Raw genomic sequence first — 72,089 nt, forward strand, 5'->3', positions numbered from 1 at the left:
GGAGCAGAGAACACCTAGCTTTGATTGTTCTCACTCCAGTTGACCTTTGTGTTCCATCTTGCTCTGAGCCTCTGTGCTCTAAAATTATTTCTTTCACAGGCCTGTTTAAGGACATCTTTGTCCTTTGCCTTTATGGTACTGCAAAGCCACAATTCCTTTTTCTTAGTCCAAAGGTATCACTTCTCAACAGTTAATCTCTACAAGTATTATTGAGATAATATTTATCTCTTCATGGGAGGCAGAAATTTTACAAGACTTTTTAAAGAGCCTTAACTGTCTAGAAGATCCCAGATACAAAGGGTTATGAACTGTTATTTGGCTTCACAGATCTCTTCAACGTCCAGCTGAATCATCAGACTGAGAATATCAGGATGGCTGTGGAAAAGGGCTGCCCAGCTGACATGCTGGAGGTCACCCACTGCAGCTCTGGGCCCTGTCTCTGCAATCCCCTGCTCAGCTGGGAATGATGTGCGCTGTGAAAAGGATGTCAGGGAGGCTATGGGATGATGAAAGCTGTGGGCTTTGGGGTGTCTGGGGGCTCTGTGGCAGGCGCGGTGTTGTGCTCTGCAGTCAGCTTTTGCTTGCACTGAGATGGGTTAGACAGGCTCTCACAGAGATCAGTGTGGATTCCTACCGTGCTGCAAGTGTCCTGCAGTGCCTGGCTGCCTGCATCAGGAAGGGCTGGGCAAACACAGGGAGCAGCTCTGTGGATGGGCACCAAGAGCTGCCACCAGCAGCCCCTGAAGCAGGAACCAGCACTAACCAAAGCCGGACTCGACTCTCCAGGTCTTAAACACACACCTAGCAGGGTTCAGGCTGGACCAGGCTGGTCATAATCTGCCAGTGCCTGGGCACGAGTGCTGAGTGTGGCTCAGTTTCTGTTGCAATGGGCCACTGCAGCAGTGCACACCCTGGCAGTACTCTGCTCACACCACCACTTGTGCCTCTGCACACCCTGCTGGGGCTCCCTGTAAGGCACTTCTCCCCTAATTTTTTAGCCTTCTGCCCAGTATTAGTGTTTTGTACTTGTCACCAAGGACTTTTCTATGTTGTCCCAGAGCCCTGTTTGGTGTCTCTGGCACCTACTTCCCCTTGGTAAGGGATTTTGCCTTTAGGAACCACTCTGTAACTCACTTGTCCGAAAGTTTGTCCCTACATCAGGTTCTCCTGTCTGCTATCCATGCCACCCTAGAAACCCTGCCCATAGGCTGGTTGCCACTGGAACTGTTCCAGCTGTTGCCTGCAAGTCAGACATCAGCATGAAAACAGAGCCCAGAAGTGTAAGCACCTCAACAGAACAGCACTGGCTGATGGCTGAGGGCACATCCATCTTCAAAGCAAAGTCGTTTCCACCTGTGAGGGCAGAAGTGTCTCCTCTTTGACAATCATGACCAGCAAAAGTAGAAGTGGACAGAAAGGAAAGGGCTTGCAGTGTGGAAGGGACAGCTTAAAATCTTCTGGATCAGCACCCAGGTCTCATCTGTCCACACTTGCCTGGGAAGAAGGCACTGGGACAAACCCTTGCATTTGATGATCCTAGGACTCAATGGGAATATAATGTGTGGAACTTACCAGTCGCACCCTGCTTGGAGAGTGTGAGGAAAGGACAGCCTGAGAGATGATACTGACGTGGCAAATATTAATCCTAGTTGGGGAAACTAGATTATGCAGAAAAGCAACTTTATTAGAATATCTAAGAAAACCAACTTTTCTTTATAACCAATATACTCACTAAAAATGCTCTGCATATTTCCAAAACTATAGCAGAGGAATGGAATGACAGTCTCAAATTTAAAAAACAAGTGAAACAGTAATGGATTTTTATGTTTATTTTTTCTCCTTTTTAAAAAAAAATTTTTGGTTAGTTTGTTTGTGTTTTTTTTTTAAGGGAAAGTATTCTTTGTGTCACAACAAATGAAATTCATAGCTTGTTTCTGATAAGATAATTGAAACATAGAAATCAATTACAACAATGTGCTTTCAAGCCTTTATTTCTTCATTTAAGTAATTGACAATTCAGAAGGACACAGACAATAGGGCTGTAGCAGAACAGTGTTACAATTAAAATCGATTTCTATGAAAAACAATTACAACAGCTGTTGAAAATCCAGGAAGGGTTGATGTTTTGAGCATAACAGAATGCATTTTAAGAAAGTATTTGTACTAAAATGAGGTGTTTTGTAGATCTCCTTTTTGAACAAGGAGAGAGGAGAATCCTTGTGTTGATACAGGATCTGGAGGGAGCATTTTATCACACTGAGAAAATAATTTTCTCATCAACGAGTACACCTCTTACTCATCTTTCTGAATTTTCATTCTTACAGCATAAAACCCACCAGAGCAAATTTATTCGTTTGTTTTTTTTTTCTTTCTTTTATTTTGTTTCTGTTTTACACTTTTGTTTGTAGTGGTTTAGGTTTCTGCTTCAGTAATTCAACCCTTAAAGGGTTAAATTGATTTCTCCCATGCTTTTTGTATGCAGTTCTCTAAGATGGCAGGCACATCCAGCAAGTACTTCCTTCAATTCTAAATGGCTTGGGCACACACCTTCCAGTGTCTTAAGTTGATGGAGGTCTTGAAAGATAAAATGGAGGTACTGGTTAATCTTGTTCCCAAGGAGTGGTTGTTACTTTTAATCATGCCAGATAGGCCCAAACCTCAGAAATAGTTACCAGTGGCTGCTGGATGCAAGGCAGTAACCATTCATTAATTATTAAATGCTTCACTGACATTCACAGCAAAATCTTCTGGCTTCAGTTCTAAAGCAGAAGCTGGGAATGGGGCAGTTCCAAGTGTTTGGCTCATGTATAAGCAAAACAATCTTGATTAAAAGATGAAGATGAGGTTGGCCACAACTCAATGTTGTGGCAAATAGAGTTGTGTCAGGACAAATTCCCTTTGATAAAAACTGGCAACAGTAATTTGAAAAGTGTATGCTTGTTACTTTATTTATTAAAGAGTTGGGGAACCTGTGGAAATACTAGCTTTCTTTCAAGAAACTTGAATTACAGAGTGGAGAAGTAATGAGACCTAGTTGTGATGGTCTTGTATAAGGACCAAGCAGAAATGTTTTTGTAGTAGTAATAGTCTGAGTGCTTGGTGTGCCTCTTGACAACTGATGTGTGGTTTGCATTCATTTCAGCGTTTCTCCTCTATAATCAAAGGCAAAGACAGAAATCTTCATAGATGCCGTAGGAGATAATCATGTTTTTCAAGCATTGCAAAGCCACTAATTAAGTGAGGCATTAAGAGGTCCTTTCATGCAATATACCACTGAACTGCATAAAAGACAGAGTCTAGTTGGTGTGCCTGTTCCATGACAATTTTCTTTTATATATTGCCACTGCTCTGCAAGATCCCTTAATTTAGAACTGTTGGAAATGCTGACCACAGGGCAGACCACTGCTGCCACCACATTGCCAAGAGGAGTGCTCATCTGGAGCACTTTGCGCAGCAGGGCTTGCATTTCTTGACAAAAGGTTTTCTTTGTTTGATACTAACCTCCATCAAAATTATAATTTCTCATTCAGGTATGGATGAGCTGTAGCTCCTTGGCTTTATAACTCTTAGGGAAATGGCAGAATCTTCCTTTTGAAAGGTAAATATTATTGTACTCTCCAGAGAGTTAGAGGCCCAGGGGTCCTGATTACAGCTAGGAAATCATGAGTTGCAGACTTCTGTTTGTGTTTCTAACTGACAGCTATGCTTTCTCCAAGCCAGGCAAGGATAATCTGATATCCTTTAACAAAATGTGACAGCCTGCCAAACCCATAAAAGCCAAGGAAAAATTCAATAAGGCCCATTAAAATGCAAATGTTTGTGTAACTCGGGAGGCTGCATTGCCTCTAACCTCTTTGCATGGCATGCCTGTTCTGTGTGCAAGCAAAATGCTATTTGCAGTGCATTAGAACTAGTGCACTGCACAGATGCATAAAAGGTCGGTAGATTCTTAAGGTGAGATGTTTGGTTTTTGTGATAGCAATAATTTAGGTAAGGATGTAATCTATTAATCTTTGTACATACAGCAAAGAGCTCTCTTAGAAAAAGTAATAGATTAACTTTATTATCATTGTCTTCCTATAATAAAATAAATGTGCTCTCCATCACTTGTGCTTTTAAGTTAATATAAATAGGAAAGTTATTGGAAAATAGCTCAGAAAAATATAACTTCCACTTAGGGACTGATGAGGTAAATAAGACATTCCAGCTGGTGATTACAGCTTTAACTAGCTGAGTGAATCCCCTAGCTATTCATTAATAAATCAGATCCTGCAAACTGAAATAATTTCAGAATTACTTAGACAATGTGCTAAGTAACAGTGTGACATAATCTTTTAGGTAATTTTTAATATCTATTGATCTTTATTATCCAGTCCTGCATTTTACTGACTTCTTACTGTATTTCATTTCCCATTGATTACTAAGGTTGAAATTTATCCTTCCAAGAACAGAGGCAAAATAAGGCTTTCTATGAGGAATTTCCTGTATCTAAGAAAGAAGGAATTTAGACCTAATCTCCCAGTCTGATACTGGGCCTGTATATGGAAAGGCCAGCTCCTTTGCAATAACTCTGAGTTTCTTAATCCATCACTTTCACACTTTATTTGTGCTTCTCCAGCATGAATTATCAGCCTCTACCCCACTTCCAGATAGTACCAGAGATGAACAAAGCCCTTTTTTTATAGTATGTCATCTCCAGCTGCATGTAGGAAGGTTTTATCATGCAGAAAATTCACTGTGAACATTCCCCAATGTGAGAATAACTCAGTCTCCGTGAATTGAGTTTACTGGGTAGGTAGTGGGATGTTCAATTTCCCATCAGCTTTTAAAAATGCAAAAATATTAAACCCAGGCATTTTTAAAAGTAAACTTTGGATGTCAAGGTTCACTTAAAGGTGTCTGTAGTGTCCAATACAGGGCTACAAACTGTGTGGCAAATCCTCTCTACTGGATCTGCAAAAGTATAAATATTCTTAAAAACTTTTGAAAGTGACTGTGCTGTAGAAAATTTTCAATATTCTTAAAAATCTTAAGTATGTTTGTCTGTTAAGAGTTATTAATAAATTTTACAGTTAAAAAAAATTAATGAAATATCAGTGATTGCGTGATGTTGTGGTGTTTTTCTCTGCCTGGTTATCATGGAGAAAACCAGTAGCTTCTTCTGCTGTAAGAACTGGAAATTGTTCAATAGATCTCATGATATAGTAACAGGTTCTACCTCTTGATATAGTGTAATCTTACGGTGGAGGAATCTTTTGAGGATAAAAACCTCTGTATTCCATGCAGTGGTAGGTGAAATAGCTCTTTTTTCATGTCATACTGAAGGCAGTATTGCAGTTCATTAGACTGTCAATTGAATTAAAAAGATAATTTATAAAGCAGATCATTATAATAAAATCAATAGTAAATTTTAGCGGACAATTTGCATCTGTGTTTGATATTCTGCTCCAGAAGAGGGTACAGTGGTGCAAGTCAGTCAAAATCTTTTGGAGGTGTCAAATGCAAATGCAGGAGGATAAGACAGATTTCAGGAGGCGTAGGAAAGCTCAGAATCAGCCCCCATTTGTCTCTGCTCTGAGCAATCTATCAGGATTTCAAGCTGCTTTTCTTTTCCTGAGGTAGCAATAACAACTGTTTTCCCTTCTAGCAAACAGGACCTTAGTTTAGAGTATAATGGGTACCTGGGTGATACATCTTAATTCAGATTATTCCAGAAACCATAAAAAAATTTGCTGTTGGTAAAAGTATCTAGCTATGGAAAAATGGGAGTAGCAATAGTTTAGATGACAGCCTATGTCCTTCTCCAAAGCTGATCTCTGATGCAGATTTGGTAGATTATGGCAAGTCTCAGGGGGCAGAAAGTGGTTTCAAGCTCAGCGGAATCTACTTTCCACCACTTAATTTTTTGTAGTTACAGAGGTGTTTGAATACTGGTGACTTCCTCAGTAACCATGTTTCAGATGCAGATTTTCAGTATTGGTTGCCTTCCAAGTGACACAGCTGGTGAAATCTATCTTTCTCCTGCTCTCTCCATGGTGCTGTTAAGTGGCATGCTTTTTTTTCTTTCCAGCATTTGCCTGATTGGTATCCCCATCAATTACCTGAACACGTTGCACAAGTGAAAGTGAGGGAACAGGCTAACTGATACTTTATATGGACAATAAATCCCAAAACACATCTGAATGAGACCTAGGTTTTTCCTCTGTGTTTGAGGGCTTCATGCGATGAAGGAGGAGAGTGAGCAGAAGAAAAATACCTGCTAAAGTCTTCTCTTTCTCACTGTAGTGGTTTAGATCCTCAGTTCCAGAGGGGTGGGCCTGAGAATTTAACTTCTTCTGATGACTTGGCACTATGGACCTTGGGTCTGGTGTTAAGAAAATTGTATTTTTCTTGTCTTAATTTCCTACACTACACCTTGGGGAAAAAAGTAATCAGCTATGATTGGGGAAACAATGTAAATTTTCTTCACTTGTTCAAGTAAATTTTGCCACTCCATGGAATTATTTATTTGGGTTTCATTGTGGATGAGTATGACACACATCATGACATAAGCCCTAAAGTAACTTTTAAAATGACATTCAGGACAACTGTCTTGACAAACAAAGCTTTTTTTTTTCTTTTTTTTTTTTTCCATTATATTAGCATATTTTGCTCAAACATGAAGCAAACTTATGGACAAACCTGAATTGTCACGTGCTTCATTGATCATGACAGCAAGGCTGTTTCATTTCCCATCCATACTCATGGTCATATATAGTAAAATAAATTACAGCACAATTTTTTCATGTTAACCTTGTCACTTTTTAAAAACAATATACATTTAATACTTGAAGTAAGAAAGGAACAAAACAAATATAACCATTTTTTTTCCACACACAAACATGTACATATGAACTACATGTGCTTGCAAACAGATTTCAGTAAGTGTGATGATATTTTAATATATCTGCACTATGGCATTCCCTCCACAAACAATGAGAGACTTATCATCGTGTGTACTTGCTCAAAAGCCAACTTCCTACTATATGGCTGTAAGCTCAACAGATCAGTGTTATAATTTACTTCCTACTTATACAGTGCCCAGTGTAATGAAGCCAAAGTGTTTGCTTTTAATATCAAAATGGCATAAATGAATCATTAAGAATCAATATTTTGTTTTCTAAAATATCAAAATTACTAATGTGTGTACAAGTTGACAACCATCTTCATAGATACCTACGCAGCGGCTTATGCACAATGCTTTAAAGCCATTGTTTTTGGCTTAAATGTGAAGAGGTGATGTTGACTTGCAAATGCCATGAGTAGAAATAGGCAGACTTCTTTAAAGTTACAGACTTCCATTTGTGTTTTTCCCTTTTCTTCCCAGAGTGTATATTTTCATCTTCTGCAGCTCAGTTAGCAGTGTAAATATTAAAGCAATCCAGAATAAAAGGTAAGCCACAAGATGAGAAAGAATTAAAACATAAGTTCTGCTTATTTTCCACTATAGCCGGCTTAGTGGAAAGCAAAAAACCTAGATTCATTTATCAAATTTCTAGTGTAACCAGGAGTAACAGAATGGTGTCAAGAGGATTTCTTCTGATTTATATTGCCTGACTACAGTAGCAAATCTGTTTTCAGCCTCTTACTTCAACACTTCTGCTTCATGACAATTTTGGTACAGTTGAATAAATACAAATAAATTATGAGGCAAAAGTCTGTTCTTTTGTACTTTTCTATAACCTATTTTAATATGGAAGATAAAGAATCTTCAATTAAGTTGAAATAATATAGAGCATTTTCTTGACTATGCCAGCTCTTCCCTCCTTCTGCTGATGCTATAAGTACAGATTTTTATTTCCAGCTGGCCTTATACCCAACCACCTGCTTCTAGTTAAAAAGAAAAAGAAAACAAAGCAAAACAAAATAAAAAGCTCCAATCCCAAAAAACTGCAGATTGCTTTTAGCATGTAGCTATCTCAGTGGCAAGACTCTCACAGAAGTTGGTTTATTTCATTTGCAGGAGGAGGTTTACTCAAGCTTCTTCTTTTTCTATTTTTAGTTTTGGCATGAAGAAGGTTTAAGAGCCTGATTTGAGATCTAGATTCCAAAAGCCATGTGAACATTCAGTAAAATTTAACCAAATCCAGATATCTTCCTTTGGCATCACAGTAATTTGAAACTGAGAAGGGAATTGAGCAGAACTGGGAGACAGACAAAAGAGCATGTGTCACTGAACTAACTGTGATTCTTCTAAGCTGCCAAGGAAAATTGACTTTTTAATTCTTATTACAGATAATAGGAGCAGGGCATCCAAATCGCTTGGCTAACTTGAAAAATCTCATTCATTTCTTGAGACATTCTCCAGCAATCAGGCCCTTGGACTTTTCCAAAGATGTTCCTTAAACTCCTTCAGACACAATTAAGTTTTAAATTACGGCTGAGAGCTTTTTAGTTCTTCTTTCCTGATTCTCTTTAGCACAAAAGCAATCAATCACATAGGATGCTGAAAGAAGGTCAGACAGCGTGTATCCAGTGTTTTCCCGCTTGTTGTCTTATGGCAAAACCATGCAACTGCAGCAGTCTGAGATTTCTAAGACAATACTGCTGTGCTGTTTATTTTATCTAAGAAGATCAGAGTTACAGTTCAGTGAGGAGGGACAACTTGACCATATCTTTTTCCCCTGCTGCTCCATGTCAAGCACTGAGAGGATGGGAATGGACAAAGGAGTCATCATGCCAGCCCCAGGTAGGCTAGGACCCCTCAATCGAAAAAAAATAATTAGCAAACTTGTCAGAGTAGGCTTGCTCTTCCTCATTTCTTGCTGGATGTTTCACTGCTATGAATGGAGGTGGAACAGACTGCAGCTTATCATACAAATGTTGCCTTCTTTGAGGAAAAATGGGTAAGGATTTTGCATTTTATTACTGGGTAATGGACTATATTTTCACAGGATGCAGTAGTGGATGAGCCAAAATAACTGCATAACTACAGTTTCTTGTCTGCCTTTGCTGGAAGCTGTTGTGGTCCTTGGGCAGCCAGAAGCTGCTTGCTCTACTGGATTTCCAGCCAAGACTGTGTTTTCATGTGTTAAATGCAGATTTCTGGAATTCACGCATCCTGAAAGTTTTTCTGAAGAAGTCTTATGTCAAAAACAGATATCCAGGCATGATGTAGCAAAGTCTGTTTCACATCTTTGAAGTGATTCAGTTGCAACATGGCCTACATGCCTCAGTTGTCTGCTCACCAGCTTTTTTTCTGTTATAAGGTTTAGATAAGACTTTCCATTACATATTAAGACTGAGTTCTTACAGTGTCTCATCTGCCTAAATTACAATTTGTTATGCTGAAGATGTAATGTGTAATATTCCTTAATTTTCTTCATGGTGTTATAATTTTCATTTTCATATGTGATGCAATATCAACATTAAATAAACAAAAAAAGAAAAGATAGCTACCATTCATGTAAATAAAGGAAACTTTGAATGGCAGTGTGACAGTGAAGTCAACTTAAAGAAAGCTTAGTTAAAATATATCCAGTGACATCAGCAGCTCTCCAGGGGCCTTGGAGTCTCTTGTTCAGCTCTATCTGGAGCTGTTACCCCTGCTGGCACTGGAAGCACGTGTGAATGGATAGTGAGGTGGGTACGGAGGGTAAAAGCAACCTCCCAGTCTGAATCTAACTGAAGTTACATTTTTGTGGACAAAGCCTTTCTGAAAAGAAAGTGGTAAAGTTAAGAAGAAAGAAGGAAAAAAAAAACCCAACAAAAAACAAAACAAAACAAAACAAAACAAAACAAAACAAAACCAACCAAAAAAAAAAAAAACCAACCCGAAACCCCAAAACCAAAACAGCAAAAAAAAAGAAGCAGCTTAAAACTTAAAAATAAAACTGAGGTGGGGTGCTGCTTGGTCTTTATCCATCCTTAAATCACTGAAAAAACTCTTTTCTGTACACATTGCTTCAGTGTTCTCTTAAACTCACTTATGGAAAATTTAACTTGGTTGGAAAAATGGCTGGGTTAGAAACTGTCTGGATGGCCAGGCCCAGAGAGTGGTGAATGGTGCTGCAACCAGTTGGTGTCTGGTCACTAGTGGTGTTCCCAGGGCTCAGGATTGGGCCCAAAGCAGTTTAATATCTTTATCAATCACCTGCAGTGCCCTCTCAGTCAGTTTACAGGTGACACCAAGTTGGGTGGGAGTGTTGATTTGCTGGAGGGCAGGAAGGCTCTGCAGAGGGATCTGGACAGGCTGGATCATGGGCCAAGGCCAAAGGTGTGAGGTTCAGTAAGGCCAACTGCTGAGTCTTGCCCTTGGGTCACAGCAACCCTACACAGGGTGGGGGCAGAGCAGCTGGAAAGTGGCCCAGCAGAAAAGGACCAGGGAGTGCTGCTCGACAGCAACTGACCATGAGCCTGTGTGTGCTCAGGTGGCCAAGAAGACCAATGGCTTCCTGGCCTGTATCAGCAATAATGTGGCCAGGAGGACCAGGGCAATGATTGTTCCCCTGTACTTGGTACTGATGAGGTCACACCTCATCTCCTGTGTCCAGTTCTCAGTCCCTCAAGCCAGGAAATACGCTATGGTGCTGGAGCATGCCTAGTATGGTAACAGAATGGGTGGAGGATTTATAGAGTAAGTCCTCGGAGGAGCAGCTGAGGGAGCTGAGGGTTTTTAGTCTGGAGAAAAGGAGTCTCAGGGGAACCTTATAACTCTCTACAACTCCCTGAAAGGAGGCTGTAGCCACATGAGGGTTGGCCTCATCTCCTGGGCAGCCAGTGACAGGAGGAGAGGTCACAGCCCCAGGCTGCACCAGGGGAGGTTCAAGTTGGATATCAGGAAGAATTTGATTTCACTGAAAGGGTGGTTAAGCATCAGAATGGACTCCCCAGGGAGGTGGTGGAGTCATTACCTGTGCAGGTGTTCAGCAAATGACTGGGTGTGGTACTTAGTGTTATGGTCTAGTTGTCAAGGTGGTGATCAGTCAAAGGCTGGATTCTGTGATCTTGAAGGTCTTTTCCAGCCTAAATGATTCTGTGATTCACTGTGATTCTCTAAATTCTTCTACATTCATCTATTCTGATCTTCATCCTGATCTGTGCAAGTTTACTTTAAAACATGTTTGCAGGAGACTCAGGCATTGCTCTTATAGGAGTCATCGACAAGGATATTTTGGTACCTGTTTTCTCGAGCTGCTTTGCTGGTTCTGACATTTTCAGGTTTCTCCTTTTCTGCAGAACAATTGCTGCTGCTCAGAGTTTTGTTGCACTGACTGCCAGGTAAATTCAGGCTAGTGTCAGCATGGGAACCAGCCGGTATATAAGTCAGAGGTAGGTTAAAACCTTTGATTCCTCTTTTAGTGCCAGATATGCACTATCCACCTGTTTCATATATGATAGGGGAGCCATGTGGGTCAGATGCCTCCTCACATCCCAGTCCTTTTTCTCCCCTGCAGTAAAATAAATTGTAGTGTGTCTCCTCGATCTCTAGAAGAGAAGTAGAAACGTCTCCTTTAAGAGGCAGGGTAGGCATTCAGCCACTGTTCTTAAAAGAATTGCCGAAAAGGTGCTTGTCTAGGTCTGACCTTGACACTGTATTCCTTATTCACCCCAAAAAGCCACAGTTTTTATGTGTCCCACAAATACATGAAAAGGCTGTGTGGAGCAAGACAAAAAGTGTCTCTGGGTCTTGCTGTCCTCACTTCTGTTAAGAGGTGCCATATGCCTTGTCAAGTCCATGCTGAAATAAGTAGGCTGCAAAAAGTAGAACATTGCTAGAGGCAGGGAACAAACACTGATTCTGAAAAACCGAATACTGACTGAACTCAAGGCGATACACAGAACGCTGACAGCTCTGCAAGGTGGTGCTCAGCAGCAGCAAGCAGTGATTTCCATCACCAGCACACATTTCACACAGATAACTAAGCACATTTCTGCTCACAAATCCTTGCAGTGCACTAACAATGCAATCACTTCTTAGAGTCATTCTAAGGGAATAGGGGAATACAGCAACTCATAAGTAATCTTAAATGTACGTTTTTTCTGGGGAGTTGTTTTTTGGGATTTTTTTTTTATTGTGTCATTTAATATGAGGAAATCAGCTGCAAATGTCTAGAACTTAGGAGAATTTTTGCTTCTAACATTGATTTTAACATTTAACATGAAATGACTGCAGGGGCAACTGTAGATTACTTGTTGAAAAAATGACAATTACAAGGGAAAGGCACATGCAAATGTCTTCAAGGGACAGTTCAGAAACATTTTGTTTTATCCCCATTTGTTTCTTTAACTGCCCACATTAAGGTACAGTAGAGTTTTGGACTTCAGTGCAGTGGTTATTATATCAACAAAAATAATTTCCCTGGTGTTACAATTTAATCAGGGGTTGTTCCATTATATTAATGTTCTACAAATGTCATAGAACAAAGAGTATTCTTATCAAGCATGTCCATAAATCTCCAACTATCTAGTTCAGAGCACTAAAAAAAAAAAAAAAGGAAGCAAGAAAAAATAACTCTAAACTTAAAGCCAACTTAAGTGAAGAAAATTCTAATAACCCTTGCAACCTCCTCAGTTTGGCTACCCAAAATTAATCAATGATGCAACCAAAGATTAACTGCTAAAAAAAGAGATTCTCAAAACTGTCCAGCTTTGGGTCCTGCAGCTAAGTTATGGGTACATCTGGGGAGCACAGCTGGATTTTACAACTTTTGGCACATTTTTTTTGATAGGAGTGGGAGATTTTTATCCTGCTTTGAAAATCTCTGCCAAAGAATGTGGGTACTACCTTTAGAAGCATCTGCATTCCATTATAGGTCAGCCTGACTTTGGTTTCAAAGTGCTGAAATCTAATGCTAAGATAGAACACAGGCTCTTAAATCACATTAATCTGAATATTCTGTTTTACAATATTTTCATAATCATCTTGGTTAAACACGTATATAGTCATTGTCATCCTTAATCCAGGTTATGCCAATCATTTACAAATGGTATTTGCTATCAACCACGTACGACATGCCCATGGCTCATAATTGCTGGAAAATTGAGAGGTGGCTGAACAACTTTGTATCTTGCAATTGCTGAGAACTTAAAAATGAAAACCGTGGTATTATTGATAAAGAATAAAAATTTAGTTTTCAGTCGTTTGTGGATTTCTTTGGAGGTATAAAACAAACAAACAAAAGGTTACTTGTACTGAACTAATTCTCCACTTCTTTCTTCTCTCCATTAAAAAAGATTCCTAAAATCTGGAAAAACTTGCCCCTCTTGTTCTAAGATACTGCCCCTGAAAGAAACATAACCACATTATTATTAAAATGGCATCAAGAATAGCTAAGTAATCTGTTCTTGGAAATTAGCTTTGCGTCTCTGTGTTATCTACAAATATACAAGATGAGAATGACAGTGGCTAGAGGTTCATAATATCTGGCAGTATGTTAGCCTTTTGAGGCTATCATGTTTTAAACATTTTTTAGTATTATAAATCCCCATATTATGCATGAACAACTGTAGTTTACTTGGCATTGGAGAAGAGTTCATTCCTAGTAGCAGAGTGTATGCTTTTTATTCACTTGTATAAATAGTAAGATGACCAGATTTCCCAAGGAGTCTTCAGAATGTATTATGCTCTTTATTTGGCCCAGTACACATTAACATTTTAACAGTAGCTTTGAAATTAAAATCAGGGCTAACAAAACAGATTCTCTCTCTTCGGGGTAGAACTCAACTCCTCCATGCCAGCATTGACTAGTGGGTTGCCTTCCCTGTGTGAGAACCAGGGCTATGGTACAGTAAACTGGTCCAGTGTGATATCACAGATATAAAAAATATTCCATTCTGTATCAAAACTAGGCACATGCCTTATATTTATATGAAGAGTAGATCGACAGAGTTGAGCCATTTTGCTCTCAACTATTCAACTCTGGCCTTCTACGTGAGGAGAAAAATATCTTATGTTATTTCTAATTGGTAACTACAAGAATCTAATTTGGGTTGGATGGTAGTTAAAAGATGGGTGACATCACACTTGGGTCAGTATTGGTGGATATCTAAAAGCACAACCTCTCATTTGTATTGCTTCAAAATGTACACAGTATAGATGTAGATTTAAAAAAAAAGCCAAAAAACTACCAATTTTTTTGTGGTGTTGAACCAACTAGAAGGGAGGATGCAAAGTTTTACCAAATGAGATATGTGGATACAAATTTCACTGTAGAGTGTGGTTTAGACAAATGTGTCTTTTTCTTTAAGTATGTAAATCCTACACTGTAGGTTTTTTTTTTTTCCTTTTTCCTTTTGTAGCAGTAGAAAATGTTGAACAATTGTCCATGAGCATGAGCCAGTGGTTCATTGCTGATATCCCCAGAATGCCAATATTTGCAATGCAAACAGTTAGTACAATTTCCCAGTTCTATGAAAGGCCCTGACACATCTGCCTCAAGGTCTGGAGGCTCTGTTGTATAACCACAAATAGTCTTTCCATTTTCATATAACCTTTTGATACACTGACAGCTGCATTAAGCTGCTTCTGCCTAGCGATTCCACATGCCAGGCTGTTTTAATTGGTTTTAATGCCACAGAAAAAGCACTGCTAGCAGAATACCATCAAATCATTTTCATATTGAACCTTCGTGGTCCAGAAACCTCCCCTTCAACCACAGCACCATTGTTTTTGCGAGGGACATATTCAAGGTCAATGCTGGTTTTGTGTTTGCCTTTCCCTCGGCTCCACACAAAAAGAAGAAGGAAACAAAATAAAACCACTCCAAGGAATGTGAAACAGCCCATAGCTGTGGACACCAATATTGTCTTAAGGTCCAGAGAGTAGCTGTTTGCATTAGTTCCATTAGAACTTGTGTCGTTGGAGTCTGTCATGTACATAGGGGTCCTGTTGGCGTAGAGGAAACGGTCTGAAGTAAACCCCTTTACCGTCAGGGAGGCCGAATAGGTGTCATTCCCAGCTGCGTTACTTGCAATGCAGACATAGATCCCAGTGTCCTGGTCTTGGGCAAATCGGATCTCCAGGGTGCCATCTCCCAGCACCGTGGCTCTACCATTCGATTTAGCTGTGATCAGCCTCCGGCGTGGGGTAACCCAGGAGATGGTAGGCTGTGGGTCCCCGTCAGCATTGCACATCAACTGCACGGTCTGCCCTTCCTCCACTACCAGATACTGCAGCTTCTTGTCTTGTATCTTGGGCTTCTTGCAGGTGAAGTAAAAGGAGAGGGCTGTGCTGTGAAAGTCTCTGAAAGACCTCTCTCTTACGCTGTCTGGGCCAGCACACATCGGTGGCTCGCCGCCAAACTGCAAGGTGGGCTGCCGCTGCAAAATCCAAAGGAGACGGCAGTCACAGGCCAGAGGGTTGTTGTTAATGCAGAGGACCTCAAGGCTTTTGGAGGAATGGAATACATTCTCTTCTAGGGTTTCTAGCAGGTTTTGGGACACGTTAAGCACACGTAAGAATCGGAGCCCTTGGAAAGCATGTGGTTCAATGGTGCGCAGCTGTGCCCCCACCATGTGGAGCTCCTGCAGGCGCACTAAATCTGACAGCATGCCTGCTTCGATGGTGCTGATGGGGTTGTAAGAGAGGTTGAGATGCGTCAGGTAAACCAGATGTTTGAAAGCAGAGTAAGGAACGGCAGACAGGTTAGTGTTTGTGATGGAGAGAGAAGTAAGGTTGAGGCCGTACAGACTGTTGGCAGGCAGCATGTCCAGGAGGGGCCAGGCCTCTATCTGTAGGTCTTTCAGGCGAAAGAGTCTTTTAAAGGCGTATGCCGGCAAAGCGTTAATGTTGAGCTGTTTCAAATGCAGACTGATGAGGTTGTGGAGGTGAGAAAGAGCTTCTGTTGGTACGGCTGTGAGGTTGCATCTCTCCAGGGTGAGCTGCTCCAGGCTAAGCAGCCCACTGAAGGCCCTGTGTGATATATACACCAAATCATTGTCCCCAACCTCCAGGGATTTTAGGTTATGCAGATCTTGAAACATGTAGTCCAGCAAAATGACAATCTTGTTTTCACTTATATCAAGCTTTGTTAAATTTGACAACCCAGTGAACACCCCAAGGGGGACCAGCTTCAGACGGTTTCCTTTCAGCCGCAAGGAGCGCAAGTTGAAAAGATTGTTAAAGGCTCCAGGCTCCACATTGGAGACAATGTTGTCGCTGAGGTCAATCTCCTCCAGCAACGGGTAGGATGTGAATTCCTCAGGGTTAACGCTTTTCAGTCGGTTCTTGCTGAGGTCCAAGATTTTAGTCTCAATGGGAATGCCTTCTGGGATGGACATGAGGCGTCTTCGGTGGCAGCTGACAGACTTGTTCTGCGCCGAGCATTCACAGCGGGCCGGGCAGCCCACGGTGGGGCTTGTGAAGACAAGCAGCACAGCCAGACCCAGGAACGGCTGCCAGCATGATAGAGCTGTGTGACGCATGACTCCAGTGATCTGGGCTGACCCTCCGTCACGGGCCTGTGGGGTGAGGATGGGAAAGGGGAGAAGTTAAGTCTGCAGAAAAAGGAGAACAGTACCATTTCAAAGAAAACACATGTGTTTTCATATCAAACAAAATAATAAACCCCACTATGACTGGCAAGACCAAGAAAAAAGCAGATTTTGCTTCAATGTCATAGGGCTAGTCAAAGGATTTGTTTATCCAGTGTTTTCTTCCAGGTGTCAGAGGAGACAAAACAGCTTTTCCTACTTCAAATGGTAAAGGAGGTTAGGTTTCAGTCTTTTCTCTCTCTCAGTAGGTTTTCTCAAGACAGTGTTATAATTAACCCAGAGATAAACACCATACACTCTGCAAAAAGGGCTAATAACATTTGTGATCAGTTTACAACATTGGGTTTCTGCAAGGTGATATGAAACTAAGCTTTTGCCTTTTTATTCCCATTAGTGTTTTAAGGAAAGCCTTAATGATGTATTATAATCAAGAAAAGGAGCTCCTTAACAACGAAAAATTCCTTTTAACATTTATTGCATATATTACAGCTATAAATAGATGAAGCTTGTTCACACACACACATACACAATGGCTCCAATGAGGAAGGAAGAACTGGTGCACCTCTGATTAGAATTTGTAATAAGACAAATTGATTCTTTGCTTCTAGTGCACAGAGGTATTTTGTGTGGCTTTTTAGAGCTCAAGACCTGAGAAGGGTTTACAGAATACATCTTTGTACTTCCAAGACATGTAAACTAGCTTTAGGAAGACAAAAACAAGATAAGATGAGCTGTCTATGTTTGAGAAGCGCAATGTCCAAAGAAGCACCACAGATTTCATGGAAATCACAGTTGGTAAGTGATTTATTCATTCCTGCCTTCAGGTTAAAAATGAGGATAGAAGAACACAAGATAACCTCTATTAAATTAGCAACCCTTATCCAAAGGTTGGACTTTTCAGGTTTAGTCACCAAAGGCAAGGAACTTTTTCGATAGTAACTACTAAATGAAGACAAACAATAACCCATTTCAAGCAAAGAAGCAGAGAAAGATGTAAGTGTTCATCAAAAGAAGGTGTGTTTGAGACTTTTCAGAGTAAGGCAAACTGCAAGCAAGGACTATGGGAGAGCCTTAACTCCTACGGTAGAACCAGCTTGATGAGGCTAAGTGTTAGTGCTGGGATTCAGGCTTCATAGTATTAATATGCCTTTTAATGGGCCCCAGGCCTTGTGAGCCCTTTTCTAGATTGTTTAATTTGGGCTTCGTTTTAGTTGTACTTGTAAAAATATTTGCATAGCTTCTGCCTGTAACTGCCGCTCAGGTCTGCACAGATGAATATTGACCATCTGGTCCTACCCATAATGACAAAATTATCCAATGACCAGGCATCTACCACCTCATCTGTATGTTCAGGCTTTGAGGATCATCTGGCTGCTGCTTAAGAAATTTTCAGCTTACATTTGAATCGAGTTCTTTTTCCTATGAGCTGTGACATGGATTCTAATATAAAAGAAATCCTCCTGTATGCAGAGGATAAATACATTTAAAGAGATATGGTATAATTAAATTGATGGAACAATCAGACAGCTATTTGAAAAAATAAGATATTTGAGGCTCATTAAAATAATACTGAATAAATAGCAGATTGATGAAGAAGAAAGTCCCACCAGGGACTTTGTAACTCTGGCTACAGCAACACCGCACTCCACTGGTACACAGCTTGAAATGTGATAACTCAACAAATCATCCTGCCTGACAGAGAAGGGTTGCACTCTCAGATTGTTGATGATCAGAACAGTGGAGATTGAAGATGCAAGAAAAAGAGCAGATATTTGGATCTATTGATATTATTGTATCATTGAAAATTCTAAACAGGAACTGTGTGGTTTGGATTGTAAGCATTAGTATTGTTGTAACTGGACTGAGAAATAAACACCTGTTGTGCTCTGATTGTTAAAGCTAAACTGAATTAAAAAGAATTTATCTTGGAGCTCCATAAAAATTGTGTTCTTTGACTGACCGTAAATGAATGACGGACATATTATTTCTCTCACAACTCTGTGGATGAATTTCACTCTTGACTGAGTGGCTTTGTATTTCCATTTTTACACTTCTATGCAGAGACTATTAATATGAGGCACATTGCATGCTGGTAGACTGGAGACTGGGATGAAAACTATTCTGTATGATATTACCTATAAAAGCACATTTCCACTTTATTCTAGAAGGACAACCTACTGAGATTTAGTTTCCCCCTTAAGTTGTAGTCTTGCAAGTAACTATTGCTAGTTATGTCCAGCTGTGACAAAGATTTTCAGAGATAAACTTCACTTCATTAGCCACTAAGTTAAAACTGGAAACCTACAGGGGTCTGTGAGTTAGGTGTTTGCAATGAATGCAGATCAGAGAGGCTTCTGGGTGCTCTGATCATTGCTTTCAGAGCTCAGTCTGTGAGGTTAGTGCTTTCATACTGATACTTGCAGCATACAGGGATTTCATTTCCTACCTTAGCCATCTAATGTATGAAGCACAAAGTAAACAGGTTCAGTGGCAAATAAGCAACCCTGGAGTGTTTGGTTTAGATAGTAAAAATACGAAAAGCTTTTTGCAGCTATCCGATCCACCTGATAACTAAAACTTCCGAGGAGTATAAAGTAGAAGGTGGATGGTATAAAAGATGATAAAAGGATTTTTGGACTGTGGCTGGAATAAAGAAAAGTAGTATTAAGAAGTCACTTCAAGCATTAACGGTAGTCTTTTGCAAAGGTATGTGAACAGATATGAAGACGGATATATATTTATCTATAAGGGTGTGTACAGGTGTGTGTATGCACTGGATAGAAAACAAGATTCAGGGCTGAGATACAAGCTGGAGGGAATACATTTCAATACGGAAAAAAATTGTATTAAACAGCAAGTCAGAAAAACAAAGATTACTGGATCAATAACTACAGGTCAGAAGAAAATATAAATTTATTATTTCAATTTACAATGAACCAGATGATGCTACCATTCTTTTTGCTAACCAAATCTATATCCTTAGCTTTGAACTGCTTTATGGAAAAATTACTACATCTTTGTTATGCAAAAAATGTAACCTTATCTGAGGCTACGTTTAAAAGGTCTAACAATCAAAACATGTGCAGGACGAGGTGAATTTTGGGAGAAGCCTTAGTGTGAACTTAGACTGTCTATTGCATGTGGTCCTATTTGAATTTGATGAATATTAAATTGGATTTTCACGACATGCCCAGTAACATTGCTAGCTGGGCCTGCCTCATACCTTCAGTCTAAGAACATTTCAAAAGGGTACAGTTTTATTCATAAAGTATATTTCATGTCAGTGTGATCACTGTTATTTATTACTATACATTTGTTAATCAACATGGTACTGTTTAAAAATCAGAGTGAAATTATGCCATTAAAAGATATTCTTCACTGCAAGATGATGTCTTGCAATGAAAAATTATTTTCCTTATTTCTTTAAACTTGTGGGTTGTTACTTAATTGGCAACTTCACTGGTACAGTGCTGAATAATTAGTGTCACTGTTCAACATGATGCTTTTCATTCCTGATTAAACAACCAGCACAACATACTTTATCTTTGCCATTATAGGCGTTTCCTCTAAACATCTGCAGCATTGTAATTTTTTGCATCCTTCTCTTCATTGTGGTATATATAAAAAAGTAAAGCGTATGCATACAGGTAGGTATACACACACACACAGACACACATAAATTTAAGATAAAAGTATAGTCTTTCTGCCCTATGATTGTATCATGCCTTGCACTACAGAGTACTTCTCTAAAATTACAGCTTGTTAGATGAAAATTCAAAAAACATAAAAAATTACAAACTGACAGTTTTTCTAGGCTTGAATGTGAATGACAACATGTAAAATTGTTTTCCTGACCTTTCTGGGGTATTTTTCATGCTTTGATAGACTCTGGGAAATGAAATATATGAAGGAGTTGTTTATGAAAAAATAAAACCAAACTAATTACCTTCCTTTTGTCTTTCTCTGGCTCTGTTCCTTAAGTCCAAAGTCAAGAGTCAAGTTACTGTTGGCTGAGACTCTTTTTCAAAAGAGGACCCTGTTCAAAGTTCAGCTATGCAATTATGAAAGCTCATTAAAGTTATTAGTTAATAGTTCCGTGTGATCTCACCCAAAACAGACTTCTCTAATGCTTTGAAATGCAAATCAGTTTGTACATAGTTCTGCTGCTTTGAATCTTCCCATGAGTGCTTCACAAGAATGTACAATGCCCTGTAGCTTTTAAATTGAAAAACTACACTTAAAAAAAAATTAAAGCAACCCACTACTCTCTTAGAATGCAATGCAAATCTAAATATCATATATAGGAATGTGCCAAATCATGCATATGTTATATATTGTTCCACTTCTCCCTCTCCCTCAGATGAATTTGGAAGCCTTTACAGCTAACAGCTAGACAGAACTTGACCATGCTCCTTTCCATGTCCCATCTGGTGCTCCAGTATCATAGCTTTAGTCAGAAAAGGTGAGAGTCAGATCTGTTTCTGTCATTAGCTGCATTAGCATCACATGTTGCTCTACTTGGTAGTTTTGATCTCACTTTTTCCTCCCCTTTTCCCAGCCTTTCAGATGAAAAAACCCTCAGTGGATCATATCAGAGATGATAATTTTGCCTCATGCTGGGGTCACTTAATAATTTACCTTCTCAGAATCCCTTTACAAAAACATACTCTATTAAATAAATGTCCTAGGATTAAATGTTGCATGACAAGACAGACTTGTACTGGTTGTTATTATGTTACCAGCTAATCCTGAGACTTGTACTGATTATTATTATGCTACAAGATAACCCTGAGAACAGGGTGAAGTATCTGTTTTAAAAATGTGTGCTGAGTTGACTCTGGCTGGACACCAGGTGCCCACTGAAGCTGTTCTATCACCACCCTACTGAACTGGACAGGATAGGAAATACATAGCAGAAGGTTCACACGTCAAGATAAAGCAGGGAGAGACCACTTATCAGTTACTATCACAGACAGAACAGACTTACCCCAGGGAAATTAGCTTAGTTTATTACCAATCAAATCAGAGTAAGATAGTGAGAAACAAAATCAAATCTTAAAACACTTGTCACAACCTCTCCCTTTTTCCTGGACTCGACTTCACTCCATATCTTCTCTCCCTTTCCTGCATGGCAGTGCAAGGTTTTGGGAAATGTGATCTGTAGTCAGTTCATCACATTTCCTCTGTCACTCCTCATCCTCTTCCCCTGCTCCAGCATGGGGTCCCTCCCACGGGCTGCAGTTCTTAATGAACTGCACCAGTGTGGATTCCTTTCATGGAGAGTAGTTCTTTTAGATGGATATTTTTATGAGCCTGTGTTTAGGGATGGTAAATTATTCTTCCTGTATAAGATTGTTTCTCCTCTGAATGCTGGATTTTAGCATTGCTATATTTTAAAGCAGGGAGCAGATACTAAGGAGTATAAATGTTTCTGTCTTTGCATGGCTGTCATCATCTGCCTCACTTCAGCAAGCAGTAAGCCAAAACTGTTGTTCAGACTTTTACAACAAAACACCTTTGCTCATGTGGTGAGCAGGTAGTATTGAATATGTGAAGCTAAAACTACTGAAAATTTCACCTATGTGGTGCAAAATTTTGCCCAGCTCAGTGTAGCTTGGGAAGCTTTTTAGTCACAGCTTTATCTCTCAAGTAGCTATTGCAGTTCTGTTGGAAGACCAGCTGATCTGTCTTTGCTGAACTCTTCTGTGGTGCTGGACTAGACCAGGTAAAGGCAGGGAGGGTGACTAACCTTTGCTGCTGGACTGTGCCCAAGGTGACAGTGGTGGGAAGTTTTGCCCAGGAGATAAAAAGAAGATTGAAGACAAACAGATATGGTTTTAGGGACAGCCAAATGACACATGAAAATATTAAACATTTAGAAATGCTCTTACGGTGAGACACAATGCCACTAGGAGAATGAATGAAATGCTGACTGTGTCATTTTCTGAGCTGACTGCAATTTGGACATTCCCACCATATCTTCTTTCAATGTAAGAGCCAGTTTGTAGCAAAGGCTTTGCCTTACCAGGTCTTGTCCCTGAAAATTAACTAAGTTTAGTTTATTGTGCCCAAATTCCATAACAGACTAAGTCAAGACTGCCTATATATTCTCAAAATAATGATTTTTCTTGAAATCAAGCATCTCCGAAATTACTCAAATGAATTCTGGTGTTCTACCTTTTCTGTCTCTTTGATCAAGCCTTTGCTTATGCAGGGTTTATGTTCTCCCTCCCTATATTGATCTCTTAAACATTTCAGCATTTAAATAAATTTCAAAATATTCAGTAGCTTTCTATCTGCTTTCTAATAAATAGATTTAAGGATTCTTGAATAACAGCAGCAGCAACAACAACCACTAGTCTGACAATTCATTGAATTTGAGACAATGTTTTGATTAAATTATTCTGCATTCTTAGGATCATTCTCTTCTACTAAGTAATCAGTAAGTCTTCATGGGCTAATATCAACTCAGAAACTACAGTCAAGTTGCATTTGTTTTCAGAAAAAAGATTGAGACCCAGATAATTAAAAAAGACATAATGCAGAAATTGCAAATAAAAACAAAAATGGCAGCTAGAACAACATTCTTTATTAGCTTATCCAGTAATATTATTTTAAGATTGATTAAAAACTTTCTACCAACTGTTATAAAACTACACAAGTGGGTATAATTTTTGCCCTAAATACTTACATTTTGTCTCAATCAAAGTGAAAGAAGCATGTGCGCCAAAACACAGAAGGTAAGAAAATCACAATGACAAATTCATATAATTATACAAATTATCTGTACAAGGCTTAGAAGTCCAGATTCTCCAAATTAAGCAAAGAAATGAAGCCATCATTTAGATGGCTGTTTCTAACCCAGTGTGTCTAAAATTAATTTACCAATTTCTTGCAGTTTTCAGAGAGAAAGTGAACCTCAGGAAGAAATCTGAAGGAAAAAATAATAAATCTTAAGCATTGCCTCTCAGGAGACATTTCATGCATAAATAACAGGAAAAGAAAGTGGAAATGTTTGCAAGAATTATAGGCACTTCCACTGACATTTCTACTGACCTTGATGGTAAGTTGGAGGGGAAGAGGTTTATGAAAAGCTTATATGAACAATTATGTGAAGGGCTGTAAAAGATGCTCCGAGGTAAAATAAAATTCAAACCTTTTTTGTGTAGGTTAATGATATAAATCAGCCATTCAGGGAGGATAACACTACCATCATATCCACACAATTAACTAACTTATAAAATTGCAAATGATTGCATAGAAACAGTTTTTGACAAAGAAGTCTTAGTTGAATAAATTAAAGAACTACTGTGAATAGCAGATCTTTTCTACCATCTATTCCTTCTGAATTCAGAAGCAGATTTTTGAAAGGTTCGGTTAAACAAAATTTCTTTTGCAAAGTTCACTTAAGTCTATTAAATAGTATTCCTATTTTACTGGTGAAAAGTGATGTCAATAAGAGATATTTATTTAGTGGCAAACACCAGAACAACATAATTACCATGAAAATAGATGTGTTGATATACCTAAATATGATAATGCGATAGTGGACAGAGGTACAGACTTATATCTCTGAAAACAGTACAGCTCCTAAGCAGTTTTTAATTAATTTTTTTTGAGCTGCTTAGTATGGGAAGAGCACTCACCTGTTATAGCTAGACTCCATCCCTAGGCCTGGTTTTAAGTATCTATGCATGGTGGCCCTCTGAGTGATTTATGACTTCAAAAACCATGCATGAGTCCACATTTTTATGAAGTTGCTTTAATCCTAACAGCTACAAAGCAAAATTACATTACATTCTGTTTCACTGATGATTCTTGCAAGATTTTAATGTTATAAATACTGAGAAAAGCTTATCACAGGGGAAGAAAAAATGAAGTTTTCATATTACAGGAGGGAAAATCATATGACAATGAAGAAAGAGTTAAAGTTGTTACTCTTGGGGAATGCAGCAGACCAAAAATTTAAAGATTTTGAAAAGACTAAAAATCTCTTGTGAGTTAGGATTCATTTCTTCAAAGTGGACCTTATGTTTCACAGTGTCTCTAGGCGAGTGAGCCTTAAAATGCTTTGTTACCATGAACAGGACACTGGCGAATGTGAAATTGTTAAACAGTATATTTGCTTTTCATACCTTCTGTAACTAATGAAGTCTGAATAAATTAACTGAAAACTAAATCAGTGAGAAGGCTAACTGCATTGATTAAAGAGTAGAAAGTTTTTTCGACACAGCTCTACACTAAAAGTTTATCTCCCTCTTGAAAGAAATAGTCTTTCTTCTAAAACTATCTGGGCATAACAGAACAGATCATACCACTGTGGCCTGGACATTATCTGTTATGCAGAAAAACAGGGGTGGAATTTCCTCTAAAATTTTAATTTTAACATCCAGCTACTTCTCATCTCCAGTGAGTGAAGATCTCAGTGATGGGAAGCAACTGGAAAAAAAAGGAAGTTATTTTAAATCTGGATTGGTAGCAGACTTTCAAGGGCTAGTACATTCAAGAATACTTGAATTCCACTTCAGTAATCTGTTTAGGAAGCCACAGGCAATCTGCTTTGGATCTAGATCATCATAAGAAACATTCTTGATATAACCTGTTAGATATGGATGTTTCCTTCAAATACCTGAACATTTAAGTCCAGAGAGCTCTGATGTCAGTAATGTGCTGACTTCCACCTTGCGTAAACAGAGGCACTCTTGGTAACTTTGACAATGGTTTGCAAGTTTCTGCCCATTGGCATAATTTCATTTTTCATAACCTTAAAACTAAAAATTCTTCTTTGTTATCTTGCCCACACATGAAAGCTAGGTGTCAATGACCTTATTTCCTATTAAGAGAGGCAGACAGATTAATGTGCCATGTGCAGTTGAGAACTTTTTCCGCAGCAGCTCTATGTTTGAACAGGACAAAAGTGAACCCAAATGTACCTCAGAGGGTATGGTTCTGGTAGAGCTAATTCTAATACCGATCACCATCCTGTGGTTGCTGTCACTGTAAAGGGTTTCAAACTACTTAAATCCACTGACTTGGGTCCCTGCAGTTTTTTTTTATGGCAGCAACACTGACGATGGGGACGAATCATGGTATGCAGAGGCTAAAGTGTGTGTACAGAGAATGTGCCTAGGAAAGATAAGAGATCATTTAATTAGTACTACAAGGGCTTTTGTTACTTCATAACACAATTTAAAGGATGTTTAGCCAAAAGGCTCTGAATACATAAGACTGTATTTTTAAGAAACATTTTTAGCTAAGTACATCTGAAAAAAAAAGCCATTTACAGATAACATTAATCTGTCTTACCTAGAGGTAGATATAGTATAAAGTTGTTTTAAAATAGCTGGAAATTGAATTAAATGAGAAAACTAAAGAAATTGAAACCAGTACATTTTCTTTTGTACTAGAAGAAGAATCTCAAAAGTATGTGGGTATAGCACATGTGGTGATGGGAGACAAGACACACTTAGCAGAGCTGCAACAAATAATTTCCATACCATTTATCTGGTACAGTAATACAAAAAAATGTATTCTAATACAAGAAAAAATTAAACCCATCCTGTGTGGTTTTCCCACACCTTGATAAGCACGTTTGCAGCACTTCTGTTTGTATCTTCCACTGAAACCGTATCAGGCAAAGCAAGGACTACATTCCCTGGGGATTATTTTCATACCACCATACACAAAGCTTTCACAGCACAACCTTGCAGCAAGCTGCTGACCTATCTGCTGCTGCTCTTTTTGACTTCAGTAGTAGTCAAAGTCTGGAGACACAGAGCAGAAGCTACAGCATTATATTCAGAATATTAAAAATAAGCAAAAGGAAATAAATACCTTTCTTATTCCTTGTCAGAAGGCCCTCAGTTGATACTATGGCTTTCAATTCACAGTGGCTATCACAGCAGAAAATTGTGGCCAACATTTGAGGGTGGCACCAAGGAAAGAAGGGATATATTTCAACTCATTGGTCAACAGATGTTGGTCATGTGTGAAGAAACAGCATGACAGCTCTAAATGCAGTCACTTAGTGGCTCAGAAAAGGAAGATACCTTAGGGGCAGATGCATGAAACTACTGCACTTTGAATTAAAATAGAGTTGATTATAGTGTGTGCATTTGAGAGAAGAAGAAAATAGCGAACTGCCTTGGAGATTTCCTGTTTGGTAAAGGCATTCTTAAAAGATACTTAGACTCAATATCAACCTGCAGATGGATCAAGGTAGGACATTCAGAAATAAGACCTGACATGTTTGCAGGTGGACTAGACACAGTCATTAATCTCTGCTTTATTCATACCCATACTCCATGAAGGTTATTCCAGGTATCTACTGGTGTCAGCATGAGCTGAACTAAGCCTCTGTGTTGAGGGAAAAAGGAACAGAAAGAGATAGAATGTGGGAGACACCAAGCACATGAAATTTGGTAGTCAGAATTTTTTTCAGCTGTATAAGAGTCATAATCACCCCTTGATCTGAGTCTGGTCCATTCAGAGCTCCTAGTATCACAACAATGCTGTAGCTAGCTTCCAAATGATGCAGACAGAAATTTACTTACTCTTCTATGCTTCATAGAAAAACTACTCATTATAAATGAAACCTATTCTGCTAAGATAAGAATTTACAGTCACCTATTTGCTTGAAATCTGTACCCCCATTTGCTGGGGTACCACTAGCAACATTCCAAACCCTGGCAATGGAGGCTGGTTTCCTCAATGCTTTTTTGACTTGGTGTTTATATATTTATTTAGAAGTAAGAGGCACCTCCTAAGAAACTGCATCTCATTCAGTTATTATCAGACCTAATGAAGTCACTTTTTGTACAAGATAGAGCGTCTGCCATGTGAATTAGTATGTATTTGGTAAACATTTTTTTTAATTACTAGCAAAAGACAGCAAATGCTTAAACAATATTCCAAATACATTTATTTTCCTGGTTAATCAAGATAAAGGGATTAGGAAGCACAGCTTTCCATATTGGATTTGCTCAGCTGTCATAATGTGCTAGGTCACAAAGGTAACTCTGTATAGTTTTTTAGTCCAGAAACATTTTTCATTCTTTCTTACTTTTTCATGGGAAAACAGTCTGTGTCTATGTAATCCTGCTGCTTCCTTGAGAAACTGACAAATGACATTTGCGGTGGGTGGTGCTGTGTCCTACAGCTGTCCTGATTTATGTGTGACGTCCAGAGGCTGATGCCAGCCAGCAGACACTGGAGTTGCAATGAGCTGGGGCAAAGCTGCAAGTACTGGGAATGCTGCATTTTCCAGTTTCTTTTGCACCTATTACAATCTACTGACTCACTGTCTCTTGGAACACCTGCAGCAGTTCTTCTTCATTGCTGTACTTTCCTCCCCAAGTTGAACAACAAACCTAATCTACACCCATATCATATTTACAGAAGTTTTCTTCTTGGTTTAGCTCTACAGGCCTAAGTTCAAAGATGGAGATGTAGCTCATATTTTTTATCTGACTCTATAGATATACAGTGCAACTCTACGAAAACTAAAAGCCTATTTCTCTTGAAATTATTTTAACTTTTGTTGAAAACCTTTTCCAGTGTATTATTTCTTCCCCAATGACAGTTATATTTCATGAAGTCCATAATATTCTATATATAAACAGTTTCAGTGAATAATTTTCAACCAGTTCATGCATACTAGGACTCACAAAAATGCACATATTCTTAGATGTCTTTAAAGGAGAACACTGTTTATACCATCTGTACCAATACTCCCTAAGACTAATATACTTGTCCTTGTCCTAAATAAAATTAATGCTAGAATAGCTTTTTGTTGCCAGAGCTCTTTCAGATGCCCTAAATAAGAAATAAAATAAAAAATGAATGCTTGGGTCTGCATGAATACATCTATCCATAATGATGTCTCTATTCTATTCCTAATTAAAAGCTCATTAATATCAAAGACAACTGTAAGAAACCCAGATGAGACCATATCATTTGGGATTTTAAGACTGAAGGCACTCACACTATCAACTCAAATTCTCTTACTCAAAAGCTACTGTAGGTGTTATGTGAAATAAAGTTTTATACTACAGCAACATTGATATACATCTTTACACAGGCTATATGTGATTTTTCCTCCTCTCATCCTTTCTAGCTCTGAAAAGTAACTTAGGCCACAGAGCAACTGGAATAATCTAAGAATAGGGGAACTGAAAAAAGGGTAATTGATTCTTTCTCAAAAGCACTGCATATTTTCAGCACTATTGGTTATAAGAGCAGGAAGGGTTACACAAAAAAGGAGGATGCATGAACAGAACGGATAGTATTGGAGCTGTGCACAAGACATCTTCCAGCATCTCCTCCAGAAGAAATCTTGCACATCTGAGTAATTTTTGAGCAGATACCATATAAATGAAAAATCTCTCTAGTAGCTAAGGAAAAACAAAAGAGGAATTCATTTACCTTGTTTGCTGAGGGGAATATTATGCCCTCTGAATCTGGAGGTGAAAGGATATCCACAAAGCAAAGGATGCTGACGATGTCCCTTTGTTCTGAAATATATAATATAATTTTCGCTGAACTCCTTGCCAGTAAGTTATAATTCACTTAATTCTAAAAATTCACAGCAGTCTTAAGCTTTATTACTTATTACAATGACAAACATTACTAACATTATTTAGAATTCAAAATTAATCATAAAAGCAGTGTTTATTTGTATGTATATGTACAAGGATGATATCAGTTAGATGGAAAATGAGATTTTCTTTTCAGGCTGTTACTGAACAAGGGCTATGATCATTTTTTTTCAATCTGAAAATCATAGAATCACTCAAGTTGAAAGAAACCCATAAGGATCATCAAGTCCAACTCCTTGCTCCTCAGAGGACTACTTAAAAGTAAATCACAAGAGTGAGAGCATCATCCTGATATTTCTCAAACTCTGACAGGCCTGGTGCCATAAGCACTTCTCTGGGGAGTCTGTTCCAGTGATTCACCACCTTCTCAGTGAGGAACCTTCTTCTAATCTCTCATCAGAACTTCCCTTAATGCAACTTCATTGCATTTTCTTGTGTCCTATCACTGGTCACCAAGGAGAGGAGATGAGCACCTTCCCCTCTGCTGCCTCCCGTGAGGAAAGTGTGTAGACTACAATGGGGTCACCCTTCAGCCTTCTCTTCCCCTGGCTCAACAAACCAAGTGACCTCAGCTGCTCCTGCTCAGCCTTAACTTTCAAGGCCTTTCAGCATCTTGATGGCTCTCATCTGGACACAGTCTAATCATTTGTTGTCCTCCTTATACTGTGGCTTCCAAAACTGCTCCCAGCACTCGAGGTGAGGCTGCCACAGTGCAGGGCAGAGTGGGACTCCCTTGCCTGGCTGGTGACCCCTAGGACACAGCTGGCCCTTCTGGCTACCAGGGCACTGCTGGCTCATGTTCAACTTGCCATCAACCCAGACACCCAGATCTCTTTTTGCAGGGCTGTTCTCCAGCCTCTCTTTCCCCAATTTAAATATTTACTGAGGATTATGCTGTCACAGGTGGAGATTCTGGCACTAGCTCTTGAATTTCATATGTTTGGTGATGGCCTGGCTCTCTTGTCCACCAGATTTCTCTGTAAGGCCTCTCTACCCTTGCAGGAGCCCACAGCTCCTCCTAGGTTAGTACTATTGGCAAACTCATTTAAGGTTCACTTGATTCCTGCATCCAGAGACATTATGAAAACATTAAAGAGCACTGGCCCTAAAGTCAAGCACAGGGGAATCTTACTGGTGATTAGCCACTACAACTCTTTAAACCTAACTCTTTCCTCCAGTTTCTTACTCAAAATGTTATGGACTTGTCTAGCAGTGTGATGGACATTTTGTCCACAATGATGCTGTCTGAGATAGTATCAAAGCTTCAGAAATCCCATATGTACTATTTCTTCATCCATGGGCACTAAGACCTAGCTCAGTAAATCTAACAAGGAGATTAAAAATGAAAACCTTCTTTTGCCTTTGGGACATTTATTTAAGTTACTTTGTCTTCAGAAATAATTGACTAGAGAATCAGCTACAGGCCAGAGTCACACATGTAGTATCCAACAATCATTTTCAACTGGGATGTCTAGGTAGCAAAAATACATTTAGTTATCTAAAATTGGCTTTTGCTAGTTTTAAATAATTTGTGAGCCTCGACTTAATGGATCAAAATTGAACTCCATGCAGCTGCGAAAGAAGATTTTATCCTTGAAATGACACACCGAGATGGAGATTTTCACTGCTCAACTGACTGCATTCCACTGATCAGTAGTGTAGACAAATTTTGCTGCACACAGCTGTAAATCTCACTGGAATTAACACTAACTAACTTTCCATATGGTATGAAACTGCCAGATGTGCACCTATTCATGGTTCAGGAACTGGTAAGTGGGATGGCTAACACAGAAAGACAATAAAACCTGCAAAACCAGCAGTCTTCACTCATGTAACTCACTGAGAAATGGTTATTTTTGCCAGTATTTTTTTGAATGTCCCACATTAGTATTCATGACCCCTGACTGTACACATGTACTATGTAAGGAGAAGCCATAAACCTCAGAAGAATGTTTTGACTGGCCAAACTGAGTCCTCAAAAAACTCTTAAGATCCCAGACTTTCTACTGCCATTGAGGGCCTCATGCAAGGTCATTCAAGATATAGTCAGGCTGTTTCTCACTATTTCCTCTCAGCTTGATTCAGCTTTTGTGTGATTCCTCCTGTACATCTTGGGTTTTTGGGCACCCATATTTCAATTCAACATCTTTTATGTAATTCACAGCTCAGAAAATCCTCTGTAAAGCAATAGTCTTTGCTCTTATGTATGACAGAAATACAAAACCATCTCTTTTCTTCCCCAAGATAATTTTTTTCCAAAGATTTCTATGCTTTTCTATTTGATTTCCTGATTCCACATCCAACTGGATAGAAAAATATGGTAATAATGACTCAGCAATTCCACTAGTTTTCTAAATGAAAGCAGGGTAAGAAAAGAGTTTAGCAATGACCAATCCCCTTTTACTGAATCAGCTGCTATGGATATAACATTCATATAGGTTAAAATCAATATATGTTTGGGGTTCTTTTTTAAAGGTAGAAGAGCAATGACTACTGGTTTCCTTACTCTGTATAATTATATATACACAGAACTGAGTCATAAATTTAAAGGAAATCAATACCTCACCCTTAGAAGATGATACAAAGCTGTGAAAAATGTTCAGTGTTTCCACAATATTGTCTTTTCTGGCTAAGCAAACATAAAAATGATTTGCACTTTTCTTCCTTTCCTGAGGTTATCATAACTTCTTGCTTATAAGTAGTTATATACCATAATTGGATAAGTAGTAGAATAAAACAGCAATCACCCAAAACTCCATTTTCAGTCTCCTTCAAAACAGAGAGAACACAAACTGTGGCTGCAGTTATTAAAGGAGCAGTTTATTAGTGAATATTAAAAGGATAACCAATTCAGTAGCATTAGAAGGAGTTCTAGGTATTCCTCTTCCCGTATAAAACTGTCTGAGCTCAGCTCATTTTAGAACCTTATTTTTTGTTATTATATGCCTTTATGCTATGACAAACGAACTGAATTCTTCAGCTTAAGACTGAGGACAGAGCAGATTTGTTGAGAGGACATAGCCCACCTCTTATTTAACCCTGTGATAAGATCTGTTATTTCATGCACCTCTTTTATTTTTTTCTCTGAAGTTTTAAGTATCTGACCTAACATTAATCATATTATCATGATTTTACTTTGATTGCTTTGATTGCTGAACCCAAGCTTGTCAAATCGATTTTTCATAGATTACATCAGTAAATGTTTATTTTAGTTTAGTATATAAGGATGTATATCTAGTATCTTGTTTTACTTGAAAAAGTTTCTGACCAAAGAGCTGGTCAAAGTCTGTTGTCTTTGAGAGAATCCTGTTCCTTGGTGCAAATGTGCATTCTTTTGTGTCTCTTCTTTTTCAGAGAGAGCTCAGAGTGTGCAAATTTGGGTTGAAATGCCTGAAGATGTGTATGACTTCTACACTGCAAAATGTGAACCTGTGCCTTGTGCTCACAACCCTTGAGACTCCTGTGCCCCTTGCAGGTGGACACCTGAAACCTGGACCAATTGTAGACATGGGAATCACTTCTCTTGTGCTCAAGTCTGAGTAGGCATGTTGTTGGATGTCATTACCACTGCTGAATACCGGCACAGCTTCCTAAAATGACATTGCGGTTTTTGAAGATAGTTAAGATGTCTCACAGACTAGCTTCACTTCCAGCTAAATTTTCTACTAGGTAAGAAGATGAAAAGGACCTTGTTCCACAGAAGTCAAAGCAGCTTGCCAGTGGTATTGCTGGAAGCAGCAATGCTGTGAATCAAACTTCAATTAATTTCCTCAAGCAAGACATTTTGCCAATGTCCGTGTACCTGTGTACAAAATGTATGATCAGACTCATACTAGATAATAGCAAGATTTTACTCACTGTCAGGCTTTTCCTAAGCTTGTAAGTTTTCCATCAGCTTTGATGCATCTGGTATAGTCTCTTGCAGCCAGACAGGACTTCCTCAGGTAGTTTAGGAAGGTACAAAAACATTCTTTCTTTTTTGAGATTATCAGCAATACGTATATCAGATTAGAATACTATTAGAACTGGATATTCTTTCCTTCTTTGTTATATAAATAGAGTTCAAATAAAAAGCCCTTTCACTTCCACTCAGGTTCCTGTACTCTCAAGGGCAGCAATATTAAATTATACCTAAAGCACATGAAGGATTTAATGCGACAGGATGACTCATATACATAAAGTCAGTCAGGTGAAGGATAACTGTTTGCCCAATAGATTATGTTTCTTTTTCCATTTCTGTCACTCTATTGTTCCTAGAAGTGCCTGGGGTTTTTATTTTTCCCTCCATGATAGAAAATCTTTTTTATTTTTTAATAGGGTCATTTAAACATAATCCTTTGTGCTAAAAGAAATAAAATAAATTAGGAAGTGTTGTGACATCCCAACTTCAATCAGTCAGTGTTGTACAAAGCATACACTTATGAGGTAGAAAAAAACAGTGCATTTCTCCAAGTGCACAGATGCACTTAGTGCAATGATAATGTTAATTCTGAAAAACTGTGAGCCTCCAGGTTTTTACCTGGTTTCTGGAACCCAGTCAGAGAAACTAAGACCTCTTTTATAGACATAAGTTCAAAATGTTGTGTTTAGGAACTGTGAGCTCCAACATGTAGAGGCAAAGACACAGCAAAAAAGTTTTAAAGACAAAAGGGAAAAAAAAAGGAATTTTATTTTTATAAAATTTTGAGATTAATTAATGCTGAATTTGTGATTTGCAGTCTGATTAGTGAGGTTTGAACATCTGCCATTGCTTATGCAGTGGCAGTTTAGGACAAGTTGGTAACTGGTAATGGTATATGTGGTGGAGGGTAAATAGCAGAGAATTACTGTGCTGTCTGTACATGTATAAAATAAAAGCTTTTTCTGTAGACAGCTGGTAGATGAGAATGACACAGGATAAATCTCAGTCCTGTGGTTTAGAACTTCTCTGCCCAAACTCCATTTTCAATGTTTGGGGGCTCTGACAACCACTTGGGTAAGGAAACCTGCACATTTTAATTATCTTCCAATGTCTGAGGGAGAAAAACACAGAGTTAATAATGCATTATATCTATTTTTTTGAGTCAATGATCCAGAGTGCCTCATTCCACATTCTGCTTGCATGTCTTCATGAGCTGAGTGTTCCCAAAAAGACTTAAGAAAAATATTGTATAAAATCAAGAATTGGTAGGCAGTTAGTCACTCTGTGGGATGTTTAATTAAATTAAAATGAAATAAAAATAAATATAATACCCTTACTGGGAGACCACAAATTAACTCCAGGCTACACTGACTGTATAGCATTATAAATTATAATTAAAAAAATCTATATATGACTTATATGAATCCTTTGATTAATGTAACTGACCAAGTAGCTTCCTGTTGTGCTCTAGACAGGCTTGGTGCTGGATATCTAGGCAATTCCTATGGGAATTAGGACATGTTCTGTAACAACTTCTGTGTAAAATAATGAACTACTATTTTGAGCAATGATGCAGAACACCTTTACCAGTTGTTGTTTGAATTTGCAGAGCTAAAGCTCCACATTTATTTCGTTAACAAACAAATTTAAGCCATATATATATACAAAAGGAAAAAGTATTCTTGGCTACTACTGTGGGAACAGATTTTAGCAGAATCACAGTCATTTGGAAGGAAGATGACCCATTTTCATATGGGTTATTTTAGTGCATGTATATTTATAACTTTTGAGTAACTCACTGGCAATTTGGAAATTAAAATAACTCATTTTTTAAACATTATTTCAGTTTATGTTTAAGGAAAGGCAGATTAAGTAGTACAACTACAGACCATCAACATTAAGTGACTTTGAAATCCAGTCTTCCACCCAAATGCAACGAAGTCTTGGAAGAGTCTACACATGTAGGTTCATTATCAATTGCAGTTTGGTGCTGTGGCTGAAAAGGTGAAATCTTGACAGCTGATCTTTTACAACAGACTATTTGTTGATTCTCACTATTCACCACCTCTTAAATGCAAAGTAAAGTTGTGAGGTTCTGGTATAAGGTTCTGGTACCCTTTTTGTTTCAAATATGTCCTACCCAAAATGAGCCAGAGTGGAAAGGTCACTTTCATCCTTAATGAAATGAAAAATTTTCGGTAACTACTATGACATCTGAGACAGAATAATGAGAATATAATGTAAAAATGAGTACTAGCAACAATTATTTCTTCTGTGAAGTTTTGACTCAAATTCTTGTGGATTAAAACTTATAATTAATGAAAAAATACATTATATCTATCTAAAAAATGCATTATTTCTATCTAAAATGCATTATATCTATCTAAAAGGCAGTGAGCATAGTTGGCTATTCCATACCAGCATATCCATTTCCTTTTTAACATATACACATTTTAAATAAGTGTCACTTGGCTGCCAGTTTTGTTCACAATCAGGAAACTTAATGCCTGAGTAAATTAAGACAGTTCATGAATATCTGCCTCACTGTTTTCATGAAAAGGAATCACGCTGGTGAATTTTCATTATTGCTGTTTATTGGCATATATTTACTGTCAAAAAAATGGGTGGCTCTTTCTTTTATAACAATGCTGTGTCTAACTCTGCTTGAACTGATACACATCAATATGTTTTCCTTTAAGAAATACTCCCTTTAGCTAATTTATCTTATTTTCTGCATGGTCACTACATCCAAATACTGATGTGTAACTGCTGGCTGTAAAAATCTCATGAACAAGAATTTATGAGATGAAGTTAGCATCAGGCAGATGTTTAGAGAGTGTAACTTGGAGTCAACTTTACTGATTTCTGCACTATCAGCTGCACACAACAGGATTTTAGGTAGTTGCAAAGAGTGTTGCTATCTGCTTAGCACACAAATAAGTGTACCGTCGGGACTCAGTGACCAGAACTTGTCTCTGTAAGGGAAAAGAAGCAGCTCAAACCTTCCAACTTATTCACAAATATAAAGAGAAGAAAATAAGAAGCAAATGCTGTTTGTTTCCCTCTGCGTCCTCTGGGATTGAAAGGGTAGGTTCTGTTTGAGCATTCATCCTTCTTTTCTAATACATCCTGCCATATGGAGGAAACAAAAGAGAATGAATCACTGACTTCACACGGGGCAGGATGAAGGGAAAAAAGGCACAGAGGAGAGAGAGATGGCATTCTGAATGCAGACCAGAAATCATTCCAAACAGCTCCTAACAGCAATTTGGCTAATGGCTGTGATTTGGAATGGCTGTGCATCCTCAGAAAAGCACGGGGGAGGTGGATGCAGAGTAGATTAAGCGTAACAGTCTCTGATCCACTTCCCAATGCCTGGATAGCAAGCATGTCCTCTGCATCCCTTCACACAATCTGGTGGAGCTGGTGGGAGGACCTTCTGGTGGAAAACTTCTGCTGTATGGAGCAGCTTTCCCAAATCTGTCTTCTTCACTGAGTCATCATTTCAAGTAAATGCTCTTCCCCCCGTTCTAATGACTCTTTCTCTGTCATTAAATTTTTAGCAATGCCAAAGTTTTATTTAGCCATGAAAATAAATCACAATACCACCTGGTGAAACAACCCTAGACAGCAAAGTTGTTCCCCATGACGTTTCGGGCATGCTCAAACTCTATCTGACTGATCAGTTTTTAGCACTTACAACGTTGTAAGAAGACCTGATGATATCATTTAAGGACCAAGTCCAACCTGGCCCATCTGTTGCACATACACAGCAGCATCTGACTCATAAAATTCAGCTGTATAATCTTTCAAAAGAATGGCCCAACAGGAGATGTGAAACTTTCCCTACATCTTGAGAAGGAAAAATTCCCATTATTCTTCCTTTTCATTCCTAGAAAAGCCCTCTAAAAATTAAAATATTGGAACCAATATAAACAGCAAGTGTGTTCTTTCTGAATAAATAACAAGCCTCATACAAAACCTGTAAAACAAATAAGTGAAGCTTATATAATTGCTCCAGAAACCCTCAACCTCTTTTGATATATATATTTCAAATTCATAGAGTCTCAAAAGTGAGTAAGCGGGTTAACAGTGAGGTTGCTATTTCAATAACAAAAAAACCTAAGTTGAAACAGGCAAAAGTGAGCAAGATACAATTCAAACAAAATTTCTATTTCTAAGGACCACCTTATAATTAGGTGTTCATATAAATTTACTTGAGGAGTTTTAGGTATGTCCTTTGCAGAAAAGCAAATCTTTGAAGTTTTAGCTTGCAAAATTTTTAGTCAGTGTCCTGCCATGCCATCTGGTGCTAGCTGGCTGTTCAGTCAGAGCATTTGCCATGCATTCAGGAGCTGTTTTTAGATGGGTGTAAGTATGTACTGCACTTGCTAGCTTGAGATGTAATGAATGAAATTGGCTAGTCATCTACAACAGAGACCCAAAAATCCAATCTACCACCTTAATTTGATTTTTGTTCTTATGTGTGATTCATATATTTTCCAGTGGAAGTGATAACTTTGCTTCTTTGTCTCAAATTTTAAACTAGTCTTGCACAATATAAAATGTTAATTCAGGTCATCACACAATATGAAGTGTGGCAGTCAGTTCCTGGAAGTACTAGGACTTTAACAGAGACAATTTTAATTAAGATAGTATTGGAGGTCAGCTCTTCATGTTTCCATTCCGCTGGTTTTTCCATCACTCCACTCCTCTGTAGGGTAATATTGGTACATAGTCTCTAAACTTTTCCTTCTATCATATTCTACTTGAATCATACTGTTACTATACCAACAGGAATATCTGTTCCCTACCATAAATTCCAGAAGCAATATAAAAAAAAAATCTCATGCACATTCAACTGTTATATGAAAATATATCTGGCAACATATACCTTTACCTCCATAAAATTATATGTGTCATTTAAGAAATGCTGAATTCTCAACTCTGTTTTAGACCCTGTTTCTCAAAACATATGCTATTCTACTTGAAATATCTTTATCATTAAGTTAGCAAGACCCTGATGAATAAGTATTTCCATACATATATTCAGCCTGGTTCTCATGAGACTTCAAAATCTCTTTAAACCACTGGTGAAACTGGAAAGTTTTAAGGCAAATGAAAAAGAGAGTGAAGAAAGCAAATAAATGACTACTTCAAACTGTGATGACTAAAGAAGTCTCAAAATAACCATGTAATTAGGCTTTGTTTTCTCTAGTTCAAGTCTAAGAAATGAAATATCTAATAAAAAGAAGCCATTCATTATTTGACAATGATATCTAGAGCAGCTTTTGACTCTCAGAGAGTGCAGTAAAACCAGAATCAAGTCACATTAGCAATAACAACTTCAGCAAAAGGTAGGTGTTGCCTATGTACGAACTAGGACTACTGCCAAGAAAAGAATACATTTCCTTTTCTAAAAATTTTTATTATCTTAATAAATATAAAAAACCCTAAAGTAATATTCAGACACAAGTATCCATGCTTTTATGAACTATGTATTACTGCATAGGAGTGGTGCAGTAGCTCATGGAATCTTTTTCAATTTTAAAATAAAAAATTAATGTAGAAGCAAAATGGTGTTAACAGAATATGTAATGAAAGAAGAACATTCACTGCAATTTGAAAAAAAATGCAGTTTTACAATGATCCTGGAAGTAAGCTAAGCACGAAATGAGAAGAGAGAATTTTAACAATCTCTTTCCCAAATATTTACTCACAGGTCTGCTTTCAGAGCACCTTGTGGGAGAGACAATGATAAAAGAGAAATAACTCAGTAGGCAGGGTAGTGTCGTTGTACAATATTACAATAGTAGCACTTTGAAGTAGTGTTTCCTGAACCTTAATCATTGGTTAACAGATAATATGTGGTGTGATAGGAATTCATCATCCTATACACAGTAAAACTGGTTTAAGAATATAACAATGAAAGGAAGCAAAGACTGAGGTTAAAAAGTGCAAAGCTCAATGGACAGGTGGATCCATGGGCTGAAGCCATTTATATGAGGTTCAACAAGACCAAGTGTCAGGTCCTGCCCTTGAGTCACAACAACTCCCTGCAGTGCTACAAACTGAGAGTGCAGATTCCTGTTGCGTGAGAGTGGCCCAGCAGAAAAGGACCTGGGGGTGCTGGTCAACAGTGCCTGAACATGAGCCAGTGTGTGCCCAGGTGGCCAAGAAAGCCAGTGACATTCTGGCCTGTATCAGCAAGAGAGTGACCAGCAGGACCAGGGCAGTGATTGTCCCTCTGTACCTGGCACTGATGAATCCCCACCTTGAGTTCTTAGTCCAGTTCTGGGCCCATTACTACAAAAAGGACATTGAGGTGCTGGAGTTAGTCCAGAGAAGGGCAAAAGAGCTAATGAAGGGTTCAGAGGGTAATTCCTATGAGAAGCAGCTGAGGGACCTGTGGAAAAGGAGGCTCAGCCTGGAGAAATGGAGGCTTGGGGTGACCTCATCACTGTCTACAGCTGCCTGAAAAGAGGTTGTAGGATGTGGGGTTGGCCTCTTCTTCCAGGCAACTAGCAACAATACAAGAGGAAATAGCCTCAAGCTGGGCCAGGGGAGTTTCAGGTTGGACATAAAGAAGAATTTCTTCACTGAAAAAAGTGGTTAAGCATTAGAATACACTGCCCAGGAATGTAGGGGTGCCACCATCCCTGAGAGTGCTCAAGACATGACTGGGTGTGGCACTTAGTGCCATGGTTTTGTTGGCATGGTGATGTTTGGTCAAAGGTTGGACCCAGTGATCTTGGAGGTCTTTCCCAGCCTTAATGATTTTATGATTCTAAGATCATTAATGTCAATCACAAATATTTAAGGGAAGTGGTGAAATTTGAGATCAAAACTGGGAGAAAAGCCTCTCTCCCTTACATGGAACAGACAGATCTTTATGAAGCTGTATAACCAGACACCATGATGTTGAAATACTGTAAAAGGAAATCATGGGCTTATGAGGACCAGAAAAAAGTGTTCAATGATTTTGAAACCCATCCAAGTCACGTCTGTTCAGTGTCATCTTTTTGAAAGTAGAGGATGATTATGATTTATTCAATCTAGCATTAATATGCATATGCTGAAAGAAGACAATTTAGAGGGGTCTGTGTTATGTCACCTGATGAAGCCAGAGAATGAAAATCCCAGCTAACCAGTTCATCGTCATCTCCAGAAAAGGATGCTGGAGAAAGGCTGGCAAGCAACTATGGATTATGTCATATCTAGTTTTTATAAGTAATGAAATTACAAGAGGATAATTTATGTAGATTATTTCTATTTCAATAAAGGTACTTTGTGTGGGAAAGGGATGACCTCAAACTTCTCTAGTAACTAGTTAATGGCTGTGTATCATTGCTGAATATGACTTAAGAGTAAATCCCCAAAACATTGTTTTTTTCTACCTGCTGAGAAAGATTGTTTAAAATTCATCTGGATTCTAGGATCTCAATAGACTTTAACTAAGTCCAGTTCCAGCTGTAGGGGTTCAGCTACTTTTTGGTTTAAAAGCCCATGAGTATTGTTTCTCTCTACTATGGAAAGCCATTCACTTTAGAGTTCTTGACTGAAGGGACCAAGTCCCCTGCAACTGGATCCTAAGTTCTTCACCACCTGGGCTGCCTATTCTGTTTTTCCTTTACTATCTTGATGCTCTCTTGGCAACTCTTGAGGAGTCTTTGCCAAACTGGCTGTGAAATACTGCTCTATGCTGGCAGCTGCAATGGCTGCTGGTGTCTGTGAAGGTTTTTAGGGCAGGATGCAGCTCCAGTGCAGAGCAACAGCTTAACACAGAGAGCCATGTTTTGTTCTTGGTGAGCCGTTCTAGGTTTCTGACGCTTTAGGTTTTTTCTGGTTTCTTCAGGAGGTGTCCAGCATCCTGGCAAACTCCAGCTCACTCACATTAATCACAGGTACACTTCTGATGTTGCTGCCACCAACAAATGAGCTATTATATTGGGTTAGATAGATCCTGTCTAATCTGATATGGCTGCTTTTATCTGCTGCAGTGCAAGGTGACCTTGTACACTCAGTGTGTGCTGGTTCAAATTTCACTAAGAAGTTGACCTGCGGCTTTATAGGAAAAGCATTTTACATGTACAGATTCCTCAAGTGTCATTTAAGTGTCTCACTTTCATAAGAATTATTGATTTAGTGGGAATTATCTAGTCCCAGAAGAAATAAAAATGAGGTAATGCATAATACCTATATGACAAAAGAGAACCTCTTTTTGCATTACATTTAAAATGGTTACTTTAAGTAAACCACAATCATGAAAAGCACTTCCCTACTTTAATGGCAATAAAACAATCAAATTGATATGTGGAATTTGTGATTTTAAGTGACCTCCTGCTTTGTTCTGAAAACCCTGAGTGTAGCAGTCATGCAATAAGCACCAACCCTCTTCTCCTGGAAATCTGTCACAGAACTTAAAACACGCATGTGGGTTTATTTTCTTGCTTCATTTAATAGAGAAAAAAGTACAGAGAATAGCTGTGGTGCAAAATGCTTTGAGACTTAACACTGAAGCAGGGAGGCACTGAGAGCTTATTCCAAAAAGCCTTGAGAGTTTATCAGCAAGAGGGAGAAGCAATCCCCTTTCCATTTCCCAAAGCCACTAGGTGTCCCTGCTAACCTACAGCAGAAGCAGTGATGCCAAGTCCTGCTGGAAGATACAAACACACTTCATAAACCTGTCAAAAAAAAAAAAAAAAAAATCTGCACTATCAAACCAGGCAACTGCTCTTTGCAGCATCATCTGCCCAGCTGTGCATCACTTCATCCTATTGTCCATTACTTTTACCTTGCAGGCTTTCAAGGGTGCAATACTTGCAGGCAAGGTCAGTCAGTACTAGTCAACCCCACTGTTTCCTGTTCATTAAATAAACCAGGTATGTCCTTGGCAAATGTGTTGTGAGAGGGGAAGCTTTCTGAGACCACACACTTCTCAATCAAAAGCCAGGAAGTTTTCTGTGGTGTCTGTCGCAGTGGGTGCATCAAAATGAATAATGCAGCATTATTGAAAAGGGCAGAGATGCTGTTCTTTTATTGTTGACTAAGACGAATATATTAAGGGACCATTTTCTTTTGCTGCTCCATTTTTTCCATTCTCTTATTTGAAAGCATATGATATGATTTAAAATCTCATTTCTGGGAAGGGACAGTTTTTTCAGTACATCAGATGCAGATTTAGGGACCCTTCAAGCAACTGTAAGGGATTGCAGCATATTATTTTTAAAGAGCTTGTTTTCACACTCAAATAAATAAAATGTTTATTATTAGCATTATTGGGAACAGTGCTCAAACAATGTTGCACTTCCAACCTTAATTTTTATGTGATTCCATGCTTCTTCTCTTACTGGAACAAAAAGATGTTTACTTTTTGAACATGTACAGTGTCACCTGCACTGCTGTCACCAAGAGTTATTTCATGCAGTAGCGGATAACTCCCTCTAGCTTGCTTTTTTTACAAATTAGAGCCTCACAATACTAGATATTTTCTTCACAGGTTGCACTTGGTATTTTTCTTTTTGCCCTAGGAACAAACACTTCTCTAGTGAAAAAACCCACCAGAATCCAGCCCTTCCCCCTGCCACCTCAAATAGAAAAAAAAACCCAAACAGTGTCTATCCCTAAAATCTTTTGCATTATTTCTAATGCCCAAAATGCCTGGGCATGATGGTACCTCACTGAAATTACAATCTGACTATGTTCTAGATATACTCATATGCTCATATATGAGCTGGGATTTCAACCAGTTGGAGTGGTTTCCTATGTGATGCATCATGATATTTTCCTAAAAAGAGAGGGTTTATTTTATAAAAATAATAAATTATGTTACACTGTAATAGGAATAGTTCTGCTAGAAAGATGAACCTACAAAAATCACTTGCAGTATGACACTACAGAATGCTAGAGCCCACACCCCAAAAAAGTAAAGGTAACATTCAGTAGTTTGTGGAAAATTTTATTATAGAACATTTTAAAATATACGTATGCTAATGTAGGGTTTTTGTTGGGTTTTTTTGATCCCACTTTTATATGGTCATTTGGTTTTAATGTCTCAGATCTTTGATACCAGGCCTCAGAAGGTAATCTGGTAATTTTTCCTCACTAGTGATGATTCTTACTTCTATGTTGAAATTTATCCGCTGGAAAAACCTCCCCATTTTCACCAGGAAAATTTTTTTCACACTCAGTTTTATGTCGAAATTCTGAAGAAATTCGGTATGATCTTTATAAGACTCAATGACTGACTTCCTCTAAAACATTAGACCCCTTTAAACCTCCAAGGAAGTACGGCTTAATGCTGTGGCTATAAATGCAAAAAACACATTACATTTTTACTCACTACTGTTGGTTGCCCTCTTGGCCTTCATTAATGTATGTACAACAGTTAAAAGCAATGGAGATAAGTACTTAATGAATCTTATCAGATTTTCAATACCGACTTTATGCAACACATGGTTCTTAGGGAAAACAGGAGTACTGAAATATTTAAGAAATCACTATTATTTATAAAAAAATTCATCCATTACCGACTTAGGTTGAAGAGGAGTAATTCAGAGCTGAGGCCAGTTGCTTGTTCTGCTCCTGCTATGTACTTATTGACGGGACACTCCTTTGTTTAAAACACTGCATACAATATATTTATGATAGAAGAAAGAACCTGGTGCAGCCTGGCCTACCATTGGCCAGGGCTGTCCTCTCTGTTCATGGCCAACATTCATGTGTTGTTAATCCTGACTTTTTGGAAGAATATTTTAACTGCAATGCTATCAAATGCAAGTAAAGTTCAGGTCAGAATTCTTAGTAAGGATATAAATATAAACCAATAAAGAATCGAATGAAATCTCAGCAGATGGGTGAGCACAAGAGCTAACAAAGCCTGACGTTATCAGTGTAGCATGCATCAACACAATAAAAGGGACTCCTGGAAATCAACTTTAACATTGCAAACAAAACTCTTAGCCTCAACACAGAGGAATTGTTTTACAAAATCAGGCTCAGAGACTTTTTTTTTTACATTTCCCTTTCCTTCCTTTTGTTTTGCTGTTTCAGTCAACCACAGTAAGAGATGATTGACAACATCTCAGTGTTGCTGTGTTTCAAAGATCAGTCAGGTTTCTAGGGTCTTCACTGGACCAGCTCTGCAGGAAGAGACCAAGATACAGGGAAGGGCAGGCCAGTGTCTGCAGGAGGCAATCCTTCTGCAAGAATAAAGCTGTATAATAAGAAACAACAGGATGCAACAGGACAATAAAATAGCAAAGAGAAGAGATGGAGGGGGGAATAAAATAGAAGCAAAAACATAGTAACATAGGATAGGATATGACAAAATAATAGAGGAGCTAGGGGAAAAAGAGAGCTTGAGAAAAAAAATGCCTGTTCTCCTAAAATGCAAGATCAGAAGGGAAGGAATGGTATTAAAGATGAAAAAGACTGTATTTTTACAGGTTCAACAATCAATTTACTACTCTGTTAGGCAAGTTATTGCTGTTCTATATAACATAATAATCCATGAATAAAGTAGGACTTATCATGTTAGCTAAATTAAACCAAAAAAAAGGGGGAAAAATCTATCTTAACAGCAGAGTGTTTGTGGCAAAATCTGTATCTCAAACAGAATAAAAATCATGCTAATCCTTTTCATTAAACAGCATATCTTTGCAGGTTGAGAAACAAAGGTGGAATCTCATAGCAAAGCCACTGGGATGTGCAGAAAGGTTTTAAGGCTCAGACTGGGATTCAGGAAATACAGGCACATACCTGGCCTCTGTCACTGATGCACAACTAGGGTCACAGTCATTCTCAGTTCCTGGTCTCGCATCACTCGCATTTCTTCAACCACTCACCACTTCCTCTCACCACTTTCCTCATTTGTGTAATTGATCTGTAAGCCCTTTGGGAACTGACAGCCTCTTGCCATAAGAGCGTGAACTGCTGACAGCCTTTTATCTCTCAGTCAAGTGTTAACTGCTGCCTCTTCACAAACCTGTAACTCACATAAAAATTACTTTTGATTTTCTCTCTGCTCAGCGTGTTGCACGCCGCACCTGGCAATGGACAGTAGATTGGTACCATGGTCCATGTGTGTGTACAGAGTCACCTGCACTGCTGTCACCAACAGCCTGTGTGCAGATGGTGTCATGCTGCCTTGTGTGCTGACCAGCTATATCCAGCATGTCCTCCCTGTTTGTTTTTGGCAGTCCTGGCTCTCCCCTTTCTTCATGTGGTGGGGGCAGACCAGAGCTGCTGCAGCCAGCTGCAAGTTAAGGAAGGGATGCCTGACTGCACCAGGGTGTGGCACAGAGGGGACATGGTTCACTCTTGTGCAGCAAGGTTCTCCATAGCTGAGCCCCCGTTTGAGGAGTCATGGCTACTGGCTAGCTAAGGAATGTGGAAAGAAAGATTCCTTTCCTATCTGTAGATACTTTAATTTCCGAGAAACCTTCCATTTCTTGTACTTACGCAACAACTTTTTCGGTATTAGTACTGTGGAAAGCTAGTGGTGTTGCCATTTGCAAAATGTAACCTAAATCATAAAATTGTAGAACATCCTGAGTTGGAAGGAATCCATCAGAATTATCGAGCCTAACTCCTGGCCCTGCACAGGACATCCCCTAAAGCCACACCATGTGCCTGAGAACATTGTCCAAATGGTTTTTGAGCTCTGTCAGGGTTGGTGCTGTGACCACTTCTCTGGGGAGCCTGTTCCAGTGCCCAACCACCCTCTGGGGGAAAAGCTTTGTTCTAATATCTAACTTAAACCTGCCCTGGAACAACTCTAGGCCATTCCCTTGCATCCTGTCACTGTCACTGTCACTGTCACTGTCACTGTCACCAGTGAAGAGATCAGTGTCTGCCCCTCCTCTTCCCCTCACAAGGATGTTGTAACTGCACTGAGGTCTCCCCTCAATCTCTTCCGGGTTGAACAGACCAGGTGACCTCAGCTATTCCTCATATGTGTTCACCTCAAGGCCTTTCACGGTTTTCTTAGTCCTCCTTTGAACCCACTCTTTGAGCCTAATGTCTTTATTACATTGTGGCACCCAAAACTGCCCCTAGCACTTGAGATGAGGTCACACCAGTGCAGAGCAGAAAGGGACAATCAGATTATTTCTGAAGTTATTCAGAATTTGCTTAGTTCCACCGAAACTTATGTTCTTGTTTTTGCAGCATGCAATGCTTATGAGACCATTTTTATTAACATGAACCACATGTACTCTGGTGTTTCTTTGCACCCTTGATGTTGTGAGGGGGTGAAAGCTGTGGTGCACTTAGAAGCATTCTTACAGTGAAAATGAGGACAACATATATTTTTTTTTTAGGTGGAAAATATTTTGCATTGCTTCTACCCATTGGCTTCAGCATAACATAAATATACCCACAGAAGTGGCTTATCAGCCTCAACGACCACAGTCAGCCATGTAGAATATGTCATCATCATTCACTTTCTATTAAGAGCACTACAACTTGTACACTGGTCTCAGCTCCTACTATGTCTTTGCTGGGAATCACAAATTCAATAGCTTCAGAGTCAAGCCACAAAGCCTGCTTCTGTTGATAAGCAAGTATCATTGGGATGAAAGGAGAGAAGATAGAGCACTGATCTGTAAGACAGAAGGACAGCGCCATCCACCTCAGCGTTATCAGTTATATAAGGGTAGTTACTTCTGAGGAGCCAACTTGTGGAAAGTTAGATTGCTTGAACATATCTATCTAACACAATAAAGGGTCTGAAAGCAAATTAAATACATAAACATAGAAATTAAGTTATTAGCAGATTTTCATAAGCTTTAATAATAAAGTTCCTATGACTTTCTGAGAACAGTGTCAAGTGATAGATTTTAAAATAGGGCTGAAGTAGCAGCAGTCTGGCCATACGGAACAGAAGTCTAATAAAAAGGAAGGATAGAGAAAAAAAGGATATGAAAAGAAATCCATGTGCATGGGGAAAAGAACTCACACAAATTTAAATACTTTATACAACTAATAATAAGAAAAGTACAGCAAGCTAGAAAATTCATAAATTGCATTTGGAGATTTAGATTTTTTCAAAGTCTTGTCAAACAGTACAGCATAGAGAGACTTTTAAGATGAAATTTAAATGTGTAGTTAATGTTGGAAAAGTTGTTGCACAGGTACTTATGTATGTTCACTTTCTTCCTGCTTAAAATACATTCCTTTCCTGTGTGCATCTCAGTGAGGCCTGCAGTAAGAAGTCACAGTATGTCTACATGTGATAACAGAGCACATTCTGTCTCAAACCTCTGGTCTCTTCCAAATGAGAACACCTATTCCAGATTATAAAAACCAGCCTCAGTTTAGGCACCAACAGTCACTTCTAGCTATCTGGAATGATAAGTGAATCCAATGTCCTGCTGGTAACAGTGGTCAAGACATGAAAAATCCACATCTGCCATTTACAGCAGTAGTGCAGACATACAGAAGTCCTCTCCAGCCACCTACTTCTGTGACAGAGCCCTTTCAGTAAGGATATTATGCTTAGTTCAGAAAAGTAATTATATCTTTGATTGCAGTTGAAGATTTGGTATCATTAACTAAACACTCCTTCTCAAAATGTACTGGCAGAAAATCTGCAGCTCAGGCAGCAGTTTCTTATGAGCAAGGTCAGCAGAACTCGACAACCACAGGCATGTGTTAGGAAATGAGCAAGGTGTGCTGTCATCCCAGTATGACAGTGACAGTCACATATGATGGTCTTATCTTTAGTAACACGCCTTTTAATTTAAACCTGTTTCTCTGTCCCTTTCATTACTTTGGTTTATTTAGTTTTGTAAGCCAAGAATAATAGAACTAAATTCAGAGAAGATGTTTATATATAGGTATGTAAAGGAACACCTTGTTTATCAGCTTGAGGGTCTCCTATCTTTAATAATTCTCTGAATGTCTGTCTTGAGGCTTGCAAAATTCATAATTTTCAGTTTGTTTAAGTATTTTTAGTCTAATTTTATGACACCACAAGATCAACCTCTTGTGCTAGCCCAATTTTCCCATGTCATCTTCAGATTAGAGAAGATCATAGAGATGTATTTACCTAGAAGATAACTGAGAAGATAGTCTGAGGATGCCTTTCCCTGTGAATCTCTGCAATGGACTTTAGTCCCCAAAATGAAAAATGAGGAGTGGGCTTTGCTGTGATGTTTGAAATGCCAGGTGTAGAGACCCAGTCTATCTGGAAGCCAAGGTCACTTTGATAGCCCTGATAGGATCAACATACAGAGTCAAGACAAGAGTGCCAAACTGAAACAGAAGATCTTCTCAAAAGATGGGATAAGGAGCTTTCAGTCATAGTTCCTTCTACACAGATGTCTCTTAGCAGATTAAATGCACAATGCTGCTTACTCAGACTCTCTGTTGTAATCTCACTCACCTTCTACCAATTTAACTAGATTTGACAAGACTTACCATGTTAATACTTCAATACTTTCTTCCCATCCCTTCTTTCAAACTCTCACATGCCCTTTGTGCTACTCTGAAAATAAGAGATGCTGCTGGTGTTGTACTCAGAGCCCAGACTGCAAATGCCAGGCTGCAAAATCTGCATACACTGATTGTGTGTACAAAGGAGCATATCCCCAGATCATGTGGAAAGAAGACGAGCCATTGCATCCTACAGATCTGTGCTGTTTTTCCTAGCTAGGTAGACTGCTTCTCTATCACTTACTATCACAACAAAACACATTAAATCAATATGTTCTATTTTATAAAGGAAATAATTTTACCTTGCAGGGATTTAAAAGTCTAAAGAAAATACCCTCCTATTATGATGCTTTTACTTCACAAAATAAAGTCTCATTCAATTTAGAGCTGGTATTTTACTGCTTTGTAACCAAAATATTCATGTCAGCAATCAGATCCATGAATATTTTTGTGTTTAATAGGTATAATTTCCATGAATCACTAATGGAATCAGTAGGAGGGCATAATATCCATGCAAAAAAATGAGGTGGTGCCCTTCAGAATCCCGGAGGGATTTCATCAGCACAAACCAGTCTGTTTCTTTACTTTACAAAGCCAGGGGTTTTCTCACAAGTAGGAATTTCACAGCAATCTGTAATGCAGCTCTGGGAGGGCACACTGGAATTTTATTCATCTTTTGTGAACACTATTTAATTAAAAAAAATCAACAGTTTTAGCAGAGCTAAAACTTAGATATATGGAAATAAAGCTGTTTCTTAGCCTGGAAAAACATCAAGCAGCTTGATTAATACAGCCAGTTTTTCCTGCAAATTTAATGCAAGGTAATTGGGTGTAAACGTTCAGGTCCTATGCTGGCTCTAGAGAACTGAATAATTGGAAAGAGAATTAGCTCATTAATGCTCTAAGAACTTACCAGTACTTCATCACAAAGGGAAAGGGGTAGGGAAAATTCAGTCACAGTAGAGCTTTATTTCAGTCATAAAGTGTAAGCAAGATTCAGTACTTTGATTTTTCTATTGACTTTCATTGGCTTTGGATCAAGGACTACACTAAGCCTCTTCATGTCCAGTGTTTATAGACCACATTCTCTCTGTGAGGCATAATCATATACATTTAAAAGGGCTTATCACTAGTGATAACTGCAGGTAATGGGCAACATTTTCTCTTCCCTAATACTTATAAGACGAGAATCAGCAGTGAACTCTTGCTTTTAATTATCCTTATCTTTCTATCCTGTTTGCTGCCACCATAAAAACTCCTCCCTAATAACTGACACTGCCAAAGGACTGCTATGTATTTTACCTGTAAATCTTCAACAATCCATTTGAGGAGGAAGAGACTCTACAGGTACTTATTTTCCCAGCTGACAACACCTCCATTATGGGAGGAGCTTTTATCAGTCCATAAGAATTCCCTGCCACACTTGACACATACAGAAAAAGACAAAAAATTCTCCCTTTTGAGTGCAGAATGGCTTAGCATTTGCACCTTTTCAGTTAGGTGGGTGGTTAGATGGAGGACAGCTTCTGGGATTCAGTGTACTCTTAATTTGAGTATACCAAGAGCCAGAGAAACATGGGCATTTCCATTATAAAGCAGTAGATAAAGAAAGGTGAAACCATTTTTTGGTACAACAGGAAAGGAAAAACACACCCTACGTGAAACTTGGCATGGCATAGGCTTGAGAGCATGCAGTGACTACGCATCACATGCAGTGACTACACATCACATGAAAATAAGAATCATTTGGAGGGGAGGAGAAACTGAAAAGTGGCATTTACTAAGGGAATTCATTTATATAAAAAACCCGAGTATTTAGTATTGGTAAAATAAGCAGTCAGAATGACCCTAAGACTCTTGGAGAAGAAAGGACTCCTCACACTCTTCCCTTGCTCCAGCATAGGGTCCCTCTCACAGGACAGAGACCACCATGAACTTCTTTAAAGAGAGTGCTTTCATGGGCTGTAGGTCTTTATGAACTGTTCAAGCATGAGTCTGTCCCATGGTGCAGTCCTTCAGCAGCAGATTGTTCCAGTGTGACTCCCCTGAAGGATCACAAATCCTGCCAGAAATCCTGCCTCAGTGTGCACTTGTCTCTCCATGGGTCCAGTGGCCCTGCCAGGAGCCTGCCCCAGTGCAGGCTTCTCATAGAGTCACAGCCTACTTCAGACATCTACCTGCTCCAGCTTGGGAGTCAGTTCTCCACGAGCTGCATGTAGATCTCTGCTCCACCTCGGGTCTCCATGGACTTCAGGGGCACAGCCTGACTCATCATGGTCTGCACCAGGGCTTGCAGGGTAATCCTAGCTCTGCTGCCTGTGACATCTGCTCCCCCTCCTCCTTAATTTGCCTTGGGATCTGCAGAGTTGTTCCTCTCACATGTTCCCACTCTTCTGGATGAAGTTGCTGGGTATTTGTTTCCCTGCTTCTGCGGTAGATTATCCCAGCAGTAATACTGTCATCACTGTTGGGCTCAGTTACAGCCAACAGCAGGTCTGTCTTGGAGCTGGGTAACATTGGCTCCATGAGACACAAGAAAAGCTTCTAGCAGCATCTCAAAGAAGCTGTCACCCTTATAGTCCACCCCACTACCCGTATCTTGCAAGGTAGACCCAATAAAGCAGGGTGAGCAGAAAGCTGGTGAGTGCTGTCATTGTTTTCCAAGGCAGAAGATCTGATGAATTAGCAGGTGGAATTCCACAGCAGGCTCAGCTGAGTAGCAATTTAAAGGCTTGTCTGCATCACAACAAAGGAACAGCGATTAGAAAGACCTTTTCTACTGATATCCACTACTCTTACACAGTTGTCCTTTTTGTGATAGCAGCATAGAAGAAAAGATGTCTGAAGTAATTGCAATTACATCGTCATGCTTAAGCTCATTTTAACACAGTGTTCTGAGCATCATCTTCCATTTTACTAAGGAAGTAAAGCTGAATAGGATTATTACAAGCTCTCTAGGCCAACCCATAACTGATACCTGTGGAGTTATGTCAAAAATTAACCCTATGCCTGAAATTAGTCATAAATGAAAGATTTATTCAAATAATTAAATAATATATTGTAAATACACTACTTCCAAAAGCAAATCACTTACAAGACATCTGCTACTAAGATATTCAGATTGCAAGGTTACCTGACAACTTGGTACAAATATGTGTTCCTGATGTGCTGGTATTGTAAAGAAGATTCATTAAATTAAGAATTCAGTTCAAGCACAGATATTGCACTACATTTAATGAATGAGGTGGGAATAAGAGGGGATAAATTGGGGCACCTGTAAGACAGCTATTCTGCACAAACAGAATTTTAAAACATGACAGGTAGGTAGAACAAAAGACAGGACAAACCATAAAATTTACATTAAAAGGCTTGTTTGTGCTTGTTATAAAGAAAATAAAATACATATAGCATGAATGCAAATTATTACTTTATGAAAGTAAAAAAGGAGCAAAAGTAAGAGTTTCTGCTAGCTGCCATACACAGTTAGAAAGCTGATGGGTGTCTGGTTCTAGTGTGTGTAAGGCTGGTGAGGTGGGTTGACCCTGGCTGTGTGCAAGTACACAGCAAAGCTCTATCACTGCCCTCCTCAGCTGAAAAGGGGAGTGAAAATAAACCAGAGGCTTGTGGGTTTGGCTAAAGACAGGGAGAGATCACTCACCGTTTACAGTCATGGGCACAACAGACTCAACTTGAGGAAATTAGTTTAATTTATTCCTAATCAAGTGAGAGTGGGGCAATGAGAAACAAAACCAAATTTTAAAAACACCATTCCCCCATCCTTCCCCTCTTCCTGGGCTCAGCATTACTCCTGATTGTCTCCATCTGCTCCCAACCAGTGGCACAGGATGACAAGGACTGGGGAGAAGGACAGTTCTCTAAGAAAAGCTGAAATATGATAATAAAACAGATAAACCCAAAGAAGTGTCAGGAAATTCCTAGATTTTCAGTCAAATGTGGAAAATAGCTGACACAAAGGGATAGATGATCTGTTTTGTTGTATTTATTATAGCTTGCAGACTTTGGAAAAAATCACTGCTGATTTCTAACAAGGCTTTTTTTTAATATGATATTTTTCCCAATCATGTATGCAAACTGAAATAGCACATTGGATGCAGACAGGAATGAATACAACAGGTAAGAGAAAACAATGAACAACAAAGTTTGAATTACTAGATAGGTTAGCATAAATTTGGACAAAATTAGAATAATCTACAATTTCACTTACAAGGCATGTAGAACTGAACCTCCTAAAATATTAATAATCCTAGCAGTAATGTAAATTTATTTGATGCTTTAAATTGTGAGGGTTTACAAAAATATCTTAAAATTTTTATTTGCCAGATTTCTCTGCAGGAATATGTTTCTCGTGAAATGGATGCCAACAGGTAACTGATTCTCAGAAAACTGACTCACTAGACAAGGTTTCTGGACTAGGTCACAGAAAGAAAACCTTTTTTTTTTTTTCTGAGTGAGAATAAGTATATTGTGAAGTGCTGCTGGGTCTGTCTGGGACCTATCCTGACACACTGTACACCTTGTGTCTAAAAAGGAATAAGGCTAAAAGAGGTTTTTTCCTGTCTAACAAAGAGAACTTGAGATGCAGTTAGGAAACTCTTGCAAATGCTTACAGAAGGAAGCAGAAAATACTAGCAGAGAAAACTGACCTTGAGAAGACCTGGTAATATTTTGTTCTATTTTCTATCATTAGTCCTTGGATATATGCTTTGCTAAGTGAAATGCTCATGGGTGCATATGCAAACACAAAATCTACATTTTTCTTTTTTTCCTCAGAATGTATCTAGCAAATGTAGCTTTTCTGGAAAGGATATATTACTAGAGGAGTGATTACTAGGTGATCATCCTGAATTGAGTTATTTAATCTTTCATTTTCCTTTCTGCTATTGCGACCTTTTGTGGTACTTACAGCAGGAGGAGGTGAGAAGTAATAAAAATCAAGTGAGAAGATTATTTTTTTGAATTCTCAGCGCTCCTTTTATGGTACTGTTCCATCAAGACTTATTGTCCCAGCTGTAGTTAAAATAATTACAGCGCAATTACAGTCTAATGAGGAAGAATGGTGCAATCTACTCAAAATTAGTAAGAGAGAGAAAGTAGTATTCCTTGGGACTGATAAAGCCACCTTATATGCATGTTACCAACCTGGAAAGACAATAAGAAATCTAACATGTTTGGCAACTAAAAGCATCAGCCAGTGCTAAACATTTTTCATACACAAGGAGACAGATAATTCCTGCTTCAAAGAGCTGTCCTTAAAACCTGAAACAGTGATGCAGAGAATCTATGATATGTCTAAAGAAAAGTAATTTAATTTTACATTTTACCCTTTTATATTATTAAATCTGCAAAGTAGACAGAGTAATAAGATTTTCAAAGGTTTTTTAAAAACCTTGTGATTTCATGATTTTATTTGCAAGGATGGATCCTGAACTTAGGAGGCAATCTCACACTGACCAGAAGGTAGAAAATGAAACAGGGAGGGTTGTGTGACTTCCAGGAAGTTTTTAATTCGTAAGTACTGAACATCCTGTTGGAGACAGGATTAATTGTAAGTCATTTGGTTTATGTGCACAGTACCAGCTACAGTGCAGTATTCACATACTTGATCTGGCTCTCATCTGGGTAGAAGCACAGTTAAAACTAAGGACAGACTTCTCAAAGCTATACTGCAGCTCCTAAGTGCAAATTTACTTTAGTCAGATAATGATTTTTGTTCATTTTTGGGACTCATTATTCAATGCAGCAGACAATCTCTATCACCGTAGATACAAACTGATATCTTCCTATTCAACTTGTAAATCATGTTTGCTCGCCTGCTTTGTGTAAAGGAAGATTCTTGTGGAATACAGGGGAAGTCTCTTTTCTGCATGCACTCAACCATTTACTGCAGTTTTGCTCTCCAATTAGAATTTAGTTCAATTTCTAAATATAGTAATAACACTGTTAAATTGATGAGTTTCTGGATGAAGCCCAGGTTTGTAGGAATGGTAAAGCAATAAATCTGAAGTTATGGTGATGCTACTGTTGTGCACTGCAGGCATAAATCCCAGGCTCCCCTCCTACCTCTTCCCTTCTGCTCTCCTGAAGTTTTTTTATTCTTCTGTTCTTGGGATCATTATTTCTTATCTCCTGAATATAAATTGGCTTTGCATTCCATTGTGGTTGCATTTTAACACACCTCCTGGACATCCAGCAGAGCAGAAGCAAAACCCAACAAGGAGTAACACTAAAAGCTGTAGATGACTAAGTCACTTGCAGTCAAAAGTGACCATGGTGCATTCTCAGCATTTCATTTTCTCCTTTTAGAAATAGATCATGCAGACACCCCAATAATTAAATCATTTACTTACTGGGAGTTACAGCAATTGGTAATGATCAAGACATTGCACAATCAGCAGGCTGTACTCATTTGTTCTGCTGCTTAACATCACCACTGTGAGAACAACATTGTTTATTATGGCTCACAGGCAGTAATCATTTTATGTAACATGAGGATTTTTTTCACTCAATTGCTTTCATGCTTTAGGCTGATGAGAATAATCATCATGCAACTATTACTTGCACCTCTACAGGTGATGCTCAAGGGTTCAGGTCACTGAATATACGGTATATACATTTTTATTGGGGTACATGTTCTTTTACACCTTTTAAGTGAAAAGAATACAAATCTGGACCACTGCTTTATTTTCCCCTGTGTTGAGAACCCTTATTAAAATCAAAAGACTAACAGTGTCCAGTAGCAGGACATCTTCAGTTCTGTGAAAGAATTCAAAAGTTAAAAATGAGGAGAAGGATTAGGTATGCAACTTTGACTTACCAACATGTTCAGAAATGAAGTAGCTAAATCCACTGGGCAGTGACTTGGTTTTAGGATTTATTTATGAATAATTGAAGATCTACTAATTTTAATTATATGAAGCTGAAAATACTCCAGCAGTCTATTCAGCAAATAGGTATGTTAAACTCTATATTATCCCATGCACCCACCTTTTGGTCTGCTAGCAGCAGCTCACCATAAGTACACATTACATCTCAAAAGGTTTGCACCTCATGTCCAATTCAGCATTAAAAATAATGCTACATGAGCTTGTAATTGATACTGTAAGCAATTTTTTTGCTCAAACAAGGGACAAAATACGTGCATGAGGTAGAGAAGTACTCATACGATGATTTGAGAGTAAGGAGGTCAAATTTATCATAATTTAACTTCAAAAAGAGGCGAATTTACATGGAAATATTTTCATCCTGGATAAGAGAATTCCAGTCTAGGCTCTGCACAAATCCATTGATTCAATTCACTGTAAGAATTCAAAGTTTTAAGATAGGTGAGATCCATGAGGGCAGTTATCTTTGATAAGGCAGCAAAGGATTTCACAGGGTGCTCAAAAATACTTCATAGCTGAAGTATATTTTGTTCTCTTCACTCCTTTTCGTAATTTCCATCATATGGGTGCAAAGAAAGAAGAGATGTTATAATCTGTAGATTTTAATACAACATACATACGATTTCATGGCAAAGAAATTCAGGAATTAATAATTCTAGGTAATGGGTATCATGGAAGGAGATACAGAAATTACATAAAAAATTTAAGTCAAAATTGACTTTGCTGCGAAGTAGGTGCAGATGAAAGAAAGTGAAACTAAGCACAGGTACAAATTAGACAATATATGAACTTGAAAGTATGATCAAGAGCCTTGAAAAATGAAAAAAAATGTAAGAGTATAATGTAGGAGTTTTTCTACAGTGGCAGTATTTTGAATACCTGGGAAAGCAACACCTGAGAAGCTCAGTAGAAGACTGGTGTGCAGACCACCTAGTGGTGAGAGAAAAGCCACTTAGACAGTGGAGAAGGGTAAGAAAATGATGATATTTAAGTGGAAAAGAAGGAAGACAGGGCCCAGGCTGACTTGACTGTATGGGAACAGCTGAGGACATAAATGAAAGGTATCAAATCAGGTCTCTTCTGTAGTGATAGCATGAGGACATTAGTAACTAAGATAACTTCCTTATCACAGAGATACATAGCCACAGGAAACTATAACAAAGTGACAATAGCACAATATAAATTACTTTCTTAAACTGCAGCATACTGAAAACTTTTTTTTTGTTAGGTTGCATATATGAGAAATCTCTTTGTGCTACTGTGAACAAACAGATATTTTGTATATATAACCCCTTTTGCATACACTCACTAGCCTGTTGCTGCCCAAGCTGGTCTCTATTTCTGATACCTCCTGACCTTATGCTGGCCACAGCTATCACAGCTAGGGCCTGTGTGAGTTCTTCTGGCAGTTAATGAAACATAAATTAAAAATACCATGACGGTTAAAAACATAATGATGTTTATGCAACTCCTTCTTCATGTCTGGGTCTGCTTTTTCCAAAGCCTCAAAGACGAGTAAGTCAAGTCAAATATTTCTAGTTTTATTACTTGTTCAGAGAGAAGAAATGCTCTGCTCTTCAGAGGACAACATTTTGAACTTCAAATAGTGTACTGAGTAGACAGTATTTATTAGGGGCAAAGTGAGATGGAGAGAAAAAGAGAGAAATCTATAATCACAGGAAGGGTACAACGTGAAAATCCAGCAACCCTATTCAGAATGAAGAGCAGTGGACTTACGATCTATACAAGCATGAAATTATACATCTCCCAGTGAGTCTGACCCTCACACTGACTGCATTCATGGCACCTGTTTGATGACATCATATTTTTTCAGATTTCAGGTAGCTCAGTTATTCTGTAGAGACAATCAGGGCTTTTTATACCCTTCTCTGCCACACCTGATTAGTCCCATTGAATGAGAGAAATAAATCCAGTCTTCTGCAATGCTAGGCTATAACCATTGCATAGGAATGATAATCATCCATTGCAGAAAACCCATATATAGTTGATATTGGCCAAGGCCATATTTTACTCTAATCTGCTTGCTCCCAGCAGTCTCCCATTCCTACAAAGACAGTCAATTACAGAAGGGAATAGAGAAGCTACTAAAGCTCTGTTGGTGACCAAGGACAGAGAGCAGCAGAATACTGCTTCTGAGCAGAGTAAATGTGGAATGCAACAGTAAACCTTAGAAAGAAGAACACATGGAGATGCTACAAAGACAGAAGAATGTTTAAATTGTGTTTTCACTACAGCATGTAAGTAGTAGGTATGGAAATCAGCATGTAAGTAGTAGGTATAGACATCTTAGGTATGGAAAAAAAAACCAAAACAACCCAAACCTAAAGCAAACTCTTCCAAAAACACCACACTTTAGGATGAGTTTGGATTTGCCAAAGAATATTTCTTTGGCAGTTCAGTGATCACAGCTCATGCTGCCTTAAATGAGGCACTCTAGTTTCTCCCTCTTTTCAACAGTTTCTCAGTTGAAAAAAGCTGAAAACTCAAATACTAGCACTGAAGAAGTGCTGTGAAGTAATGAAATACTCTAACAACACTGCTATATTAATTCTTTGATTAATGAAATAATTATATTGCCACAGTTTAATAAAGGAAAGTCAATGTAAGAAGGTAATCACAGAAATGACAGCAGAGATTTATTCTGTAAACTAATGGCAAATACTCATATATCAGTATTCACCATTTTAATTGAAAACCAAACAAAACCACCCCTCAACAGAAAAGTCTTTATTTTTCCTAATAATCAAACTTGAAATTATTTTATGTGGCAATTTTGTATTTTTATGAGTAACAAAAACCAAAGAAATAAAAAACAGAAAAAGCCCAAACCAAACCAAAGAAAACCCAGAAAACCCACAAAGAGCAGCAGCACCACCATCACCAAAAGAAAAGAGCACTTCTCATTTCTCCAAAATGAGAAGCACCTTTGAAAACAGACAATTGATGCTATTAACCTCTGGGATTTCCAGAACATAATTATGTCAGTGTAATTTCTGATAACATGTATTATGATGTAATCAACTTGTTAAAAAAATCAGCCTTGAAATAGGAAACTCAATCTTACCAGACTAAATCATAGATTGGAACATCAGTGAGGATCAACATCTATCTTCACTTATCAATGCATGAGAAATCACTTCTTATTTGAAGCCTTTAAATTTGTATGTTGATCTTTTTTAACTAATTACTTGAATGCAAAGCCCATGTTAACTTGTTTTTAATATGTCAAATGGAATTTGAATTCTAAACAAGGCAGGGACCATTATGGCCTTTTAATCAGACTTCTGTTCTATCCTCTGAATTCAAGCAAGACAAATTTCTTAATAGGTTTCACATCCCAAGAGGGGAAGTTAGGCTCTGCCACTGCCACTGTCCTGTGCTAGCTTGATGTTGGTCTGATATAGGTCAGAGCATTGTTATCATCAGAGCACAGTTATCCTCAGAGATGGGCTGGGAATTAGCAGCAGAGCATTTACTGAATCATCTGAATCTCTTTTCAGGTTCAGGTTCTCTCAAACTACTGCCAAACATGGGATAATTCTAAACTTTAGTGCAGGTAACTTTAAAATCCTTACAGTCTCAGTTTTGTTACATATAAAAATCTTTAAGTAGTTTTATTTACAGTTGGATAATCAGTAAGTAATGCAGAGATTTTGGGAGACTGCACCAAAAGTACTGAGCATGAGCCCTTCCATTAAAATTCTTGTTGCTCCTTTGGTATTTATGTTTTATACTCCTCAGGCTACACACTCTTCTTTCACAAAACCAAAACAAATGGTGTGTGAAACATATTTCTGCTATCTTCACTTTACAGGTGTTAGAATGGACACCAAGGTAAAACAAATGGTTCTTTCAAGCCTGGCTTTGAGCCAAGACATCTACATTTTTGAAGTTTCAGTACAGTGTGATAATAAAAAACTAACTAATTTTTATCATTATTTGAGGGGTTTTCTGCTCTAACCAGCATTACTTCTTTGGTTTTCTAGAGAAGAGACACGATAAACAGCCTTAGGGCTTTAAGAGTGTTGGCATCTGTAAATCTAGAGCTCATCTTTTGCTTTGCTCCATTTGGGAAAAAAAACAAAAACAAAAGCAAGAGATTAGTGAACTGTGACCAGTGAATTTGTCCTGAGTGACCTCTTCTGATTTGCTCCTCAGAGAAATTTGTATAACTGGACTGAAATAACTTTATGTGAACTGGCAGGACTTCTTGATCACATGGGCTTTGAGCTGGTGAATTTTACTGCAAAAATCTAAGACTTCAAATTTGATCCAATAAATATTCTAAAGAGGACGTAAACTCAATTAGTTGTAAGTTTTCTAAGCTCCTAGATGAACCAACTGGGAAAACACAAAGTGCTTTCCCATTTATTTATTTATTTGTTTATTTACTTATTTACTTGGATAATCCTTGAAAAGCTTTTAAGCCACTTTAAACTCAGTGTTGGGACTTACAATGCTCACTCATGACAAGACTGCAGTGCAAGTGGAAATGGGACTTCTGACCACTCTCTGACAGAGAGCAGCTATCCATTTTTCATTGATTGCAGTGTATTGCCATTTCTTGTTGGCCAATGCTGATGACAGAAATGTTATATAGTCTGTTTTTCAGAGCATACACAATAGCGTGCTCAAACATTACAACAGCATACAGCTAAAAGCATCTCAATACTTCATTTACTGTACTGCTACAACTATTCACCACTAATTCTAATTACAGAGTGCTATTCACATTATTTGCCATTTTGGTGAAAATGTATTCATATTTTTATGTTAACAGATCTTTGTGTGTTCTGAATTTTAAAAGTAGGACTTTGTTCAAATACATTAGAATTACATAGCTGTGGACTACAGTTGCAAAAGATGTGGTTATTTAAAATGTACCACAGCATATGTTGTTTGTAATATTTCCTGTAAATTCTCCACAGTTTCTCAGTGGATGAGCAAGCAGCACCAAATATGTATCTTGGGCAAAGCAAGAGAGTCTGTATTAAGTTTCCATCCAACAATGCAGCAGAATTGTGGCTAGAGAAGGTTCAGATTTGATCAGACTTTTACCTTTATTCTTATGTAACTCTGACCTCCTTGAAGGTTCATAATGCTGCTTTCTCAATTATGTTGTGCTTTTCTTATTGATAAGGCATACTGATTCTTTAGAAGTCAGGTGGATTTCTGCAAATCTTTAATTGGATACTTTATACCTCAAATGATGGTATTTAATTATTTTGTATGGAAAATGGGAGACAGTGTTCTGTAGCTGTAGACCAGAAATAGTAGAGATAGAATACCCTTCCTAGACAAAAAAAATGCATTTTTTACAGAATCACAGAATGGGTAATATTGGAAGGGTCCACTGGAGCTCATCTAGTCCAACCTTCCTGCTCAAGCAAGACCTCCTAGAGCACATTACTTAGATATGTGTCCAGATAGTTCCTGAATATCTCCAAAGAAGGAGATCTCTCAAATTCTCTGGGAATTCTGATCTAGTGCATGGTCACCTGCACAGTAAAAAGCTCTTTCTTATGTTTGGGTAGAACTTCCTGTGCATCAGTTTCTGTTGGTGCCTATTGTGCTACTGCTCAGAGCCATCAGAAAGAGCCTGGATGCATCCTCTTGACACCCGCCTTTTGGACACTTGAGTGCATGGATAAGGTCCCCTCTCAGCCTTCTCTCCAGGCTGAACAGGCCCAGCTCCCTCAGCCTTTTCTCATGAGACAATGCTCCTGTCCCCTTATTAGCTTTGTTGCCCTCCACTGGCTGCACTCCAGGAGCTCCCTGTCTCACTCGTATTGAGGAGCCCAAAACTGGACACAGCATTCCATTCTATTTACTCCTTCAAGCATTTTTACTAGTTCAGTTGTCTCACAAGACTTATTAATACAGTAATTAATAGTAAGGATTTCTCTTTTTCTTTCAGGCAGTACTCGATACATTAAGTAAAACAGTCTTATGACTTCTTAGAGACAAACAAAAAACCCCCCAAAAATATGCTAAACCGTCACATTACCATGTTTTAATAGCAAGATTTTTAGGCAACTGTTTCAGTAAGATTCACATCCTACTCAGAACAAAATTATTTGAGAAAAATAAGGTTCTAACAGTCCTCTGGAAATATGCTTCCTTATGTTCTACTTTTCCCATCAATTCCTGAGAAAAAAGAAAGCCCAGCAGTCTTTCATAACCAAATAAACTGTTGTGGTTTGACCTTGGCCAAATGCCAGGCACCTACCACATCTGCTCTCTCTGCTCTTCCCTGCTACAGCTGCACAGAAGAGAGGAAAATAGTAACACATACATACACACACACACACACACACACACACACACACTCACTCACCAGACCCATGAGCTAAGGAACATCAACATATATGTCCAAATTCTGCTTATTGGCAGAGGATAGTACTTTATTAAGTAGTATAGCTTCATTTTCACAAGGGGCCAATACTAAATAAAACTCTAATCCACTCTTAAATATTGGTTATTTAGCCCATGTAGTTGTTATTTCTGCACTTAAAAATATTCCCTCTTTTTGAGTTAGCCTGAAATGTATAGAAAATTTTTGATTTAGCTCCGACATATGTCCTGATTATACATTTGGAAAAACCACTTTCCTTCTTAAGTTTGAAAGTAATGATACATGCAACAGTATATATTCAGATCTGTGTACATATACACACTACTTGTAGAGCTGAATAACTGCAACTGGGCTACACCAGGCTAAGCATGCACCTGCCATTCCATGCATACCTTCACGAAAAGCTAGGTGCTTCCTGGTTTTGGTTTAGAGCTGAAGATCCCACAAGCATGCTGCTAAAATGCTCAGAAATGTAGAAGATAGGAAAAGCCAGCAGATAACCACAGCTAATTAAAAAAAATATATATTCTCAAGAAATATCTCAAGTTATTTATTAAGTAGTTGCCCAGTTTTTGCTTTTTGATACTATCTGAAAGATTGAAGTTTTTATCTGGAAATTGCCTAGCAGCTACAAAAGGCAAAGGACACATCCAAGAAGACATACGTGTGCTTTTATAAAAAGGCAGGGGTGAGATTTCTTAATGTCATATGGAATAGAAAGAACTGTTTGTAACTTTTTAATCATATAAATGGATTTTTAAAGTATCTTTCTGTATTGTACAAGGTACTTATTTTCTTTTCTGTTACAATGTATTCCAACTAATCTCATTTAACAAATGCTGCTGTCACAGGGTTTGCATACATGTTTAACTTGCATGTGTATGTAGCTGTTTTTTATTCACTATTTGTCTAAAAGAAAAGCATGGTGTATGTGATGACTTAGTACGACATGAGAGATTAAAATTTCCTTAAAATATGCAAATCTTGTACTTGAGGTATTAAATATTTCATCTCTTAATTTTTTTGCAGTTGTATGTTTTAAAACTCAACCTTGATTTTCATGATAATGAGAATATTTCTACTAAATAACTGCAGAACAAAGAAGAAAAATGTTATTTAGAACGTGTGAGGATACATTTCACAATAAATGTGAATAGATAATAGTGAAGACATACAATGACAAATAAGATGTGGAAAAAGTCTTAGGTTTTACTATACTGTGGATCACAGATTATACTTTATTGCTAATTTTCTTTTTCTTTTTTTTTTACTCATTTCTTCTCAATTTCACTGGCCTTTTAGAGCACTTAATTGAATTGCATGATAAGAAGTATTACTTGTTAAAAAGAAATGTGGAAATTCAGAAGCCTAAGACTATACACAACTCCTGCAATGGAGAAGAGATAGGAGATCTTACTGCTGTGAAATACATCAAAATTTGGATTTTGTTGGAGATGAGTGTTTGACATTGCTGTGATGTTGGTTTGCATTGTACTCAGAAGGTGCCAGTCTGAACAAACCATCAGCATTTACTTGTAGATAGGGAAATAAGTTTTCCCCAAAAGCTATAATACATGTTCTCTTACTCTGCCTCCTTCTCTCACGTAACATGCATACATGTTACGTGAGAGAGGAGAACATGAAAGTGGAAGCCAGGAAACAGAACATGTGTATTGCTTCCTTCATTAGTAGAATGCAGGTATCCCTCAAAAATCCTCAAAAATTGTTATTATATTTTGCTGCTCTCCTCCTGTGATCTGCTCACAACTTCTCTCACAGTCAGCACTGTTGCAATGACAGTGTCTTGAAACATCACAACATACTCTGTGCATTCATCACAACTGCAGGAAAGAACATCTCTCATCCTTTCCATCTCTTCTTCTCCTGAGATGTATCAGTAGCTAGGTGATGATTAATGCTTTGAATACAAGTGTGAAGATAATTCTGATTAAAGAAATATCATTGGCCATAATCCCAGTAAGTACAAGTCAACTAATTACACAGCTTCATAGCAGAGAGTTGAAACAACAGCAAGAAAGAAAAAAAAAGGATATGTTCATCTGTTTGTGTCTTGGGGGGCAAGTGTGTGTCTGACCAGTAAAATATTACAAAAACATGTGTTTTTTGTCTCTTTCTGATAAGATTTCAGAGCTTGCCTGGGCAGCTCTGAGACTACAATACGTAAACTTTTTCTTCACAGTCTCTCATGCCAATTGTAGAGTGAGCAGGTTGTCCCACACTCTTCTATCTTCTCCACTGAAAAATATTTGATGTGTAGCACAGGTACAGGGTAGGAAAACTTTTGGGATTTCAGTTTCGTCATATGGAAGGATCAATTGCTGACTTCCAACCTCGCCTAAGTAATCATCAAGAATAAAATCAGGTACAAATTGGCAAGTTATATACTGCAGTGGTACACACATGTATGAATACTTTTATGTTTAGTGGAAACATTTACTGAACTCCTCCGAATAACATAACAAGAAAAGTCATAGCTTCCCATTTGGTAAGAAAATTAATATTAAATGTATAATCTAAGAGGAGTTTGTGAAACACACCAGAGAATTTAAGAGGAAGGGGGTATAAGCTTAGCTTTATAATCAATAGTGTCAGCCAGAAAAAAAGACTCAAAAAAGTCCCAAAAAGACAAGATAGATAAAGTGCACTGGGGAATCAGTGCTGATTATTCTTTCATTTTCTTTTGAATCTGTCTTAGCTTCAAAGACCTTGGCGACATGTAAAAACTGCTTTCAAAAATCTAATTTTTAAATAAACAAATAGAAAAGTTGTAATATCTAATGACACACAACTGTGGGGTTGCAGATTTTAAAGCTTATTATCCATGGGTCTGTCTACTAAGAAACAGGAAGGATACCAGTTATTCTCTTGTTTTCATTCTTGTCTATCTTCTGATTATTTTTTAATTTAGCTATGAAATGTGGAAAGGAAAAAAAAGCCAAACAACAGATCACAGACATAAGCCTAGTTGAAATGATGCTCGAGAAGTCCAGGAGCAATTTGCTGCTCATTAGAAAAGATCTTTATAAAGATCAAATAATAACACTGGAAATCCAAAGGGCAGCATGGTGCATCAGTGTTGAACTTTGAGCTAAAGAGTTGATTTTACTGTACTAATAAAGCTCCACCACATGACATCTAATCTCATCAAAAACAATCCACCCTCTCACTTTGCAGCCTACAAAATCCCTTTGAGGAGCCATATGCTGCTTCTGCTCTTCCAGCAGGTCATTTCCAGTGTGTGAAAGCAGCTCTGGGTCAGAGGCTTAGCCCCTATGTACCAGTCTCCATTCCCATAGCTGCTCCTGCTGCAGAATGGAGCTCATAACATGGCCTCTCTTAATTACTAGGCAAATATTATTCAACCTTCTCCTAAAGGCGAAATTATGTGCCTATCATTATTATTATTGTTGCTCTTATTATAGTATGTTTGTTAACCCTATTAGCCCACTTTATTATTTGCCATCAGTGTTCTTTTTTCCTGTGAATTGATGCTGAGACAAGATAACTGCTAGGATTGAGTCAAAATCAGTATCAATCAACTATGATGGATAGTTGTCAGGTCAGTTATGTTCAAGCAGGATGAGTCTTGACAAATGCAGCTCTAGAATGAAGCAAAATGTGTAGACATAACCCCACTAATGAGGCTGGGTAGCGCAAACAGTGGTGCTAATAGATACTGCTGGTTATGTAGTAATCCGAGGACAATTCAGATCATATCCACTTCTTCTCAGCCATGCTCTGCAGATGTTCACAAAACACTCTCATACGCATCAAAACTACTGAGTGTTTTGTGGCAGAAAGCCAAAAACTTCTTTCCTAACTTGTGCCAGTATTTTTTTCTACCCTTCACTGTTTTTCTTCCTTTTCAGCCTTTATATAGGTAGTCTGCAAGGTTCCCCAGGAGAGACTTCATCACAGCTGCTATGGAAGTCTATCTTCACATGGGCCTCTCCTGAGTCATAGGATCTGGTTGACACTGACATTTTTCTTTAACAGGTCTAAAACTCTTAAGTCTTTGAAAAGTGGGCAGAATCTCATAAACCTTGACTCTTCAACCCCTCTCTGACTGAGCTAAGATGGTGGGAGACCTTCTCCCACTTAATGCTGAAGGCACACCTTTGAATAACAGAAGAATCAAACTATCTCCAGAAGTCAGTATTGCTGTGCAAACTTGTAGGCTTTTGTACTCACTGCTACTCTTTAATGCCTCATGAAAAATCAGCTGTGTTCTTAAACTGCAGCTCCTCATGTCATCCTTTTCTCCAAGGCATTGTGGCTTACATACCAGAAATAGTGAAATACATTTTACCCACTTTAAAATTTCAAGAATATGGTCTTTAAAATCAAACATTTCCAAGCACTAATGTTTTGGTTAATTGAACTTCTCTGACATGTAGTCCCTTAGGTCTCATGTGCTAAAAGTTCAGAAAAATTCATCACGCTGTGAATGCATTATTCCTTAAAAACACCAGGACAAAAACAAAGACACTCTTGCTCTGAACTTGCTGTCATGTTTCATCTAATAATACTTTCCCCATTCATGCTTTTGTAATACCAGCTTGCTTCGAATTAATTTGTTTCAAATGCTAAGGAGCCATTATTATATGTAAGATATATTTTTTGGTAGGGACAATGACTTGCTCTGTAGTTCCCTAAAGTTAATTTGATTCCTAATATATACATTCCTGCAACGCACATATAGATACATAGTCGTACAAGTCTACTTCCCATTCAATATTGTATAAAAGCCAAATCCAACCTGTAACCTTTTAAAGGAGAAGTACACATTTTAACACCTAAACGCTCACTTGATTTAAAGAAGAAATCAAAATTGTAAAGAAAAACAGTGAAAAATAGAGAAAAATGAATTCAAGGTTGCCAGAGTACCTCCTCCATTTTAGGTGTATATGTTATGATAGCCCTTAAAAGCATGACGCTTTTTTCCACAAAGAATTATGACCACTCAGTAAACAAGAAGACAATGCTTCCTTTAAGACCATCTATTCTACATTTTAGCTTGATTTTAACTACATTGTATTCTTGGTTCTGACCATAACCAAATATTGCTTCCATTATAATCCATGTTAATGTTAGAACTTCTGATATGAATTTTGCTTTGCATTTTCCCACAGTGCTCTCATAACTTATTTAAAACATCAAGACATTTTTATTTTGCCTTTAGCATAACCTTGAAGATTTCTTTATGCTACAGAGAGGCTATGGAGGGACATAGCATAAATAATTATGAGTCTCTTGTCCTGGTCTGGTGCTGTGATTTAACTCAAAATTTGTGTTTGGGAACTGTATCAGCTGTTACAAATAATTGTTTCTAACAGACCAGGGAGGAGTTTGGGGAGGGGTGGGGGAGGATGGTAGTGAAGATGGGAAAGAATTCAAAGGCTTAACTCAGAGTAAATGAAAAAGTATTTGTTATGTAACCGTAGACTTTAAAGCAGATCTGTTTTCCAGTTCTGTGACACGTATGAGACTAATCTGGGAGCACTGAATGCCAAATCAAGGCTCTGCATCCTGGTAAAACTTATCTGAGAGTCTTAATTCATGTTTCTCAGGATTAATTACTCTTATCAAATCCAGCTAGTTAACATGATTCATTTACAATTTCAAATAATTTTAGGATGTCAGAACTTTTCATCACAATATTTTTTTTAACCAGCAAACAGCTTCTAGGAAGTTCTTCCTCTGCATCTTCTCACACCATGACTTTACCATTTATTTTTCTCTCCTTTTGTGTGACTAATTTGAACTGACCTGGTGTTACCTCTTCTCTGAAATAGCTCAGGAAAAAAGAGGAAGTCTGTGTTTTTTCTCACGTGCACCTGGTTATTGGATTTGGCTCTTACTATGGATTGTAATCTTTCTATAACATTTTGTTCTCTTGAATGGTAATAATTGATTCTGAAGACACTAGAGAGTAATTCATGTTGGGTTGTTGTTTATGTTTTTCAACCTCCAAAGTAGTACTCAGCAGTTAGACTTTACCAGTATTGCAGTCTTTCCAGAGGATTTAAACTAATAGCAGGGGATGAGATCAAAAGACACAAGTAGCCATGAAAATGGGATTTTTGTCTCTTCAAGCTTAGTTTTCCATCTACCTGGCAGGCAGGTGACGAGTGCAGTGACATCAGGGGTAAAACAGGATCCCACCAAGACTGCTTCTCCAGTTTTCTATAGCACAAAGAATGTATTTCCTAACCTGTGGCAAAATCACAATAAATGATGAGACCACTCTGAAATTTTTGCAGGTCTACACACATTTCCACTCTGTCTATGGACATCTTAATTGTAAAAATGAAATAAACTTAAAAAGGTTTCTTAAAAACTATGGGGAAAGAGAACAAATTAAATCATTAATTTTTAAAGGCTGTAAAAGAACAGAACACTTTGAATGGTAACAAGTGCACTTTGCAAGTGCAGCAAAGAATTCCATGAGCAGTACTTAGTCTTTTGAGACTATGAACAGGGCTAATAAAGAGCAAGCTCATTTGTCAGGAAGCAGCAGCAAATCAATTGCATGAGATCACTCAAAAAGCTGCTCCCTTGCTATGCATAGGACCAGGGAGCTGGTAGTTCACTAGCCAAGCCCTGCTTGCAGGCAAGATTTGTAAGGCTTGTTTCCCCACACCTGGGAAATCCCCTCCCCAAACACACACCCAGAATGCTGTTACTGCTTTCCTCCTCATGACAGACCTGTCACAAAACAGCCCCAGTGCTGTGGGAGAGGGCACAGCTCTCACAATTTCGTGGTTTTCGTAAAAGGGTGACCTTGGCTGTCATTCCTCATATTCCCTCTAAGGAATCTTAGAGGATCTAAGGATGCAAGCTATCATAACAATGCACACTGAACTCTTGCAAGAAGAAGTCAGTACAACCTGACTATGGAAAGGAGGAACAACATTAAATGACTGCAAACAGGAGTAGCTGAACACTCAGATGGATTTGCATCCTTGAGATAACAAAATAGGGCATTGCTAACAATGAGAAACTGCACCAATTTAACCTCAAGTGCACTGACCAGCAGGTTTAAGTCTTTCCTGTTGAGCCTGACAATACTGCCTAGACAATAATGCCATATTTGACTTACATTTTTGACCTGTTTTGAAGTAGCATCCATTCACAAATTTGAAAGACAAAAGCCAAAACTGCACAAAAATCCTGCAACACCCAAGCTAGTCAAGAAGGAGGAGAATTACAAGCCGAATCACTGGTTGGGCTTGCCTGCATCTACTTCCCCCTAACTCCCTTTGGTACAGCTGACCATGTTTGTGGTGAGCAAGAGAGCAAGATGGAAACTGATAGTTCTGTAGCACAGAAATGGTATAAATGAAAATGGCGTCTATGGCACTGTAAATATTCAGGTCAGATAGACCTGTGGTTCAAGATACAGGGATTATAGTAAGGGTACACATTTTAATTCAAGACTTTCTACTACACCTCACTTTCAGCACTCCACTAATTTTTACCTATACAACCCTTCAGGTATATACTGTGCATTTGGATTGCAGGTTCTCTGGAGGAGCTGCCTGTTATGTGCACTGTGCACTACTGGAGACAAGCAATTTGGATTGTGAACTATACCTGGTGATGGATTACAAATAATAATATTTTAATGAATAAAATAGTTTCAATAATTGAAAGATTAACACTGTATCCCATGTGGAAAAATGTACAGTGGAATATCCAGCCTGTCTCACTGATCAGTTTATTATTACAGAGAGAAAGGTTTCATGGTTTTTGAGGTATCAGAAATACTAGTGGTTTCAAAGCACATGTTTTTTTCCTGTCATTCATCTCTGCGGTGCTATTAAAAAATTATGGTCTTGTTAGAATCTACCCTTTTTTTCCCCCTAAGTAAAAGAGAGCAACTTACCACACAAAAAATCAATACCTAAATAGTCAACCTGAAAGAAGTTGATTATGCTACTTATAAAATATTTTATACTTGTTATTTAAAATGGTTTCTCATATTATTCTTGTTTTTACTGCATCAAAAATTTCCAGAATGACCAGGCTTTCATAGTAGTTTCATGCTTTTCCATGGGCAGATAGAACATATCTAATGGCTTTAATCTGAGAAGCTGCAAAGCCTGGATAAACCAAATCAAAATGCAGACTCTGAATTTAAATTCCTTTTTTTTTTTATTTCTTGTCCTAACTCTTTGCAGATCATTTCATCTTTATTTAGCAAAGAGTGTCACTGAAATTGCAAACTCCTTGAGCTTTCAAAGGAATTTAAAGTTGTCACAGAGGATTAATTCTCCATAAATTTAACATTGTAAAGGAAACCTCATCATTGGATATTATTCATAAGCATTCTTTTACAAATGAATAATTATTTGTATGAGTGCTACAATTAAACCCTAAACAAAATCAGTATTTTATACTTTTTGAAACATAAAATAGGATTGTAAAATCTGGCTTCTTTTTTTCTTTGTGCAAGTGATGGATTGACCTTAGGTGGATGCCAGGTGCCCACTAAGCTGAGTCTCTATCACTCCTAAGCTGCAAAGGGGAGAGAGAATAAGATGGAAAACATTTTGTAGGTTGATATAAGGCAATTAACTAAAGCAAAAGTGAAAGGTTACACATGCACAAACAAAGAGGAGAACAAAAGATTTTATTTTCTACTTCCCATTGGCAAGTACATGAAGCAGTTGCTCTGTAAGGAAAACCTTGTGAATAATGAATGTCCTCCTTTACTCCTCCTTTTCTTAGGTTTTATATCTGAGCTGACATGGAACGTCCCTTTGGTCAGTTTGGGTCAGCTGGCTTGGTTATGTGTCCTCCCAGGATCTTGCCACCCCCAGGTTATGGATCTAGGGGGGAAGTGTTGTTGGAGGATCAGTGCTGATGCTGTGCCAGTGCTGCTCAGCAATAGCCAAAACACTGGCGTGTTACCAACACCTTTCCAGCTGTCAATGCAAAGCACAGCAAGGTGAGGGCTGCTCTGGGGAAATGAACTCCAGATCAGCCAGACCCAATACAGTGTGCCATCATTTCCAGCTTTTCTAGATGCACTGTTTTTCTTTTAGATGCACTTAACAACACAGAGTGTCCTCAGTGCATATCTTCTAAAAAACCATTGATATTCCTAACCAATTTTATCTCTGGTATAAGAGTTCTGTGTAAAATGTAGCCACCTCTGTGAAAACCACTTTAAATAAAAAAAATTGTCAATTTTTTTAAAACAATTTAAAATGTTTCCACCATCTTTTGGATGATAGCAGTTGGACAGACAAGTACAGAGCTCGGTATGGACTAAATAACTTCGGGGCTGCCTATAATGTCTACAATGGACTGCAGGATGCACTCTGTGTGGAATTTTGGCCACTGCATGGTGTTTTGGGGTTTAGTGCAAAAGTCACACAGAAAGACAAATGAAGTGGGGACAAGAACAGCAGTTCCACAAGAATTTCATAATACACAAATTGCAACACCACCAGCCTTGAGTGCAAATAGAGATGCACTTAGCACTGATCAGTTGTGAAGACACACTTTTTGTCTTCATGAACTTCTCAGTGAGTGAAGACTTCATTTAGTGTTTTACTGATTAGAGGTGGCTGTGTTTACAAACAATAATATGCCTGAGCACATCAGACCTCACATCCATTCTTAATGGATCTACTGTAAAAATAGCTCAAACACCCCTAAAAGTAAATACATTTGTAACTCAAGATACTTCACAAATGGAAAGAGGTCTCTTAGAAAGACAGTTCTATATATATTAAATATGTAAACACATGAATTCAGTTCAAATATTGAAGCAATTTTAGTTAAATACTGAAGGCATATTAGTTTCTCACTCAGGACTCACATAGTCCAAATATTCACCCTTCATCTCAGAAATGTATTAAACCTCACAGACCAGCCTTTAAAGTGTTACTTTTCTCTATTTTTCCTGGGATATCTGTGAGTTTCCATGCAATGTTTTAAGAAGTTCTCTTTCTCCATCCCTCTCTTCATCCCCTCATTTGCTGCACTTATACAAGGCAAATTTTCTGTGGTGATCCTTTCTCAGAAAAACACTCAGCATTAAAAGAAAGAAAGAAAAGATCAAATAATAAAAGTCAGATCACTGAGTGGGCACTAGCAGTACCAGCAATGAAAAGGAATTGTAAAAGACGCGATCATCTTACCATTCACTTTTGCTTCCTGCTGCCCTCAGTGGTTTCTGAAGTGGACAGCAGTTAAGTGACAGCTTTCCTGTCTTCTAAGTGCCTTTAGCTACATGCACAGGCATTTTCACAAAGTGCTGCACATTTAACCTTATTCAGGAAACTACCTTTTTAGGAAATAAGGCTAAGTAAAAAGCAGTTGAGATTTTCAGAGACTCATGAGATCCCCCATGGGCAGCTGCAGGGCAG

General features: G+C 38.3%; 1 protein-coding gene across 1 annotated transcript; it reads right to left on the minus strand.

The window, feature by feature from the left end:
- Nucleotides 1-1,978: 1,978 nt before the first annotated feature.
- On the minus strand, nt 1,979-28,981 carry LINGO2 (leucine rich repeat and Ig domain containing 2). Its single transcript, XM_085042195.1, has 2 exons — nt 28,897-28,981; nt 1,979-16,440 (listed from the first exon to the last, which is right to left on the minus strand). Exon 2 carries the CDS (start codon nt 16,402-16,404, stop codon nt 14,584-14,586), a length of 1,821 nt encoding a protein of 606 aa, XP_084898321.1. The 5' UTR covers nt 16,405-16,440; nt 28,897-28,981; the 3' UTR covers nt 1,979-14,583.
- Nucleotides 28,982-72,089: the final 43,108 nt, after the last annotated feature.

The sequence above is a fragment of the Lichenostomus cassidix genome, chromosome Z (assembly GCF_008360975.1).
Source record: "Lichenostomus cassidix isolate B80296 chromosome Z, HeHo_3.0, whole genome shotgun sequence".
Taxonomy (NCBI): Eukaryota; Metazoa; Chordata; class Aves; order Passeriformes; family Meliphagidae; genus Lichenostomus; species Lichenostomus cassidix.

Excerpts from the sequence above, each read along its gene's own strand:
- LINGO2 (XM_085042195.1), bottom strand. The coding sequence starts at position 16,404 with ATGCGTCACACAGCTCTATCATGCTGGCAGCCGTTCCTGGGTCTGGCT.